This window comes from Bombina bombina, chromosome 6 (genome assembly GCF_027579735.1).
Source record: "Bombina bombina isolate aBomBom1 chromosome 6, aBomBom1.pri, whole genome shotgun sequence".
NCBI classification, from domain to species: Eukaryota; Metazoa; Chordata; class Amphibia; order Anura; family Bombinatoridae; genus Bombina; species Bombina bombina.
The window spans coordinates 610209387-610281475 of record NC_069504.1 but is presented as its reverse complement, the minus strand read 5'-3'; the positions used below and the strand labels follow the sequence as shown (position 1 = coordinate 610281475).

The 72089-nt window shown below is 38.7% G+C and overlaps 2 long non-coding RNA genes across 2 annotated transcripts; both read right to left on the bottom strand.

Moving 5' to 3' along the window:
- Positions 1–33021: 33021 nt before the first annotated feature.
- Positions 33022–67990, bottom strand: LOC128663336 (uncharacterized). The gene is made up of 2 exons (XR_008402844.1): positions 67843–67990; positions 33022–33371 (listed from the first exon to the last, which is right to left on the bottom strand). It is a non-coding gene; the product is annotated as an uncharacterized LOC128663336 (long non-coding RNA).
- On the bottom strand, positions 46354–49555 carry LOC128663337 (uncharacterized). Its single transcript, XR_008402845.1, has 3 exons — positions 49416–49555; positions 48926–49238; positions 46354–46519 (listed from the first exon to the last, which is right to left on the bottom strand). It is a non-coding gene; the product is annotated as an uncharacterized LOC128663337 (long non-coding RNA).
- Positions 67991–72089: the final 4099 nt, after the last annotated feature.

The following is a 72089-nucleotide window of genomic DNA, read 5'->3' as shown; positions in this document are numbered from 1 at the left end:
AGAGGGCGGTAAAAACCAGCGTTAGGAGCCTCTAACGCTGGTTTTGACGGCTACCGCCCAACTCTAAATCTAGCCGATAGGGACTAATACACCTAGCAACTAAGTCTAAAGTTAACCCTTAAGTTGCTGAGCGCTTAATCAGCTCTCCACTTTCCTTAACAGCTGTAAGGTATTCACAACTAAAAAACACTAATCACTTCCCTGGGGTTTCCTAGCAAAATGGTAAAGTGAAATGTATTAAACTTGGTGTAATATATACTCCCTCTATCACCAAACAAGACTTTCTGTCACAATATATATATATTTTATAAATATATATATAACACTCAGAGAAAGTGCAGCACTCACTAGCTAAGACTAAAAGCAAAATTGGAAGAGTTAGTTACTGCATCTGGCCAAATGAGGCAAGACCTTCTGTGAAAACCTGTACCTAACCTGCAGGACAGAGCTTGGAATATATTGCACTACTGACAATGTTTCCCAATTAAAATGCAGGTTACTTCAATGGAACGTCCAGCTAACTCACACCAAACGCCTACATCTATGTTATGTCAGCAATCTACCTTACTATTAAAGAAGAATAAAGGCAATGTTTCATTTATATGTATCCTATTGTACTTCATTTTAATTTAAGTATTGTATTAATTTTAAACAGCTTTTTTTATTTTTGCCTTTTTTTTTTTTTTAAATAAACCAATAATATTTTATATATATATATATATATATATATATATATATATATATATATATATATATATATATATATATATATATATATATATATATATATATATACACATTAAATTAAAATTGCATCACCTCTAAGGGGTAAATGCAGTATGCCAATAAGTATTGCAAAAACCCACTTACATATTCCTTGAAGTTTAACCAGTGCACAGAGATCTAAATAAATCAATGTACAAATGAAAGATATAAAAAGTAGATCTTATCCAGCACAAACTTATATTCGGCTGAAATCTATGTAAACTGGAATACAGTGAATAACGGGCATTACCAGGATTGTAAGCCAAACAAGGAAATATTTAATCCATTGAGAATATATGCAATCATCTGAGCAAACAATAGAGCATACCACTGAATCATACTATACAAAATATTATACTGGGTACCTCAAATACCACATACGTATCAACAATAAACAAAGTCTAGTAGAGCTCAACTGAAGTAATTCATGCAATCTGCTGTAGTGTAGCCTATTAAATGTTTGGTAAGTTTCAAATTTGATACATAATATATATTATTGACATCCAAATAGTATATCTAGTTACTTGTTCTTGTCGAAATTTTATGTATAAGGAAAAACTATAGGGAACTACATGAGCGTATCAATAAGCATCACAGAGACTTTGTTAATAGGAGAATTAAAAGTAGTAGTATAGCAAGACACTTTTTGGAACATCATAGTTGAAAAGATAATGATTTTTCGATGGATGGGACTTGACTTAATTGATTTTAAATCCAGAGGACAGTACAGCTAACTGTGAGTGCTGTTGAGTATTTGGGCTGTGTTGCAGGGTCATAGTATGTGTACCAGTCCAGTCTGAGAGTGCAGACACCTTCCGTGTTTTTTATATGTCTAGGGTGATTACATAAGTCTGTGAACCCTTGACTTGTTCCCAGTTTGTTTGATTGAGAGCTTGCATTGTATGGCTGTTTAGGGACCCAGGTTTTGGGAGAGACCTTGACGTGGTACCTGGGCTTGTCCCATTTGGCCAGATGCGGTAACTAGCTCTTCAAGTTTTGATTTCAATCTTAGCTGAGTGCTTGCAAGGGAGTTCTGGACTTTATATATTTATGTTATAAAAGACAGTAGCGGTGACTTTATAGTTTTACTGGCTACACTATTAACCCCTAATCTGACATATCCTCCATCGCAAAAAAAAACCGATTAGCTCACTTACCACTACAACCCTCCATCACAATTTACCCCTACACTACTTACAAAAAATAAAAAAACACTACCAATACAAAAAAATCCAAAAAAATAAAAAACACTACTAATAAAAGCCCTATCATAAAACTAATGTCCCCTCTAAAAAAAAAACTTATACTAAAACTTACTCTAAAAATTGCTCTGAAAAGGGCTTTTGTAGGGGAGGGAGTGCCCTACTTAATCACAGTAATCACAGCTCTTTTGCCTAAAAAAAAAATCAATCAGTAATGACGCAAAAATGTTATCTAAATGGCACACATGAACTGGCGCTGTCTAGCTGTAAAAAACTGTCAACATGTACTGAGAGAAGAGGAGGCATTGAAGGATTTAGAAATTAGCATATGTGCCTACCTAGGTTTAGCTTTCAACAAAGAATACCAAGAGAACAAAGCAAATTTGATGATAAAAGTAAATTGTTTAAAATTGCATGCCCTATCTCAATCATGAAAGTTTATTTTGACTAGACTGTCAATTTATAATTGTTTTCTTTGGGGCCTATCTATCAAGCTCCAAACGGAGCTTTATGGCCCGTGTTTCTGGCGAGTTTTCAGACTCGACAGAAACACAAGTTATGGAGCAGGGGTCTAAAGACTGCTGCCCCATAACCCTGTCTGCCGGTTTTGATGAGGCGGACAGGAATCGCTGAATACGAACGGGTTGATGGACACCTCCCTGCTGGCCGCGAGTCTGCAGGGGACGGCGTTGCACCAGCAGCTCTTGTGAGCTGCTGGTGCAATGCTGAATACGGAGAGCGTATTGCTCTCCGCATTCAGCGAGGTCTTGCGGACCTGACCTGCACTGTTGGATCAGGTCCGCAAGACCTTTCTTAAATAGACCTCTTTGCCTGAATCATGAAATAAACTTTAGGGGTTACATGTCTCTCAAAGTAACTTCATGATGAAATATTTCCCATTGGTGTACATCTTTAAACCATTTGTATGCTAGGTACACAGTACACATACACTTGGTATCAATACATATACGTTAACGTGTAGAGGAGTATGGCTAAACCCACTTAGATTGTTACTTTTCAGCTTATTTAAAGGGATAATGAATTTTTACCTTTATATACACACAGAGGTTGCAAAAGAATGCAAACATCTGTATAGGCTTATGAATGTTGAAAAAAAAATACTGTGTTTGTGAAAATAGTGTGCGTAATATCAGCAAGTCATAGGGCAGAAAGGCAAAAGGTGGAGGAGAGAAGGTTGTTGGAATTGTAGTGGGTGTTGAACAAATACTAAAGGGAAGATAAGGGAGTTTAAACAGAGGATAGATAGGAGATCATTGAAGCAAGTTCAAGAGTTAGATACATTGAGTACAAGAACATGAGAGGAGATGGGTTATAAAGCTTAGGGAATATCAGGATAGTCAATACTTTTGGGCATTATAAGCAATTAGAGGGGATCATATACTAAGCAACAAAAGCTGCTTTAACATCCTTCCTATTGAGAATGATGTTGTGTTCTTGTAAAGCAGCTCCAAATTTGGAGGGAATTTCTGAGCAAATCAAGTTTATTTTCAGAGATTATAAACCATTCATACAAACAAACACTCCTAATGATTTTGAATTGTAAATTATAAATTGACTGGAGGTTGATGATTGGTAGCCAGGGAAGAACAACTGGACAAATATAGAATAAAAAGCCTAAAGGGACAGTTTAAACCAGAATTGTTATTGTTTAAAAAGATAGATAATCCCTTTATTACCCATTCCCCAGTTTTGCATAATCAACACTGTTATATTAATAAACTTTTACCTCTGTGATCACCTTGTATCTAAGCCTCGGCAGACTGCCCTTATCTCAGTTCTTTTCACATATTTATGCATCATTCATAATTAATAAAGATTTTAACTATGTATTTACTGTAAATATTTCACATTTCAATGTTCTGCACATAGCAGAATATATTCTAAGTATTTATAAATAGATATTCCTATATATATATATATATATATATATATATATATATATATATATATATATATATATATATATATATATATATATGATTATATCTATACCTATAAATAATCATGTTTCTATAATAGGTATAGATATATATTGTACCAAAATACCATCATATATATGTAGAAATATGTATTTATGAATAAAAAGAACATATTCTGCTATGTGAATATCATTGGAATGCATAATCAACACTGTTATATTAATAAACTTTTACCTCTGTGATCACCTTGTATCTAAGCCTCGGCAGACTGCCCTTATCTCAGTTCTTTTCACATATTTATGCAACATTCATAATTAATAAAGATTTTAACTATGTATTTACTGTAAATATTTCACATTTCAATGTTCTGCACATAGCAGAATATATTCTAAGTATTTATAAATAGATATTCCTATATATATATATATATATATATATATATGATTATATCTATACCTATAAATAATCATGTTTCTATAATAGGTATAGATATATATTGTACCAAAATACCATCATATATATGTAGAAATATGTATTTATGAATAAAAAGAACATATTCTGCTATGTGAATATCATTGGAATGTGAAATATTAAAATTTTCATGTTGGGTTAGCACAAATGAGAATAATCAGTCCGGTTTGCGCAAGAGTGGTGTTTTTTTTCCACTTTTTTTTCTCCATTGACTTCTATGGTGGATTATGTGAACGTGCACGAGATATTCTAACTTCAGCTTTTTGTGCTTGTCGAGTTAGTGCTAAAGCAAAAAAAGTTTACTTTCAATTCATAATATGAGTGCAACCCAACAAGCGCAAAAAGCTTACTTCAACGCAATTAACGCTCAAGGTTTAATTTGCGCTCCACTCATAATCTGGCAATTTATTATTAAATTAGGACTTTCCTTTTTTTATCTGTTAATAAATATATTATTGTGGGTTCAGCCAAAATGTCCATTCTACATTTAAAATAAAACAGATTTTTAATATATTAAAAAATAACCAAAAATATTCACCTTATTTTAAATCCAATCCAAACAATTCTAATCCCAAAATGTACAATCCATCTGCAGAATATAAACATAAAACATACAAATAATATAGTCTGATCACTGGCAGCTTTTCCGGAAGTGAGGAGATATGTGGAAAATTAAATATAATTTGCTTGATAACAACAAAACTATAGTGAAATCATGTTGAGCCCAAAGAAGAAAAAAAAAGTAATGAAAGGTCAACATTTTCTAATTGAGAGGAAATTGGCTTTGCAAACAGAGGGCTGCATATTATAACTGTATTAATAAGTAGAAGCTTCCAGCTGTTCAGATTCTACCTTATTATGGTGATATAAGGGAAATGTTTTAACATCTAAGGATAAATGGTTCTCTTTAGTCATTGAAACAAAAAATGAATATTGAAAGATGAATCCTTAGTTCATTCTTTATTCAACAATGTAAAAAACTATATGTATACAGTTTAAAAAAATACAAAACATACATGTTTATATGTATTCTAGATATGTAGACATGAAACATAAGAACAAATTAAGATAAGTTACAAATGGAAACAAAAAGCATGCTAAAAAAATCTTTAAATGGAGCCAAAACAGAATATTTATTTCAGCTGGTGTTAAATATTTCCTACGTTTTTTTTGTTACAGTACAGGTTGACATATTTCTATTTTTATTTAATGATGTTCATCAACTTGGTAGTTTTTAGAAGAAAATTTGGTCTCATAGTAAGTGGTTTGCCAACTCTATCCCAATGGTATAAAAGCCTTGTTTTGGGCATGCAGTCTTCACCTGGGATTGACTCAGTTCCAAGACACCCAAATATATTTAAAAATATTTAATAAACTATTTAGTTTACATCTATGTCAGATTCCTATGTTTAGTTTATATTTTCTTCTTCATGTTTTTTTAAACTTGTATATGGATAGATAGATAGATAGATAGATAGATAGATAGATCAATAGATAAATTGATCGGTAGATAGATATATAGATAGATAGATGATAGATGATAGATAGTCAGAGGTTTGTCAGAGTTTATTCTTTGTTGGCTTCATAAGAATTAAGTTGATGAAAATATCAGAGGCACTAAAAATATAATGGCTAAGGAATTACATTAACAGCATTTCTAGTGGATAAGTTTATCTTCGGGCGATCATAAATACAATAAAGCCCGACAGAGATACTACTACTTGCTGATGAACAACTAAGAGAATCCATAGATTAGTTCTTATTCTTATACTGTTTTAATATGACAGTATAGTCATTTTCCTTTCTTGTATCTAAAAGAGAGTAATTTATGATGAATGATTTAAGGAGATATTGTTTTTATTTTTGTTGATTGCTTTCATCAGCATGAGCAATTGATCTTTCAGTATAAGTGCACAGGAAAAAGGCCCTGATGATGAGACTGATATGGCTGAAAAGGTGCATTTAACATAGAGGGCAGGGCTCTGAATATTAGAAATTCACAGCAATGCTTACCCATTACTCCCATGGAACGCCCATATATTTGTTATGCCTGCACTCTACCTTGCTAGCAAAGAACAAAACACATCTTCCTATTAAACCTATAGGAGCTGTGGGAATATAAGTAAATAAAATGATTTATTTATTTGTTTTTTATAGTATAATGCGATAATATGTATTTTAAGTATTGTCATGATTTGAAAAAAAAAATGATGTAGTTTGCATTTTTTAAATATTTTTTTTAGGAAGATTTATTTTTCGTGATATTAATATTTCATAGAAGACAGTAGCCATGACTTTATAGTTAATATGACTGCATTATTTCTAACATTGCAAAGAAATGAAGTTATATAAAATGATAAAGTTGTGGATACTTTCTTCTATGACCTATTAATATCATGAAAAATAAATCTTCCTAAAAAACATTCGCCTACATTTAGAGTTTGGCGTTAGCCGTCAAAACCAGCGTTAGGGGCTCCTAACGCTGGTTTTGGGCTACCGCTGGTATTTAGAGTCAGTCAGGAAAGGGTCTAACGCTTACTTTGCAGCCACGACTTTTCCATACCGCAGATCCCCCTACGCCATTTGCGTATCCTATCTTTTCAATGGGGTCTTTCTAACGCTGTTATTTAGAGTCTTGGCTAAAGTGAGCGTTAGAAATCTAACGACAATACTCCAGCTGCAGCAAAAAGCCAGGAGTTAAGATCTTTCTGGGCTAACGCCGGTTCATAAAGCTCTTAACTACTGTGCTCTAAAGTACACTAACACCCATAAACTACCTATGTACCCCTAAACCGAGGTCCCCCCACATCGCCGCCACTGTAATAAAATGTTTTAACCCCTAATCTGCCGACCGCACACCGCCGCCACCTACGTTATCCCTATGTCCCCCTAATCTGCTGCCCCTAACACCGCCGACCCCTATATTATATTTATTAACCCCTAATCTGCTGCCCCCAACGTCGCCGCCACCTACCTACACTTATTAACCCCTAATCTGCCGACTGGACCTCACCGCTACTATAATAAAGTTATTAACCCCTAATCCGCCTCACTCCCGCCTCAATAACCCTATAATAAATAGTATTAACCCCTAATCTGCCCTCCCTAACATCGCCGACACCTAACTTCAAGTATTAACCCCTAATCTGCCGACCGGACCTCATCGCTACTCTATTAAATTTATTAACCCCTAAAGCTAAGACTAACCCTAACACTAACACCCCCCTAAGTTAAATATAATTTTTATCTAACTAAATAAATTAACTCTTATTAAATAAATTATTCCTATTTAAAGCTAAATACTTACCTGCAAAATAAACCCTAATATAGCTAAAATATAAATTATAATTATATTGTAGCTATTTTAGGATTAATATTTATTTTACAGGCAACTTTGTATTTATTTTAACCAGGTACAATAGCTATTAAATAGTTAACAACTATTTAATAGCTACTTAGTTAAAATAATTACAAAATTACCTGTAAAATAAATCCTAACCTAAGTTACAATTAAACCTAACACTACACTATCATTAAATTAATTAAATAAATTACCTACAATTATCTACAATTAAACCTAACACTACACTATCAATAAATTAATTAAATAAAATACCTACAAATAAATACAATTAAATAAACTAACTAAAGTACAGAAAATAAAAAAAGAACTAAGTTACAAAAAATAAAAAAATAATTTACAAACATTATAAAAAGATTACAACAATTTTAAACTAATTACACCTACTCTAAGCCCCCTAATAAAATAACAAAGCCCCCCAAAATAAAAAAATGCCCTACCCTATTCTAAAATACAAATAGAAAAGCTCTTTTACCTTACCAGCCCTTAAAAGGGCCCTTTGCGGGGCATGCCCCAAAGAATTCAGCTCTTTTGCCTGTAAAAAAACACATGCAATACCCCCCCAACATTACAACCCACCACCCACATACCCCTAATCTAACCCAAACCCCCCTAAATAAACCTAACACTAAGCCCCTGAAGATCTCCCTACCTTATCTTCACCACGCCCGGTATCACCGATCCATCCAGAGGAGCCTCCGAAGTCTTCATCCAAGCCCAAGCGGGGGCTGAAGAAGTCCATCATTGGGCTGAAGAGGTCCATCATCGGGCTGAAGTCTTGATCCAAGCGGGCGCTGAAGAGGTCCATCATCGGGCTGAAGTCTTCTATCAAGCGGCATCTTCAATCTTCATCCATCCAGGGCGGAGCGGAGCCATCTTCTTCCAGCCGACGCGGATCCATCCTCTTCTACCGACGCCTACTCGCCGAATGACGGTTCCTTTAAATGACGTCATCCAAGATGGCGTCCCTCGAATTCCGATTGGCTGATAGGATTCTATCAGCCAATCGGAATTAAGGTAGGAAAATTCTGATTGGCTGATGGAATCAGCCAATCAGATTCAAGTTCAATCCGATTGGCTGATCCAATCAGCCAATCAGATTGAGCTCGCATTCTATTGGCTGATCGGAACAGCCAATAGAATGCAAGCTCAATCTGATTGGCTGATTTGATCAGCCAATCGGATTGAACTTGATTCTGATTGGCTGATTCCATCATCCAATCAGAATTTTCCTACCTTAATTCCGATTGGCTGATAGAATCCTATCAGCCAATCGGAATTCGAGGGACGCCATCTTGAATGACGTCATTTAAAGGAACCGTCATTCGGTGAGTAGGCATCGGTAGAAGAGGATGGATCTGCGTTGGCTGGAAGAAGATGGTTCCGCTCCACTCTGGATGGATGAAGATAGAAGATGCCCCTTGATAGAAGACTTCAGCCCGATGATGGACCTCTTCAGCGCCCGCTTGGATCAAGACTTCAGCCCGATGATGGACCTCTTCAGCTCGATGATGGACTTCTTCAGCGCCCGCTTGGATCAAGACTTCAGCCCGATGATGGACCTCTTCAGCCCAATGATGGACTTCTTCAGCCCCCGCTTGGGCTTGGATGAAGACTTCGGAGGCTCCTCTGGATGGATCGGTGATACCCGGCGTGGTGAAGATAAGGTAGGGAGATCTTCAGGGGCTTAGTGTTAGGTTTATTTAAGGGGGGTTTGGGTTAGATTAGGGGTATGTGGGTGGTGGGTTGTAATGTTGGGGGGGGTAAAAGGCAAAAGGCCCTTTTAAGGGCTGGTAAGGTAAAATAGCTTTTCTATTTGTATTTTACAATAGGGTAGGGCATTTTTTTATTTTGGGGGGCTTTGTTATTTTATTAGGGGGCTTAGAGTAGGTGTAATTAGCTTAAAATTGTTGTAATATTTTTATAATGTTTGTAAATTATTTTTTTATTTTTTGTAACTTAGTTCTTTTTTTATTTTCTGTACTTTAGTTAGTTTATTTAATTGTATTTATTTGTAGGTATTTTATGTAATTAATTTATTGATAGTGTAGTGTTAGGTTTAATTGTAGATAAATGTAGGTATTTTATTTAATTAATTTATTGATAGTGTAGTGTTAGGTTTAATTGTAACTAAGGTTAGGATTTATTTTACAGGTAATTTTGTATTTTTTTTTACTAGGTAGCTATTAAATAGTTCTTAACTATTTAATAGCTATTGTACCTGGTTAAAATAAATACAAAGTTGCCTGTAAAATAAATATTAATCCTAAAATAGCTGCAATATAATTATTATTTATATTGTAGCTATATTAGGGTTTATTTTACAGGTAAGTATTTAGCTTTAAATAGGAATAATTTATTTAATAAGAGTTAATTTTTTTCGTTAGATCAAAATTATATTTAACTTAGGGGGGTGTTAGTGTTAGGGTTAGACTTAGCTTTAGGGCTTAATAAATTTAATAGATTAGCGGTGAGGTCCGGTCGGCAGATTAGGGGTTAATACTTGAAGTTAAGTGTCGGTGATGTTAGGGAGGGCAGATTAGGGGTTAATACTATTTATTATAGGGTTAGTGAGGCGGATTAGGGGTTAATAACTTTATTATAGTAGCGGTGAGGTCAGGTCGGCAGATTAGGGGTTAATAAGTGTAGGTAGGTGGCGGCGAAGTTGGGGGCGGCAGATTAGTGGTTAATAAATATAATATAGGGGTCGGCGGTGTTAGGGGCAGCAGATTAGGGGGACATAGGGATAACGTAGGTGGCGGCGATGTACGGAGTGGCAGATTAGGGGTTATAAAACAATATGCAGGGGTCAGTGATAGCGGAGGCGGCAGATTAGGGGTTAATAAGTGTAAGGTTAGGGGTGTTTAGACTCGGGGTACATGTTAGGGTGTTAGGTGCAGACGTAGGAAGTGTTTCCCCATAGGAAACAATGGGGCTGCGTTAGGAGCTGAACGCTGCTTTTTTGCAGGTGTTAGGGGGTTTTTTTCAGCTCAAACGGCCCCATTGTTTCCTATGGGGGAATCGTGCACGAGCACGTTTTTGAAGCTGGCCGCGTCCGTAAGCACCGCTGGTATTGAGAGTTGCAGTCGCAGTAAATTATGCTCTACGCTCCCTTTTTGGAGCCTAACGCAGCCCTTCTGTGAACTCTAAATACCAGCGGTATTTAAAAGGTGCAGGAGAAAAAAAGCACGCGTAGCTAACGCACCCCTTTGACAGCAGAACTCTAAATCTAGCGGATTATAAATAAATAAAAACTTTTTAAAATTACAATGCTTAAAGTGAAAGTAAATCCTAGCATTTGTGAAACGCTAGAATTGACCATTGAAACAAATAAAGCATACTTTCATTCATGAAGTAATATAAGCAGCTCAGAACGGTGAACACTTTTTACAAATAAAGGAGCTTTCTGCATAAAGTATTTTATACTTCTTGAATGAAAGTCCCCTCTATTTTTTCAGTGGTCAATCCTAGCGTTTCACAAATGCTAGGATTGACTTTAACTTTAAAATACCTATTATCGCATTATACTTTAAAATACACATTCAGAAATCATTTTATATGCATATAAAGTGCCATTAGGTCCATCACAACCTAATCCCTAAAGCACCATAAAGCCCAACACAACCTTACCCCCGTACACTATTAACCTCCTTAACCCTAATGCAGCCTAACCCCAGTACACTATTAACCCCTTAAGAACCATAACCCCCAGCACAACCCAAACCCCACTGCCCTATTAACCCCTAAGTCACAATATTAAACAAACACCAGATATAAAAAAACACAACAGTAAACCTAAATAAAGTAAACAAACCATTAACCAAAAGTATACTACAATAAACTCCAAAAGGAAACAATTAGCAAACCACAAAGTAAACAAAACATTAACCAAAAATACACAACAATAAACAACAAATGGCAACAATTACAAACCAAAAAGTCAACAAATCGTTAACCAAAGTCTTCTGTTTTTTTCTTCATAAGATGTAATCCTCAAAGATAAAAAAATATGAAAAAACGCCAAAAAATCATATTAAGAAAATCCTCTTCTTTTTCTTCATTAGATGTAATTGGGGGGAATCCCCCCAAATAAAGCCACGAAGAAAAAAAAATCCAAAAGGTCCTGTTTTTTTCTCTATCAGATGTAATCCACATGGTGGTGGCTTGTGGTCCTCCTCAGCAGTGGCGGCTCCTCTGGTCAATGGTGGCTCCTGTGGTCCACCTTCACGGCAGCTCCTCTTGTTGTTAATTATTGGCTTTTGTTGTTTATTGTTGTGTACTTTTGTTTATTGGTTTGTTTAAATTGTGGTTGCTTATTGTTGTGAACTTTTGGTTAATGACTTGTGTTTTTTACTACATTTTGATGATTAGATAATGATATCCAGTTCTTTCTACAGCCCAAACCACTATAAAAATAATTTAAAAAAAAATCCAAAGTTCAGCACCTGGGAAAGATTCAAAGAGGTGTGCATGCTAAGGGGTTATACACCTTCACCTCAACTAATATCCAACAAAGCAAATAGCAGCACCACCAATTCCTTAAATGATCATTTATTCAGCCAGACTTCAAATAAACAACGTTTCAGACCCTTGTCCTTAATAATGTTTGATTATACTTACAATGATATCACATTTAAATAGCCATATAAGTACCACCCCAAAATACATATAAACATCTTACCATTACACATAGCGCCACCTAGGGGAAAAAAATTCATATAAACAAAATATTAAAGCACAAAAATTCAGTTCATAACTGCATAATATATGTATACTTTGTATACAATAAACAGTTCACCTATCAACCAGAACCAGTTAAAAGATCTACAGAAAAATTGACCTATCCAGATCTTTATTTATCCCCTCTGGCATTAATGTTCCTAGTTCATAAATCCAAAATGCCTTTCTTCTCATGAGAAGCTTTATATGGTCACCCCGACTCCTAGGGCATTTAGCCTGTTTCAAAACTTGAGATCTAAGTTGGCTCAAATTATACCCATCAGCCACAAAATTATGTGCTACTGGTGCATTTAACTTTTTTGTCCTAATATTACTTTTATGCTGATTGATCCACTCACGGACCATATGGGTGGTTTCGCCTATGTACCCCAACCCACAGTAACTTTTCATGAGATAAATTGCATAGTCAGTATTACAAGTATAATATCCCCAATCTCAAATGTTCTGCCTGTTCTTGGGTGGGTAAATACAGAACCCCTAATCAAACTATTACAGTTCAAGCAGTTAAGACAAGGGAAGCAACCTAAATTCTTCTTACCAATACAAATCTGTACTAGAGATTTAGATGGACCAATATCAGCCCCCCGTACCAAGTTATCCTTAAAGGGACATGAAACCCACATTTTTTCTTTCATGATTTAGAAAGAGAATGCAGTTTTAAACATCTTTCTAATTTACTTCTATTATCTAATTTGTTTTATTCTCTTGATATTCTTTGCTGAAAAGCATATCTAGATATGCTCAGTAGCTGCTGATTGGTTGCTGCATATAGAAGCCTTGTGTGATTGGCTCACCATGTGCATTGCTGTCTCTTCAACTAAGGATATCTAAAAAATGAAGCAAAATAAATAATAGAAGTAAATTGTAATGTTGTTCAAATTTGTATGTTCTATCTGAATCATGAAAGAAAGTTTTTGGGTTTAGTGGCCCTTTAAGGTTCATTTCCCTCTTAAAAGCAGGCATATGGTAATCTTTAAATTCTTGCACCTCAAGGTTGCGTAAAATGTGCCAATGGTGGTACAAAGTCTTTTGTACATATTTACTCCACTGGGAGTACTGAGTGACAAAAACTAACCTAGGTGATTTGCCTTTGTTACTATTTTAACAATGACTGTCTAGGGATCTTTAGGGTATTATCACCCATCTCCCATAGCCTCTGTTCTGCTCTAATTTTATCTGACACATTACGTCTAACCTGCAAAAATTGACACTTAGGTAAACATTTCACTAAGGCTCGAGGGTGACCACTAATAAAGTGTTGGAAACTATTGCAATCTGTCTCCTACTTATATAGATCAACAGACATCTTGCCATCACTTTTAGATACTTTAGATGTCTGTGTATATGTGTGTTTATATGTGTATATATGCATGTATACAGGGAGTGCAGAATTATTAGGCAAATGAGTATTTTGACCACATCATCCTCTTTATGCATGTTGTCTTACTCCAAGCTGTATAGGCTCGAAAGCCTACTACCAATTAAGCATATTAGGTGATGTGCATCTCTGTAATGAGAAGGGGTGTGGTCTAATGACATCAACACCCTATATCAGGTGTGCATAATTATTAGGCAACTTCCTTTCCTTTGGCAAAATGGGTCAAAAGAAGGACTTGACAGGCTCAGAAAAGTAAAAAATAGTGAGATATCTTGCAGAGGGATGCAGCACTCTTAAAATTGCAAAGCTTCTGAAGCGTGATCATCGAACAATCAAGCGTTTCATTCAAAATAGTCAACAGGGTCGCAAGAAGCGTGTGGAAAAACCAAGGCGCAAAATAACTGCCCATGAACTAAGAAAAGTCAAGTGTGCAGCTGCCAAGATGCCACTTGCCACCAGTTTGGCCATATTTCAGAGCTGCAACCTCACTGGAGTTCCCAAAAGCACAAGGTGTGCAATACTCAGAGACATGGCCAAGGTAAGAAAGGCTGAAAGAAGACCACCACTGAACAAGACACACAAGCTGAAACGTCAAGACTGGGCCAAGAAATATCTCAAGACTGATTTTTCTAAGGTTTTATGGACTGATGAAATGAGAGTGAGTCTTGATGGGCCAGATGGATGGGCCCGTGGCTGGATTGGTAAAGGGCAGAGAGCTCCAGTCCGACTCAGACGCCAGCAAGGTGGAGGTGGAGTACTGGTTTGGGCTGGTATCATCAAAGATGAGCTTGTGGGGCCTTTTCGGGTTGATGATGGAGTCAAGCTCAACTCCCAGTCCTACTGCCAGTTTCTGGAAGACACCTTCTTCAAGCAGTGGTACAGGAAGAAGTCTGCATCCTTCAAGAAAAACATGATTTTTATGCAGGACAATGCTCCATCACACGCGTCCAAGTACTCCACAGCGTGGCTGGCAAGAAAGGGTATAAAAGAAGAAAATCTAATGACATGGCCTCCTTGTTCACCTGATCTGAACCCCATTGAGAACCTGTGGTCCATCATCAAATGTGAGATTTACAAGGAGGGAAAACAGTACACCTCTCTGAACAGTGTCTGGGAGGCTGTGGTTGCTGCTGCACGCAATGTTGATGGTGAACAGATCAAAACACTGACAGAATCCATGGATGGCAGGCTTTTGAGTGTCCTTGCAAAGAAAGGTGGCTATATTGGTCACTGATTTGTTTTTGTTTTGTTTTTGAATGTCAGAAATGTATATTTGTGAATGTTGAGATGTTATATTGGTTTCACTGGTAAAAATAAATAATTGAAATGGGTATATATTTGTTTTTTGTTAAGTTGCCTAATAATTATGCACAGTAATAGTCACCTGCACACACAGATATCCCCCTAAAATAGCTATAACTAAAAACAAACTAAAAACTACTTCCAAAACTATTCAGCTTTGATATTAATGAGTTTTTTGGGTTCATTGAGAACATGGTTGTTGTTCAATAATAAAATTAATCCTCAAAAATACAACTTGCCTAATAATTCTGCACTCCCTGTACATATACCTGAATACACATATATATGTATGTATGTATATATATATATATATATATATATACACAGTATATATATATATATATATATATATATATATATATATATATATATATATATATATATATATATATATGTATATATATATATATATATATATATACACACAAATTTAGACATATACATTATATATCCATTATAGCCCTTTTCATTCAAATGCCTTGTCATGTTGTACAGTATATATGAGTGTAACACTTTATTTTAATGTATTATGTTGTGTTTGGTGCACATTTGTATTTTTAGCTCTTACTCTTTGCACTAGGACACCACTCCTGCAAACCCGATGACACAATAAATTTGTGCTTGTTTGAACATGTTTACTTTCAACTTGTAATATGCACTTATCGCAACTTGCACTAACAATAGGGAGCCACTTGTAATCTAGAACACAGTTTTTAATTTTGCTTTAATAAATTAAACAATAACACATCAGTGAATTCTATTTCCCATTTAAGGCACAGTGGGAGTAAAACTATTATTATTAACTAAATAACAGCTAGATTACAAGTTTGGCGTTATGATTGAAAAAGCAGCATTATGACCCATAACGCTGCTTTTTCCCTAACACTGCTATTACAAGTCTTGTAGGTATAGGTGTACCGCACACCTTTTATTCTGTCACGCAACATCAGTACCGCACTTTTAAAAAAGTTATTTTTCAATGGAACTCTCATAGCGCCGGTATTACGAGTTTGCCTGGTAGGCCAAAAAGTGAGCGATACACCCTATACTGACAAGATCTGTACCGCGATCTGAAAGTCAGTAGTTATGAGTTTTACATTACAAAGCTGTAACATAAAACTCATAACTAAAGTTTTAAAAAGTACACTAACACCCATAAACTACCTATTAACCCCTAAACCGAGGCCCTCCCACACCGCAAACACTATAATAAATTTATTAACCCCTAATCTGCCGCTCCGGACATTGCTGCCACTATTAAAATGTATTAACCCCTTTTCTGCCACTCCCCGACATCATCGCCACTTTAACAAAACTATTAACCCCTAAACCACCACTCTCCCGCATCACAAACACTATTTAAATATTATTAACCCCTAATCTGCTGTCCGCCCACACCGTCGCGATAATAAACCTATTAACCTCTAAACCTCAAGCCCCCCACTACTAAATATACTTAAATAAACTATTAACCCCTAAACCGCAAGCCCCCACAACTAAATATACTTAAATAAACTATTAACTCCTAAACCGAAAGACCCCCTAACTTTATATTAAAATTATAATTTCCCTATTTTAAATTAAATTAAAACTTACCTGTCAAATTAAATAAATTAATTTTAAACTGATAATTAAGCTAAGATAATTATTAAACTACAATTAAACTAGCTACCAATTAAATTAAAATAAACTACACATTAAAAAATTCCTAACACTACTCTAAAAATTACAAATAAGTATATAATTACAAAAAAATAACTACATTACAGAAACACTAAATTACGAAAAATAAGATACAAATTATCAAAAATAAAAAATAATTGCACCTAATCTAATAGCCCTATCAAAATGAAAAAGCCCCCCCAAAATAAAAAAAAACCTAGCCTACAATAAACTACCAATGGCCCTTAAAAAGGCCTTTTGTGGGACATTGCCCCAAAGAATTCAGCTCTTTTACCTGTAAACAAAATACAAACAACCCCCAGGACAGTAAAACCCACCACCCCCACAACCAAAACCCCAAATAAAATAACTAAAACAACCTAAGCTCACCATTGCCCTGAAAAGGCATTTGTATGGGCATTGCCCTTAAAAGGGTATTTAGCTCTTTTACATGCCCAGACCCTAATCTAAAACAAAAAAAACACCCAAAAAAACCTTAAATAACCCTAATGCTAACCCCCGACAATCCACTTACAGTTATTAAAGTCCCTCTTGAAGTATCCATCCAGCCAGCAAGAAGTCTTCATCCAGGCGGCCTCTTCGATCTTCATCCAGCCGGCATGGAGAGGGTCCATCCTGAAGACTTCCGGCCAGAGCATCCTCTTCATATGGTTGCTGCCGTAAACTGGAACTTCAATGCAAGTGACGTCATCCAAGATTGCATCCCTTGCATTCCTATTGCCTGAAAGATTTCAATCAGCCAATAGGATTAGAGCTGCTAAAATTCTATTGGCTGTTCCAATCAGCCAATAGGATTTGAGCAGCTCTAATTCTATTGGCTGTTCCAATCAGCCAATAGGATGATACCTCAATCCTATTGGCTGATTGGAAAAGCCAATAGGATGAGAGCTGTTCAAATCCTATTGGCTGATTGGAACAGCCAATAGGATTTTAGCAGCTCTAATCCTATTGGCTGATTGAAATCTTTCAGCCAATAGGAATTCAAGGGACGCCATCTTGGATGACTTCACTTGCATTTAAGTTCCATTTTACAGCGGTGACCGTATGACGAGGATGCTCCACGCCGGATGTCTTCAGGATGGACCCGCTCCATGCCGGATGGATGAAGATAGAAGAGGCTGTCTGGACGAAGACTTCTTGCCGCCTGGATGAGGACTTCGCTGGCTGGATGAAGATCGAAGAAGCCGCCTGGATGAAGACTTCTTGCCAGCTGGATGGATCCTTTAAGCGGGACTTCAATAACTGTAAGTGGATCATCAGGGGTTAGTGTTAGGTTTATTTAAGGGTTTTTTGGGTGGGTTTTATTTTTAGATTAAGGTCTGGGCATGTAAAAGAGCTAAAAACCCTTTTAAGGGTAATGCCCATACAATTTCAGGGCAATGGGGAGCTTAGGTATTTTTAGATAGTTATTTTATTTGGGGGGGTTGGTTGTGGGGGTGGTTGGTTTTACTGTTGTGGGGGAGTTTGTATTTTTTTTACAGGTAAAAGAGCTTAATTCTTTGGGACAATGCCCCTTTAAGGGCCCTTTTAAGGGTCATTGGTAGTTTATTGTAGGCTAGGGTTTTTTTTATTTTGGGGGGCTTTTTTATTTTGATAGGTCTATTAATATTTTTTATTTTTAAAATATTTTTAAAATAAATACAAACTTACCTGTGAAATAAAAATAAAACCTAAGCTAGCTACAATATAACTATTAGTTATATTGTAGCTAGCTTAGGTTTTATTTCACATTTAAGTATGTATTTAGTTTTAAATAGGTATTATTTAGTTAATAATTGTAACTTCAGTTTAGCTCTATTTTAATTATGTTAAAGTTAGGGGGGATTAGGGTTAGGTTTAGGGTTAGGTTTAGGGGTTAATATAGTTTAATTTAGCGTGTTGTGATGTGGGGGGGCTGGTGGTTTAGGGGTTAATAGGTTTATTTAGTTAATAATTGTAAATTTAATTTACCTATATTTTTATTACGTTAAAGTTAGTGGGTGTTAGGGTTAGGCTTAGGGTTACGTTAGGGTTAGGGGTTAATGGATTTATTTAGTGGTAGTGATGTGGGAGGTCAGATGTTTAGGGGTTAAAAACTTTAGTATAGTGGCGGCGACATCGGGAGCGGCAGATGAGGGGTTAATAGTTTTATGTAGGTGGCGGCTATGTTGGGGGCGGCAGATCAGGGGTTAATAACATTATGTAGGTGGCAGCGATGTTGGGGACGGCAAATTAGGGGTTAATAACTGTATGTAGGTGGTGGCAGATTAGGGGTTAATAACTGTATGTAGGTGGCGGCAATGTTGGGGGCAGCAGATTAGTGGTGTTTAGACTCGCGGTTTTTGTTAGGGTGTTAGGTTTAAACATTATTTTCTTTTTCCCCTTAGACATCAATGGGGCTGTGTTACAGAGCTTTTGTTTCCGCGATCACAGGTGTTAGGCTTTTTTTTTTGGCCAGCTCTCCCCATTGATGTCTATGGGGAAATCGTGTACGAGCAAGTCAAAGCAGCGCTTGTTTTCGGTGCGGTATGGAGCTCAACGCCACCATATCGCCCGCACAAGCCTGCTTTTTCAAAACCTGTAATACCAGCACTATAGGGAGGAGAAATAACGCCACTTTTGTGGCGGTCGTTAAAATCCCTATAGCGCTCAAAACTCGTAATTTAGTTGTAAGAGTACAAGAGAAGAATATAAAATGTTTGAAATAGAAATTTTACATGTAAAAAAAAAAACTAAGTGCAGACAAATAGAGGAGCAAAAACGTTTGGGCAAATAAGGGAGATGCCTGGAAATAAGTTAGGGTTGGCAACTATAGTGTGTTTTTGTGTAGTGTGCGTTATTATAAGGCTTCTATGCAGTTCTATCCTATTATATAATAAATACATTAGGTAGGTGGTTACTATTTTTATCTCAAACACCTACTAATCATAATTGCCTGAGATTTCTCATTATAAAAAGGAATTCTTTGAGTAGTACTGTATATTGCCCTTATTTTGTTTCCTCTTCTCGCTGCAAACACGTAGTAAACACTTAAGCTGTAAATAAACTAACACAGCTTGCAATAAAAAATGCTTCTTCTTATGGAATTTTACAGGCACTGCTGTGCATTGAAAACTAATTTCATATTTGTTTTAAAAAAATCAAATAAATGAACAAATAAAAAGATTTTAACTTTTTAGCGCTTATTTCTCATGTTTGTTTTGTTTTGTAATTTATGTCAAGTGATGTCAGACACAGCACTTTTCAGAGTAAAGCTAATTAAAAAAAATGAAAAAGAGGTTTGCAGAGCTAGATCTTAGCCTGCTATAATAATCTTCTTTATCATCAACTAAGGTATATTTCTCCTTTAAAAACAATATTGAAACAGGTTGACATCATATGCATACATTATAAATATATTAGCAACGGATAACATTTTATGGAGGTTACTTGAGACAGAGACGTTGTCAAAATTAATGATAATCAGAGGGGTCATAAGGAGGAATGTCATACATATTCATTTGGCGTTCTTGGAACTAGCTAGAGTGTCCTGGGAAAACACATTTGGATTTTATATCAAAATTAGAAACATTTAAAAATTGGGTTCACAGTACGTCGTTCCCAAATGAATAGCTCAGATGGGCAAAAATTTACTGAGTACTGAGGTGTGAGGATAAAGTCATCTTCAGAATAAAATATGGTATCTGTGTACATTTTAACCCATACAGTATATGTTGCAAATGACATATGAGAAGGGTAGGGTTAATGAAATGCTGCAAATTGTAATTAGATTTATATATTTTTTAATAAACTATATATTGTTATTTAGTGGTTATATTAACATGTTTTATACAATTTTAAAATATTCCACAGCACTTAATAATGGTACACCAGATAAATAATATAGGATAATACAGAAGAAAAGGGAGTATAGAGTCTAGCAGAGGACAACATGAACTGTCTAGTAAGGTACTTGTGAGGGTTGAATATTCTTTTTATTTAATGCTGATCATAGACCAGATTTTTATGAAAAATCCTAACCATCCCCCAGAACACCCAGGGTCATCCCCTCATTCGTGCCTGCAAACTCTCCAAGACACCTCTTGTTTTATGTAGTAACAAGTCTACTTTTCTATAATTAAACAGACGTGAATATTTTGCAATCATGTTTCTGCACTTGGTGGGGTGGTAATTGTTTTAATGCTCATTTCATGTGTTCAAGGTGGGAAAGTAGCAAATCTATAGAAATGATAGGTAAAGGAATGCTCAATGAATTTCAAAACACAATAAGGCCCCTTGGGACTTATATGAATCTAGTCCTAAAGTTTGCAATATGGATGATGCTTTAAAAAAAAAATCTCCATTTTTTTTCTCTGTAATTTCTCCTTCAACCAATAGCAGGTTACTTACATGTCCTATTTGTGATCATTAAAAGTTTTTTATATTGTAAATATTTCAATGTACCATAAAAGTATAAGCATATATGGCACACCTTGTCAAAACAGGATTATATATGTTATTGTACCAAATCAATATATTTGTTATATTTGTTGCAAGCTACTACAACAGTATCAACATACGTTTACAACTTTTGTGTTTATTAACCCGGATCTAAGGTTACAAATGTAATATTTAGACATATAACAACAGGGGATGTTTTCATGAACTATACCTTGCTCTCTGTTTATTTATTGATGGGTTTTTTTTAAAGTGGTTTTATTGAAGATGCGTCTCTTCATTTTAAGCACCCCTGTCTTCTTAATATACATTACCCAACGAAAACACAAGTCATAGGACAAATTTGATTTGAACATAAACCACATGTGACTAAAAACAAATCATTTACTTGCTCCCAAAAGATCAGTGAATGATTTGCTCTGACATCATTCAGTACCAGCCCCGTATTTCTGCTAAACCACAGCTGTCTGTTGATTACTTTAAAATCTATATATTTCACACGAGAGGCATATTTCGACTCTAAGAGTGATAGTTGAAGGTTTCTAGACAAAATATTGCAGCTATTGCAAGACACATAAGTCAAACAATAGGACATCAGATGCTATTTTGTTGTTTTTCTAAAATGCCAGTCTCATAAAAAAATGAGAACTTGTATTACTGACAAAGGACTAACTGTTATGCAAGTATATGATGGTACTGCACTGAAAAAATATAGCAACAATAAATTAATCAAATATCTATTTTAGCAACTTGATCCTACACAATTCTTTATTTGTGCAGTTCACTAAATAGCAGTTACTCAATATGATCAGACATAAGTGAGTTTTTCATCCCAACCTGTTGAGCGGCTCTTGTATGATGGTTGATCTGCTTCTGTTGATAGACATAAGGATGCTGCTACATTGAGGTTCTGGTGCTAGCAATAGTAACTTGCTTTAGGATCTAAAATGTGCTACTTTGGCATGTAGGGTATGTTAAGGTTAAAAAGTAAAATATACACTATGAAAACGTATATTCTTTTTATGTATTGCAACATTTGTACTACTACAATTATTAATTACATTGCTAATATATAATTACTATTAGGATACATCCAGTTTTAGAAGTTCAGACATAGAGAAAAATTCTCAGAGTACAATGATGCATTAGCAGGTTGTAAAAATAGTGGATTGCCTTTAAAAACAGAGATGATTGCTCACTCCCATTGTATACTTTTATGATCTCTCATCACTGACTGTCATATACATAATGAAGCTTTCACCTTGTACGTAAGTTTGTGTATTTTTTTACATAGTTATGAAGTGCATGCAGGCGGTATTTAATGCACTTCAGCGGAGGACTTCATATGAGGTAAATGAAGTTCTTGCTTGACCCTGCAATTAAATACTTGGATAATTTGCCTAAACATTGTGGTTGCAATATTGTCTAATGGCTTGACTCACTCATGCTGTCAATGACCACTATATTTTGGGTCCTTGTTGTGTCATTCAATATATTGTAAACAGTGATAGTGTAGGACAATAATATAGTAATTGCAGTTAGTGTTTAATGTAGGTTTAGGAATAGGGCTAAAGTTAGAGATACACTTAGTTTTTAATGCTAGGTCTAGGTTTAGGCATAGGGGCCAATTTAACAATGTGTGGACTGACATGATCTGCTGTAGCTTATCATTGCACAAGCAGTTCTAGTGAAATGCTTGTGCAATGCTGCCCCCTGCAGATTTGCGACCCCATTGTATCCGATCAGGTTGATTGCTGTCTGCAGCCTCAGAGGTGGCGGACGAGTTAAGGAGCAGTCGTCTTATGACCGCTGCTACTTAACTTTCGCTTCAGGCTGACCTGAAGCGGAGTGGGTCGGAAGCAGCATCCACTGCTTCATAAATCGACCCCATAGGGTTAAAGTTATTGCAAAGTTTTGGGTTAAGGTTATTTCAAGGGTTAGGATAACCATCAGTTCTAGAGTTAAGTTTATCACTTGAGTCTGGGATACAGACAGGTATCCTTTGTTGAAAAGCATACCTAGATAAGCTCAAGAGCTGGGAGATAGCTGCTGATTGGTGGCTGCACATATATGGCTCTTGTCATTGGTTTGTTGATGTGCTCAGTTAGTTCCCAGTAGTTCATTGCAAATCCTTCAAAAAAAGATTCCAAGAGAATGAAGCAAAATTGGTAATAGAAGTAAATTGGAAAGTTGCGTAAAAATGTATGCTCTAAATTGTAAAATACATTCTTCAGAGAATATCTCAAGCAGCTTTTCACATGAATTTTGCGCCTTTCTATTCCAAAAGTTTTGACCACTGGAACAATTTGTTGACCTCTTTTGAATGCCATATCTAGAATGCTTACATTTTTCTTTTTAATATAACAGTTCCTGGGCATGTTTAATTCACAGACTCATTTCCTGGTTTAAAAATATTTCAAATGTAGCTCAAATCAAACATTTAAACTATAGAAATTACACACAGTTAAATACATTTATCAGACGGTTTATTTAAGAGTGCTAAAAAGAATATAACATTTACAAAACTCTGGACATAAAACAGTGGTCTCAGAGGTCTCACTTGAGACTGGGCCCACACCTCTATAGGGGCTATCTGCATTGTATTATTTCCAAGATAACCATCAGCTTCTTTTTCTTGTATGTGTCTGCCAACTCAGCTGTACAAAAAAAATTATCATAATTAGACAAATCAAAATATTTTTTTATATTAATTTATATTGTGACAGAAAATGGTTCATCCCACTGTGCATCGCCAGTTTGTCACGGAAAGGGTTAACCGAACCTTTCCTCTTTTTACTACTTTGCAACAGTCTAGCCACTCCAGGCAAGCTTGTGACTTAGTTCAGTGGGTGCAAGGGTTAACAAATACTCTCTCGTCTGTGCTAGACCCAGAAAAATATCCAAACACCCTTGAATGCCACCCACACTATAGACTATCTATACTCCCACCACATTAAGATTATTATATGGTAAATCCTAAATATAAATCTAGACAAACAGACTAAAAATCCCAAAACACAATTTGGAAGAATCAATCTAAAAAAAAAAACCAATAATGTTCTCACTAGTTTCTTTGGTAACATGGTACAGTTATAAGGCAAAGGAAAAAAACTTAATATAGGAATATTTAATTATCAGCAAAAAGAGTAACAGTACATTAATATAAAAATGGAATTAACATACACAAATACACAATTTAACCATATTAAAATAAAGAGGAGAACATAAAACAGAACCTATAACTTTACCAGAATAGTCTCTGTCCCAGGGAAATGGCAGAAATGGGGTCAATCAATCTGCACTAGCTTCCCATGTGAAAGACAATATTATTCTGCTAAATTCACTATTAAATAATTTTTTTAGGTCATGTTTCTGACCAAGCCCCTTCCAAAGTGGGCAAAGAAAGAGCTACACATTTTTTTATGGCAGGCCGTAAAACCAAACTGCAAGTCCTGGCTGATATTATAGGATACCTTATAATTTTATTTATGTTTATACAATACACATACACTAAGAAGCAATCCCTTTGTGACATCATGAGGATTATTTTGATACCAAATATGACATGTTTGTCATATTTGGCCCTCCGGTAACATAAATGTAGTCAACAAATATCTTGAGAATCCTAGAGTTTCAACTCTAATTGAGCACAGGTCTCTGTCTTGATAGAGGGCACTGTCTTCTGTCTCTCTGTGCTGACAGTTTGACCCATAAAGATCACTCTCCTGAGAAGACAGAATTGCACCTTATCTCTGATTCATCAGATGTAGGTAATAAAAACCATTCTTCCCAAAAACCTTGCCTTTTTTCTGATAAGAAGTTGCAAATAGCATGGAAATATAGGGCACAGAAGAAAAAGAAAATAAATAAAAAAAAAACCCTGACATCCTCATGAGGTCTTCATAACATATATGATTTATATTAATTACACAAATCATTAAAGGGACAGTACACTGTAAAATTGTATTTCCATTAATGTATTTTAAATAACTTGTTATACCAACTGCAGAGTATAACATATTTAAGAAATTGCATTTTCATGCTTATATGTGTATATGAAGTAGCTGATTGTGTGCTTTGAAACCACAGCCTATTACAATGGGTTGAACTTAAAGGTGATATCAGATCTCATTATGTTATAACTTTCTGTACACAGACTTGCTTCCTTATCATATTTGTCTGGAACACCAAAGCTCAATACATAGAGAGAACAATGGACAATTATAATTTTATTGCTTAACTATCCTGCATCCCACTGAGAGTGTAGCTTCTTCTGCTGGCTGTGTTTACTTAGACTTGTCAATAGCATATACTCCAGTATCAAAACTTTCAGTATAGGTGGCTATACCACAGGCTAAATCAGCTATTTCAAATGCTGAAATAGTAGTAAAGGAGCTACTTGTAACCAATTGAATACACTCTAGCAGGTAAAAAGGATAATTGGGAATAATTTAAAGGGGAGAAATCTTTTGGGTGAACTGTCTCTTAAGTGATATTACCAGTTATGTGAAGAAACTTGTATGTATATACATTAGGCACCTCTTCAACATAGAATCAATTCAGTGCCATGTTTTATTCCTAACTGCATATATTTTGTTTTTGTGTAGGTATAAGAATGCATTAATCTACTGGCACTTTGACAACAACATTTATATATGAGGCCTTATTTGCTATACTTGCTAGTGCAGCATTTTAATCTAACTGTTTTGGGACATAAATATATACTGCATGCACTTTTCAGACATTTTTCTTTTCAGACATTGGTTCTTGGCTTTAATTTAAAAAAAATGCTCTATTGATATAGAGCAATTTATTTTTTAATTTGATGTCCCTTTAAACACATCCGTCTTGAAACAATATTGATTATTCTTACACCTAATTCAATGTTATATTTGTAAAAATGTTGTGAAAATGGTTGTTGTGGTTGTGAAATGGTTATTTACATACATTTTTATTAGGATTTATTAGCTTAAATTCGTAGATGCTCATAAGGTTGCTCAGAGATTAGTCTGTAGATGTGAGATTATGTTCATTGAGTATCTCTTCGCCAATATTTTCTACAGATTTGTTAGGAAGAGTTACATCCATTAACATCAATGTTTGCGTTGGCAATATTTTTCTATGAGCCATTAGTTTCATAAATGGGTTTTATTGAATAAAGGCAATTATCTTTTTTTATTTTATTATTTTTGAAATATTAAATTAAAGGGGCAGTCTACTTAAAATTGTTATTGTTTAAAAAGATAAATAAACATTTTATTACCAATTCTCTAGTTTTGCATAACCAACACTCTAAGCCCCTGCAGACTGCCCCTTATCTCAGTGCTTTTTACAATCTTTCATTTTAGCCAATCAGTTTTTGTTCTTATATAACCAATATCATTCTCCATGGGAGTAAGCACAAAGTTATCTATATGGCAAACATGAACTATCACTGTCTGACCGTTGTGCAAGATTTAAAAAGCCCTGACATAAGCGGGTACTGCAAAGGCTTAGAAACACGCAAACTAAAAGGTGATAAAGTATATTTATATTTAACAATGTTCGTTATGCAAATCTGGGAAATGAGTAGTAAATACGTTAACTATCTTTTTAAACAATAAAAAAAATCAAGTAGGACTTTAACTTGCAAAAAAATAACATCATGTTTTAGTAATAGATTTACAATAAGTTACTAGTTGATTGGAATATATTAATATAAACGTTTGCATATCCAAATGATACATGCATAGGCCTAGATTATACTGAAGTTTTAAACTTTACTTTCTAACAATGGCAACAGCGCAGCCCAAATTGTCATTAATCTTAATTCAATATAATAGAGATTTATATTGCTATCATTGGGTAGTAAATGTGAAAACTGCAATAAAATATATACGTGCTAAAAAAAAAAATTAAAGAGTGCCTAATTAAATTATGGTTTAAGAAATTGTGTGAATTTAAAAAAAAAGTATTTTTTATAAATTCATTATAGTTGTTTAACCCCTTAAGGACCACAGCACTTTTCCATTTTCTGTCCGTTTGGGACCAAGGCTATTTTTACATTTTTTGCGGTGTTTGGCTGTAATTTTCCTCTTACTCATTTACTGCACCAACACATATTATATACCGTTTTTCCCGCCATTAAATTAACTTTCTAAAGATAACATTATTTTCATCATAACTTATAGTTTACTATAAAAATTTTTATAAAATATGAGGAAAAAATGGAAAAAAACACACTTTTTCTAACATTGACCCCCAAAATCTGTTACACATCTACAAACACGAAAAAACACCCATGCTAAATAGTTTATAAATTTGGTCCTGAGTTTAGAAATACCAAATGTTTACATGTTCTTTGCTTTTTTTGCAAGTTATAGGGCAATAAATACAAGTAGCAATTTGCTATTTCCAAACCACTTTTTTTCAAAATTAGCGCTAGTTACATTGGAACACTGATATCTTTTAGGAATCCCTGAATATTCCTTGACATGTATATACTGTATATCTTTTTAGAAGACATCTCTTCGCCAAAATTAGCGCTAGTTACATTGGAACACTGATATCTTTTAGGAATCCCTGAAAATTCCTTGACATGTATATATATCTTTTTAGAAGTATCTCTTTGCCAATATTTTCTACAGATTTGTTAGGAAGAGTTACATCCATTAACATCAATGTTTGCGTTGGCAATATTTTTCTATGAGCCATTAGTTTCATAAATGGGTTTTATTGAATAAAGGCAATTATCTTTTTTTATTTTATTATTTTTGAAATATTAAATTAAAGGGGCAGTCTACTTAAAATTGTTATTGTTTAAAAAGATAAATAAACATTTTATTACCAATTCTCTAGTTTTGCATAACCAACACTCTAAGCCCCTGCAGACTGCCCCTTATCTCAGTGCTTTTTACAATCTTTCATTTTAGCCAATCAGTTTTTGTTCTTATATAACCAATATCATTCTCCATGGGAGTAAGCACAAAGTTATCTATATGGCAAACATGAACTATCACTGTCTGACCGTTGTGCAAGATTTAAAAAGCCCTGACATAAGCGGGTACTGCAAAGGCTTAGAAACACGCAAACTAAAAGGTGATAAAGTATATTTATATTTAACAATGTTCGTTATGCAAATCTGGGAAATGAGTAGTAAATACGTTAACTATCTTTTTAAACAATAAAAAAAATCAAGTAGGACTTTAACTTGCAAAAAAATAACATCATGTTTTAGTAATAGATTTACAATAAGTTACTAGTTGATTGGAATATATTAATATAAACGTTTGCATATCCAAATGATACATGCATAGGCCTAGATTATACTGAAGTTTTAAACTTTACTTTCTAACAATGGCAACAGCGCAGCCCAAATTGTCATTAATCTTAATTCAATATAATAGAGATTTATATTGCTCTCATTGGGTAGTAAATGTGAAAACTGCAATAAAATATATACGTGCTAAAAAAAAAATTAAAGAGTGCCTAATTAAATCATGGTTTAAGAAATTGTGTAAATTTAAAAAAAAAGTATTTTTTATAAATTCATTATAGTTGTTTAACCCCTTAAGGACCACAGCACTTTTCCATTTTCTGTCCGTTTGGGACCAAGGCTATTTTTACATTTTTTGCGGTGTTTGGCTGTTATTTTCCTCTTACTCATTTACTGCACCAACACATATTATATACCGTTTTTCCCGCCATTAAATTAACTTTCTAAAGATAACATTATTTTCATCATAACTTATAGTTTACTATAAAAATTTTTATAAAATATGAGGAAAAAATGGAAAAAAACACACTTTTTCTAACATTGACCCCCAAAATCTGTTACACATCTACAAACACGAAAAAACACCCATGCTAAATAGTTTATAAATTTGGTCCTGAGTTTAGAAATACCAAATGTTTACATGTTCTTTGCTTTTTTTGCAAGTTATAGGGCAATAAATACAAGTAGCAATTTGCTATTTCCAAACCACTTTTTTTCAAAATTAGCGCTAGTTACATTGGAACACTGATATCTTTTAGGAATCCCTGAATATTCCTTGACATGTATATATATCTTTTTAGAAGACAACCCAAAGTATTGATCTAGGTCCATTTTGGTATATTTTGTGCCACCATTTCACCGCAAAATGCGATCAAATAAAAATAATTGTTCACTTTTTCACAATTTTTTTCACAAACTTTAGGTTTCTCACTGAAATTATTTATAAACAACTTGTGCAATTATGGCATAAATGGTTGTAAATGCTTCTCTGGGATCCCCTTTGTTCAGAAATAGCAGCCATATATGTCTTTGGCATTACGTTTTGGTAATTAGAAGGCCGCTAAATGCAACTGCGCACCACACATGTATTATGCCCAGCAGTGAAGGGGTTAATTAGCGAGCATGTAGGGAGCTTCTAGGGTTAATTTTCTAGGGTTAATTTTAGCTTTAGTGTAGTGTAGTAGACAACCCCAAGTATTGATCTAGGCCCATCTTGGTATATTGCATGCCACCATTTCACCGCTAAATGCGATCAAATTAAAAAAAAATGTTACATTTTTCACAATTTTAGGTTTCTCACTGAAATTATTTACAAACAGCTTGTGCAATTATGGCACAAATGATTGTAAATGCTTCTCTGGGATCCCCTTTGTTCAGAAATAGCAGACATATATGGCTTTGGTAAAGCTTTTTGGTAATTTGAAGGCCACTAAATGCCGCTGCGCACCACACGTGTATTATGCCCAGCAGTGAAGGGGTTAATTAGGGAGCTTGTAAGTAGCTTGTAGGGTTAATTTTAGCTTTAGTGTAGTGTAGTTGACAACCCAAAGTATTGATCTAGGCCCATTTTGGTATATTTCATGCCACCATTTCACCGCAAAATGCGATCAAATAAAAAAAATTGTTCACTTTTTCACAAACTTTAGGTTTCTCACTGAAATCATTTACAAACAGCTTGTGCAATTATGGCACAAATAGTTGTAAATGCTTCTCTGGAATCCCCTTTGTTCAGAAACAGCAGACATATATGGCTTTGGCGTTGCTTTTTTGGTAATTAGAAGGCCGCTAAATGCCGCTGTGCATCACACGTGTATTATGGCTAGCAGTTAAGGGGTTAATTAGGTAGATTGTAGGGAGCTTGCAGGGTTAATTTTAGCTTTAGTGTAGAGATCAGCCTCCCACCTGACACATCACACCCCCTGATTCCTCCCAAACAGCTCTCTTCCCTCCCCCACCCCACAATTGTCCCCGCCATCTTAAGTACTGGCAGAAAGTCTGCCAGTACTAAATTAAAAGATATCTATTTTTTATTTTTATTTTTTAGCATATTTACATATGCTGCGGTGTAGGATCCCCCTTAGCCCCCAACCTCCCTGATCCCCCCCCCAAACAGCTCTCTAACCCTCCCCCTCTACCTGATTGGGAGCCATCTTGGGTACTGGAGGCTGTTTGCCAGTACCCAGTTTACAATAAAATAGATTTTTTTAAAACATTTTTTATGTAATGTAGCTTCTCCCCCCTCAAAGACCAACCCCCACACCCTCCCAGATCCCTTAGATCATTTTTATATGCCCCCTTTCTCCCACTTATTAATATATATTTTTTCTGTAGTGCAGCAATTCAAACCCACTCCCTTCCTGTGCACGCGCCCGCCCGCCGCACCCCGTGCACGCCCTTCCGTGCGTGGCCCCGGCTACCCTGCCCACTTCTTCAGCCAAGAAGCCATCGATGGCTGCCCACCCGCCTCCCACATCGGCTCCCACCCACAAACTATTGCGGCCATCAATGTCCGGTGCAGAGAGGGCCACAGATTGGCTCTCTCTGCATCGGAGGGGTAAGAGAGGTTATTGCAGGATGCCTCGATATCAAGGCATCACTGCAATAACCGGAAAGCAGCTAGAAGCGATCAGGATTGCTTCCACCGCTTTTCCAGACCGACAACGTAGACCGTACATCCTCGGTCGTTAACTGAATACTAAATGAGGATGTACGGTGTACGTGATCGGTCCTTAAGGGGTGAAAGGGATACTAAACCCAAATATTTGCTTTTATGACTAAGATAGAGCATGCAATTTTAAGCAACTTTCTAATTTACTCCTTTTATCAACTTTTCTTCGTTCTCTTGCTATCTTTACTTAAAAAGCAGAAGTATAAAGCTTAGGAGCCCTCCCATTTTAGGTTCAGCACCCTGGATAGTGCTTTCTTATTGGTAGCTACATTTAGCAAACCAATAAGCAAACATAACCCAGGTTCTTAACCCAAAATGGGCCTGCTGCTAAGCTATACATTTCTGATTTTTAAATAAAGATAGCAAGAGAACAAAAAAAATGATAATAGGAGTAAATTAGAAAGTTGCTTAAAAATGCATGCTGTATCTGAATTATTAAAGAAAGATTTGGGTTTAGTATCCCTTTAAGCTTTTTATTTATTGCAAAATAAAAATCTATTTTGATTTACAATCTGGACAAGATTACAAGTCGCGCCGTATGAGTTTTCCGCAAGCGATATGCTCTTTTTGCAATAAATTTTCATTGCTCAGATATTACAAGTCTTCAAAAATCATGATTGCACATGCGCAATCACCTTTTATGCAACAATCCTTTCCCACTCGAAGAGCTATAGATAACAGTTTTCAGCAACATAAAAGTTTCACAAAACACTTCAAAAATACTTTACAAAGTACAATTATTAACACTGTCTAATAAAAATGATTTTAAAAAAATATGCACACAAAAGTTGTAAGGGCTCAAAGATAGGAGATCTTGGGTGTTAGAACAAAAAAACAGACAAAGGAATTTTACATTGCCATACATACACATACATAGAGAAACAGGGATTTATATGTATATAGATTTGTTTAACTATGGAAATAATGAAACTATTTCACATTACAATCTTATGCACATTAAACAATATCTCATAGGGATTTTCAATGAGATATCTAGACATATACAGTATATACTCATATACATATCTCGCTATAAATAGATATATGAGTCCAAAAATCATCACATATGTAGAGAAATATTTATTTATAGATAAATAGAACATATTCTGTTAAGAAAACATTCTCGCAATCTGAAATATTCACATTTTCATGTACACTTTTCGAGGAGAATACGTCATGGGCTTTGCACAACAGATTAGGATTTTTTTTTTTTTTTTCTACTTGTCTTCTCCATTGACTTCTATAAGGGAATACGTGAACACGCACGCAATTTAACTTTTTGGATTACGCAGGTTAATGCACACGTAAAATAAGTTATTTTGCAACTTAAAATACCGGTGCAACCGCCAAATGTGGAAAAGCCATAATGCGCACAGTGTTTACGCAACTGCAAAAAACAAATTTGCTGCGCGACTTGTAATCTTGCCCAATCTGTGTGCTAAACACATCATAAAAATATATATAAATATACACAAATATATATGTATGTATTTAAAGATATATCTATAGATGTGTAATGAATGTATTATAGTATTGTTAAAACTGATGTACATTGCACTGTTACCTACTGTAAAAGTACAGACTGTATGTAAATAATGTGTGATTGCTGTTTTATAAAAAAAAAACACTTCAATTTATTCTTGAAATTCTAGCAGGACGTGGGTTAGGCTCTACAGTGAGTGAGGTTAAACTGATAGATGAGGAAAAAGAAACCCAGTAAAAATTGAAGGATATGAGAGAGAAAAATAACAGAGAAATGAGTCGAGGGAATAATAAAATAAGAGAGAGAAGTTAAACCAGTGACCCTTGTCAGCAGCGAAAAGAAGGAGATTAGAAAATGTTTCATGCTAATTTCCATGGAGATTTCTTTAATTTATCAAAAATTACTTTCTTCTACTTTGATTTGTGTGTCCGCCTGCCCCCTTGCTGCCTTCAGTGGGGTGGTCTTCCTCGTCACGCCATGCTGACTGTGGATCTCCTGTGCCCCACGCTGGGCTGAGGCGTCATGAGATTACTGAAGCAGGGCTGACATCTCTATCAGCTCTGCCACAAGACTGGCCTTTCCCTTCTGTTTTCTTTTTTCCTATTGCAGCAGGTTTGGGATTCTTGTCACATGATGGCTTCATTGGGGCCTTGCGCTGAAGCATTTCACCTCTCTCTTGATCCTTTCAGCTTGGTTCTTGCTGCTGCCTGGAATATCAAAGAAGATTTGAGGGTCACTGAACCATGGACAGGATGTATAAAGCCATCAGCTTGCCTGGCAGCATCAAAACAATCCTTAAAAACATACACTGTGGATGCTTTTTGTACTTATGCTACATATTAGAAAATAAAAATAGTCGCTGAAAGCAATGTTTGCAGCTATAAACTAGAGATGATACAATCCCGGCTGGATTTTAAAAATAAACACAATTGATGGGAATACGTATATTGGATTCGATTAAAAGTGGTGCGCTAAATACATTTTTCGCTTAAGTGCTCTACCTGTGCTCAAAGTAAAAATGTATTGCTGCCGGGTTAGCACGCATATTACGGATTAAAAGCATAAAGTTAGCGTGCAAGGGAAAATTCTATGCATGCTAACTTCAGGATTTTGGATACAACGAAGCACTGACTTCTCCCCATTGACTTCTATGGGGTACGCTCTTAAAAAAAACCCTCTATCCGATGTTAGACCAAATGTGCTAAACCCAAAGTGAGTTATGAATACTTTACATTCCAATGTTCTTCAGAGAGAAGAAAATTTTATTTTTATGTAAATAAATATATATACATATATATTTTAAATAAGAACTTTTTTATTCTATGTGAAGAATATTGGAATTTAAAATATTTCTATTCAAAAAACCTTTTAAACACATTTAAAAGGAATAAAAATTATATTGCATGTTTCGAGGTATTTGACTATACACATATATACACATATAGAATATAGCCCTTAATTTACAATGAGGTTAGGTTCCAGAAGAAATGGTTGTAAATAGAAACCAGTGTAAATTAAAACCCGGTTTATTATAATGTAAATCATAGGGAAGAGAGCGAGTTACATTCAAGGCCCCTCTCAAAATTGGCATAATACATTATATTTAATGAATGCTAAACAGCATTATAAACAGTATGAAATAATCACACAACAGGGTAGGGGGAGATTGCTGATGCTCATACAGGCAAGAGCAGAGACAAACACCCTGAGTTGGAAAACTGCCCACATATCTATGCAAAGTTCAGCACTCCCTGCCCCTGGAACTTTCACTCACTCACTCACTCACTCACATCGGACCCACCTTTCATACCACCACGCCTACTATCTTATGAGGATTTTAAATTTGCTTTGCTACTCAGCTTCATCACATGAGTTACGTGACTCTTACATTTCAATCATATGTATGTAGAAGCACAGTGCTGCTCAGCATCCCTGTGCCACTGGATATAAAAAGTGTACACACCCTTGTTAAAATGTCAGGTTTCTGTGATGTAAAAAAATGAGACAAAGATAAATCATTTCGGAACTTTTTCCACCTTTAATGTGACCTATAAACTGTACAACTCAATTTAAAAACAAACTGAAATCTTTTAGGTAAAGGGAAATAAAAATAAAAAACTAAAATAATATGGTTGCATAAGTGTGAACACCCTTTTATAACTGGGGATGTAGCTGTGTTCAGAATTAAGCAATCACATTCAAAATCATGTTAAATAGGAGTCAGTACACACCTGTCATCATTTAAAGTGTCTCTGATTAACCCAAATAAAGTTCAGCTGTTCTAGTAGGCCTTTCCTGACATTTTGTCAGTCGCATCTACAGCAAAAGCCATGGTCCGCAGAGAGCTTCTAAAGCATCAGAGGGATCTCATTGTTAAAAGGTATAAGTCAGGAGAATGGTACAAAAGAATTTCCAAGGCATTAAATATACCATGAAACACAGTGAAGACAGTCATCATCAAGTGAAGAAAATATGGTGCAACAGTGACATTACCAAGAACGGGATGTCCCTCCAAAATTGATGAAAAGACGAGAAGAAAACTGGTCTGGGAGGCTGCCAAGAGGCCTACAGCAACATTAAAGGAGCTGCAGGAATATCTGGCAAGTACTGGTTGTGTGGTACATGTGACAACAATCGCCCGTATTCTTCATGTATCTGGACTATGGGGTAGAGTGGCAAGACGGAAAACAAACATCCAAGCCTGGCTAAATTTTGCAAAAACACATCTGAAGTTTCCTAAAAGCATGTTGCAAAAGGTGTTCTGGTCTGATGAAACCAAAGTTGAACTTTTTGGCCATAATTCCAAAAGATATGTTTGGCGCAAAAACAACACTGCATATCAGCAAAAGAACACCATACCCACAGTGAAGCATGGTGGTGTCAGCATCATGCTTTGGGGCTGTTTTTCTTCAGCTGGAACTGGGGCCTTAGTCAAGGTAGAGGGAATTATGAACAGTTCCAAATGCCAGTCAATATTGGCACAAAACCTTCAGGCTTCTGCTAGAAAGCTGAACATGAAGAGGAACTTCATCTTTCAGCATGACAACGACCCAAAGCATACATCCAAATCAACAAAGGAATAGCTTCACCAGAAGAAGATTAATGTTTTGGGATGGCCCAGCCAGAGCCCAGACATCAATCCAATTCAAAATCTGTGGGGTGATCTGAAGAGGGCTGTGCACAGGAGATGCCCTCGCATTCTGACAGATTTAGAGTGTTTTTGCAAAGAAGAGTGGGCAAATCTTGCCAAGTTAAGATGTGCCATGCTGAAAAACTCCTACCCAAAAAGACTGAGTGCTGTAATAAAATCAAAAGGTGCTTCAATAAAGTATTAGTTTAAGGGTGTTCACACTTATGCAACCATATTATTTTAGTTTTTTTTTTTTATTTCCCTTTACCTAAAAGATTTCAGTTTGTCTTTCAATTGAGTTGTACAGTTTATAGGTAGGGATGGACGAATGTGTAAATTTTCGAATTCGAATGTTAGAACGAATGTTATTACCGAAATTCGAATTATAAATCCGAATGTTGATAAGAACGAATATTCTTAAAAATTCTGTAATCGAATGCTATTTACAGTTTTCGAATGTCACTTTCGAATTCGAATGTTTATAATTATATCGAATGTCCACATTTGAAATTTCGAATTTAACATTCTATTTAACAAATACTATTCAGAAGTTCAATAGTTCATGTGGTAGGGAGGGAATCTAGTAAATTGATACATAATAGATACAAATATATAATTTTGAATGTTTCTATATAGAATATTGCATAATTCGAATATTACATTTAAAGAAAGCATTAGAAATACTATTACAAATATAAATTAGAATTTTTCGAATGAATATTTTCAAATGTAAACGTAAAATTCAAAACCGAACATTTGAAAATCGAATGTTAGAATGTTATGTAAACATTCAAAATTTGATTCAAACGAACGAATGTGTTAAAATTCGTTTCATTTTTCGAATGTTGCAAAACATTCGCCCATCCCTATTTATAGGTCACATTAAATATGGAAAAAGTTCTGAAATTATTTATCTTTGTCTCATTTTTTTACATCACAGAAACCTGACATTTTAACAGGGGTGTGTAGACTTTTTATATCCACTGTACATTGGAGCCCTTCCCAGTCAAACATCTTGCCATATACCTTATCCCTTTAAGACATTTAATAATTATATTATATAATATTATATTTGTATTAAAAAGCGTATATATGTATGTAATGGAATATGTATGTAATATGTATGTATGGAATAGGGGTTAATAATTTTATTTAGGTTGCGGCAATGTCGGGGGCAGCAGATTAGGGGTGTTTAGACTCAGGGTTTATGTTAGGGTGTTAGGTGTAAACGTTAGTGGTTTTCTACTATATAAATCAATGGGATATCTGGCAGCATCGAACACAAGCTTTCGCTACTTTCAGACTCGCAGAGAATAGCCGCGAGTGTACCTGTTAACTATTTGATAACTTTGAAAAAATGTTAAATAGTGCCGAATGTGTATTTGGAACATGTGTAATGACGTAAGCAACGATCTGTGTCGGATTGAGACCGGCGGATAGTATGTTACGTCACAGATTTCAAATTTTGACGGTCTGTAGGCTTTGATAACTAGGTCAAATCAAGCTTGCCACAATTACGCTGCCGAATTCCAGCGTATTTGTGGTTGACAGCTTGATAAATATCCCCCTAAATCTGTATTTACTACATATGGTGTGATGAATGGTTTAAAAAGTCATACTACATACATTTTTTATATGAATTAATTTAGAAGTAATATATAAAGGCTGTGCATGACAGAAACAATGCTTCACAAACAGACCACTATACAGTTCACTACAAGTAACAACATTTGTATGGTGGTCTGCTATATTCATTAATGTATAGTTCAAGGGACGGATTTATCAAGGGCCAAATCGACCCTGATGCCCCTGTTTCCGCACGAGCCTTCAGGCTCGCCGGAAACAGCAGTTATGAAGCAGCAGTCTTAAGACCGCTGCTCCTTAACTGGTCCGCTGCCTCTGAGGCTGCAGTCTGCAATCAGCCCGATCCTATACGTTCGGGTTGATTGCCACCCCCTGCTAGCGGCCGATTGGTGGCGAATCTGACCTATGCTGTCGGCATTCAGTGATGTCTGGCAGTCATGATACGCTACATGATATTTATTGCATTCAAGCAAATACTTTTTAATTTAAGCTAAAACATGTTGGCATGCAGAAAACCTTAATTTACATACAGTTGCAAGAAAAAGTATGTGAACCCTTTGGAATGATATGGATTTCTGCACAAATTGGTCATAAAATGTGATCTGATCATCATCTAAGTCACAACAATAGACAATCACAGTCTGCTTAAACTAATAACACACAAAGAATGAAATGTTGCCATGTTTAAATTCAACACACCATGTAAACATTCAGAGTGCAGGTGGAAAAAGTATGTGAACCCTTGGATTTAATAACTGGTTGAACCTCCTTTGGCAGCAATAACTTCAACCAAACGTTTCCTGTAGTTGCAGATCAGACGTGCACAACGGTCAGGAGTAATTCTTGACCATTCCTCTTTACAGAACTGTTTCAGTTCAGCAATATTTTTGGGATGTCTGGTGTGAATCGCTTTCTTGAGGTCATGCCACAGCATCTCAATCGGGTTGAGGTCAGGACTCTGACTGGACCACTTCAGAAGGTGTATATTCTTCTGTTTAAGCCATTCTGTTGTTGATTTACTTCTATGCTTTGGGTCGTTGTCCTGTTGCAACACCCATCTTCTGTTGAGCTTTAGCTGGTAGACAGATGGCCTTAAGTTCTCCTGCAAAATGTCTTGATAAACTTGGGAATTAATTTTTCCTTCGATGATAGCAATCCATCCAGGCCCTGACGCAGCAAAGCAGCCCCAAACCATGATGCCCCCACCACCATACTTCACAGTTGGGATGAGGTTTTGATTTTGGTGTGCTGTGCCTCTTTTTCGCCACACTTAGGCCTAGATTTGGAGTTCGGCGGTAGGCTCCTAACGCTGGTTTCGGCCGCCCGCTGGTATTTGGAGTCAGTGATTAAAGGGTCTAACGCTCACTTTTCAGCCGCGACTTTTCCATACCGCAGATCCCCCTACGCCATTTGCGTATCCTATGTTTTCAATGGGATCTTTCTAACGCCGGTATTTAGAGTCGTTTCTGAAGTGAGCGTTAGAGCTCTAACGACAAAACTCCAGCCGCCTGAAAATAGCAGGAGTTAAGAGCTTTCTGGCTAACGCCGGTTCATAAAGCTCTTAACTACTGTACCCTAAAGTACACTAACACCCATAAACTACCTATGTACCCCTAAACCGAGCTCCCCCCACATCGCCGCCACTCGATTAAAATTTTTAACCCCTAATCTGCCGACCGCCACCTACGTTATACTTATGTACCCCTAATCTGCTGCCCCTAACCCCGCCGACCCCTGTATTACATTTATTAACCCCTAACCTGCCCCCCACAACGTCGCCGCCAGCTACTTAAAATAATTAACCCCTAATCTTCCGACCGCAAAGCGCCGCCACCTACGTTATCCCTATGTACCCCTAATCTGCTACCCCTAACACCGCCGACCCCTATATTATATTTATTAACCCCTAATCTGCCCCCCTCAACGTCGCCGACACCTGCCTACACTTATTAACCCCTAATCTGCCGACCGGACCTGAGCGCTACTATAATAAAGTTATTAACCCCTAACCCGCCTCACTAACCCTATCATAAATAGTATTAACCCCCTAATCTGCCCTCCCTAACATCGCCGACACCTACCTTCAATTATTAACCCCTAATCTGACGACCGGAGCTCACCGCTATTCTAATAAATGTATTAACCCCTAAAGCTAAGTCTAACCCTAACACTAACACCCCCCTAACTTAAATATAATTTACATCTAACGAAATAAATTAACTCTTATTAAATAAATGATTCCTATTTAAAGCTAAATACTTACCTGTAAAATAAATCCTAATATAGCTACAATATAAATTATAATTATATTATAGCTATTTTAGGATTAATATTTATTTTACAGGTAACTTTGTAATTATTTTAACCAGGTACAATAGCTATTAAATAGTTAAGAACTATTTAATAGTTACCTAGTTAAAATAATAACAAATTTACCTGTAAAATAAATCCTAACCTAAGATATAATTAAACCTAACACTACCCTATCAATAAAATAATTAAATAAACTACCTACAATTACCTACAATTAACCTAACACTACACTATCAATAAATTAATTAAACACAATTCCTACAAATAAATACAATTAAATAAACTAGCTAAAGTACAAAAAATAAAAAAGAACTAAGTTACAAAAAATAAAAAAATATTTACAAACATAAGAAAAATATTACAACAATTTTAAACTAATTACACCTACTCTAAGCCCCCTAATAAAATAACAAAGCCCCCCAAAATAAAAAAATTCCCTACCCTATTCTACATTAAAAAAGTTACAAGCTCTTTTACCTTACCAGCCCTGAACAGGGCCCTTTGCGGGGCATGCCCCAAGAATTTCAGCTCTTTTGCCTGTAAAAGAATAAATACAATACCCCCCCCCAACATTACAACCCACCACCCACATACCCCTAATCTAACCCAAACCCCCCTTAAATAAACCTAACACTAAGCCCCTGAAGATCTTCCTACCTTGTCTTCACCATCCAGGTATCACCGATCCGTCCTGGCTCCAACATCTTCATCCAACCCAAGCGGGGGTTGGCGATCCATCATCCGGTGCTGAAGAGGTCCAGAAGAGGCTCCAAAGTCTTCCTCCTATCCGGCAAGAAGAGGACATCCGGACCGGCAAACATCTTCTCCAAGCGGCATCTTCGATCTTCTTCCATCCGGTGCGGAGCGGGTCCATCTTGAAGCAGGCGACGCGGATCCATCCTCTTCTTCCGTTGTCTCCCGACTAATGACGGTTCCTTTAAGGGACGTCATCCAAGATGGCGTCCCTCGAATTCCGATTGGCTGATAGGATTCTATCAGCCAATCGGAATTAAGGTAGGAATTTTCTGATTGGCTGATGGAATCAGCCAATCAGAATCAAGTTCAATCCGATTGGCTGATCCAATCAGCCAATCAGATTGAGCTCGCATTCTATTGGCTGATCGGAACAGCCCTATGGGGCTGCGTTAGGAGCTGAACGCTGCTTTTTTGCAGGTGTTAGGTTTTTTTTCAGCTCAAACAGTCCCATTGTTTCCTATGGGAGAATCGTGCACAAGCACGTTTTTGAGGCTGGCCGCGTCCGTAAGCAACTCTGGTATCGAGAGTTGCATTTGCGGTAAAAATGCTCTACGCTCCTTTTTTGGAGCCTAACGCAGCATTTGTTTGAACTCTCGATACCAGAGTTAAATTTATGGTGCGGCCAGAAAAAAGCCCGCGGAGCGTTAACAGCCCTTTTACCGCCAAACTCCAAATCTAGGCCATAGTGTTGTGTGTTTCTTCCAAACAACTCAACTTTGGTTTCATCTGTCCACAGAATATTTTGCCAGTACTGCTGTGGAACATCCAGGTGCTCTTGTGCAAACTGTAAACATGCAGCAATGTTTTGTTTGGACAGCAGTGGCTTCCTCTGTGGTATCCTCCCATGAAATCCATTCTTGTTTAGTGTTTTACGTATTGTAGATTTGCTAACAGGGATGTTAGCATTTGCCAGTGACTTTTGTAAGTCTTTAGCTGACACTCTAGGATTCTTCTTCACCTCATTGAGCAGTCTGCGCTGTGCTCTTTCAGTCATCTTTACAGGACGGCCACTTCTAGAGAGAGTAGCAGCAGTGCTGAACTTTCTCCATTTATAGACAATTTGTCTTACCGTGGACTGATGAACAGCAAGGCTTTTGGAGATACTTTTATAACCCTTTCTAGCTTTATGCTAGTCAACAATTCTTAATTGTAGGTCTTCTGAGAGCTCTTTTGTGCGAGGTATCATTCACATCAGGCAATGCTTCTTGTGAAAAGCAAACCCAGAACTGGTGTGTGTTTTTTATAGGGCAGGGCAGCTGTAACCAACACCTCCAATCTCATCTCATTGATTGGACTCCAATTGGCTGACATCTAACTCCAATTAGCTCTTGGAGATGTCCTTAGTCTAGGGGTTCACATACTTTTTACACCTGCACTGTGAATATTTACATGGTGTGTTCAATAAAAACATGGCAACATTTCATTTTTTGTGTGTTATTAGTTTAAGCAGACTGTGATTGTCTATTGTTGTGACTATGATGATCAGATCACATTTTATGACCAATTTGTGCAGAAATCCATATCATTCCAAAGGGTTCACATACTTTTTCTTGCAACTGTATGGTTTACAACAAATATTTTGCTCATTTACATCTACACAATTCCAAAAAAAAAATATATAACCACCACTCTGACCCCTTGATATGCATAACAAAGCTGTACAACTAAGCTGTCCACATGACATGTGTAAGTTTTTTCAATCAGTCTTCAAAGATTAACTAGCATACATTAAAGGGACATTAAAGGGATAGTTTACTCAAAAATGTTCTCCCCTTTAATTTGTTTGCAATGATCCACTTTACCTGCTGGGGTGTATAAAATTGTTTACAAGTATTTCCTTTACCCTTATAATGGCATTTGAAATAGTTGATCTAGCCTGTGGTATCCCCACCTTTTCTGAAAGTTTTTGGCCTTAGGTCCAAGCTATAGATAAGCTGCATAAACACAACCAGCAGAATATATTAAACTCCTAGTGGGGTATAGAAGAGATAAGGTAATACAATGTTAATTTTCCATTGTTCTCTCCAAGTATTGGTGATTGGTTTATGGACAGATATAAGATAAAGAAGCATGTATATTTACACAATGTGATAAAGTAATGAGATCTTATTATACCTACATTTATTAGGTTGTGGCTTCAAAACACAAAACCAGCAAATTCATATACACAAATAAAGCATAAAAAGCAAATCTCATACATTTTATACTCCGCAGCTGGTAAAAAAAAGTAATTGAAAACACATTAAGGGAAAAATAATTTTATAGTATACTGTCCCTTTAAACACCTCTGGCATTTTTGTGAAAGTTGTGCTTTGTTCCACCATCTCTATAGAGACCAAAAAGCAAAATCTGCAACCTACGATCTCAAAAGGCTGCAAATTGCCAGCTACTTGATTTGCAGGGTTACAGAATTTGCTTTTGGCCTTCTAGGGAGCATAGCACAAGAAACATTTTTACAGAAAAGCAAGAGGTCCTTTTTAGCAAGATATTTTGCATGCTACTATATAACCTCTTTTTTTTTTTTCACACGTCAAGAGCTCCATGCAGAGTATATAGAGTTGTAATAAAGGAAGAAGGGGAATTAAAAAATAAAATAAAATAATAGAGGCTGATTCCCCAACCATTAACTCATGTATCAATATTTAGGGCCAGATTACAAGTAGAGCACTAAATATCGCTTTCTACAAAGCGATATTTGCGCTCCACTGTGTAATACCTGCGCACGCTAATGGGTGCTGGTATTCTAAGTTAACAGTAATGCGAATGCTGGAAAACATTGCTCTAACAATAGCGCGCTTCCATAGTCTCCCATGGGAGCCTCGATCTTATGCCGACAGAGACGGCATCAGAACCTAAGTGCAGCGAGGGGGATAAGTAGCATTTTTAAATATTTATGTATATGAATATATACATATATACTTATGTGTTAATATGTTAACACATAGATATATATGAATATAGTCATATACATATACTGTATATATATTTACTGGGAACACACGGTTCCCATATACCACAATGTAAAGGCACTTTTTCAGTACCGTTTTCTTTTCTAACACCCCACTCTCACCAACATTAGACCCCGAAATTAGTGCAGTTATTTTTAAAAAATGCTACTTTTTTAATAAAAAAACTATAATTCCCTCTATTTTGAGGGCATTTGGGGCACTTTTAGAAAATTAACCAAGGATCAGATCTCTGGTTAATTTTCTGAGTAGTAATTGCTACCCTGAGCTCATGGTAGCAATAACCAGCCACTTGGTTGGTAAATTATCACGCGCCCACAAACGAGAAAATTTGCCCGTTTTCTGGTGCACCATAATTTAGCGCTCCATTTCTAATCTAGCCCTAAATGTTGGAGTCATCTTTTTGCACCTCTAAATATTTTGGTCCAAAACAATACTAATACAGGTCTGTGGAGTAGACTGCAGAATTCCTAAACAAATTACATTTACATCTTTTTTAGTTCCCATAAGGAATATGAGTTTTATTAATTTCTAAAATTTTATTTTGCCCATAACTTTGCAAAGCTTTAAATCTATTATTTATAATAATTTGAAATATTATAATTTTAAAATACAAAAAAGTCTATATTGAATGCAAAATAAAGGTTTTAGGGCATTTTTGTTGAAAAATGTGAGCAGTTATCCTTCAGCTAATTTTTTTTTTACTGTTAACTAAACCAATCGGCATCATCAGTGCTGAGTTTACAGTTTGCTTTACTGTGATTTTTCTGTATTTAACCATAATTGCACAAGATTGTATACTAAGAAGCATAGGCATCACTACAGGGGGCAGGGGGGGGGCATTTCCCCCCATAAAAATTCCTTGCCCCTCCAAGTGCCCCCCCACTGAATTAAACACATTTGTGTGATAGATCCAAATTTAGAGGTCTCAGGTCTATCCTGTTGTCCCAGTGGCTAGTGAGACTGCCTGCTTCAGTCCTCCATTGCCGCACCTGTCACTAGCGCTTGGCACATTTAATTTTTTTTTTAGATTTCTTTCTGGGATCTAGCTGCTTCTACCATATTGCAAGATTAGCAGCTAGTTCCCACTCAGCTAAATAACCCTTGCTTCTTCCGTGATTACAAGCAGTGAACAAATTAAATATCACAGAGAGCAGAAGGCAGTTAGGCAGAGCTGATCATCAGAATGCAATTTTTTTCTTCCTAAAAATAATCTGCATAATTTGATCACAGCAGTCACTGCCTGCTGTTGTGACATCACAGGTTCTTTAACCGGATGGGAACTAGTGATTACCATCTCAGCTCTAATATGCCAGATTCTGCAAGGTATTTTTTAACTTTGATTTATTTTAATTATTTCTAATACTGTTCTTTGGTAACATATATGAGAGCACCAATACACATGTAGTATATATTAATACACACAATATTATCAAAGAGAGAAGGAAAAAAGTAAAGCTATTTACAAGGACTCTATGACCCCATACTATGCATACGTTCCGCTTAAATGATACAAAACACACAAGTGGGTGTAAAGGCCGTAGCCCGCATTTATTAAATCTTTTATAAAGATATAACTATATTAAACAAAATCCTTTTAACTCAATAACACAATAAACCCCATAACCTGGGTTGTTTGCCCACAGAGCTGTACCTTCCACTGGCATATCACCAGGTACATCTCCCCCAACTCTCTCCCGCCTCTTTAGGGAGGTACCCATTTACCTAACCTACTGAAAAGACAAGCACCCCGCCACAGCTCGTCAATGACGAGCCACCCCCACCCGGGCTAAGGCCTTTTGCACCCCTTCTTTGATGTTAAAATTAAAGAGGTGCAAGCCCACCTCATTGAGGTGTACCCCATCCTTCAAGAAAAAACAACGACCTGTCTCCCCCTCAAATTCTACATGGCAAATGCCAAACCCTCCAATTCTGCCCACAAAACTGGTGACCGTCCTGTTAATCTTCTTTCTAGAGGACTCTAACTTCCTGAAATCCCATGCCGCCCGCCACACCGATCGGGGTTCAATATCAGACCAAACAATTATTAGCCAAGGGAATAATTCCCTCAATCTCCCCAAATCCTTCCTGATCTTATCCACCAAGTCTTTTTGGGACAAAAAACCCAAATCATTGCCCCCAGCGTGGATGACCAAAATATCTGGGGGCTGGAACAACCTAGCATGGTCTACCAGTACCACCTTCCTAAGAACTTGGTCCCACCTTAGTCCTCTAACCCCTAGCCATCGCAACAACACTTCCTCCTCCTGAAACTTCAACTGAGCACCTTCATCCATCACCGCCGCTGCCTTCCGGGCCCAATATATATATAGGAATGGCCCACTATCCAATATTGTATAGGACCTATAAAAGAAAAACATACTAAGCCACCAGGTCTGGTCTAACATATAAACGGAAACATCCAGACTTCCAATCCTCTTTATCACGCTCTCCCCCAGCCCTAAACTAGCAGCTTCAGTGGCAGCCCCAATCCGGAACGAATGCGTCCCGAATTCCTCCGCCTTGAACCCCAAGCCCTTTAATGCCCTCCGAAGCACTGCTAAAAATTGAAAGCAAGATAAACTCGAGCCATCACTGTGAACAAACAACGGCAACTGAGCACCCGGCCGGATCTCCAAAAATGCCTTCATGTTGGCTACCGGGCACCCTGCCCCTTGTGCTTCCCCCAGTTTTATCAACCTACCACGCCCCTCTTGGTCCGTGTCCACTTTTTTCCTACAGATCCATTTCACCGCCAACTGGATAAAAAACAACTTCGTCAAGTCTTCCCACCCCAACAGTCTAAACAAAAACCTCAAAGCTGCCATATTCCTCCTCACCAACGCCCTAGAGAGCCTTCTCTCACCCCATTCCCCAATCCATGCCATTAAACCTTGAATCCATCCTTCCCTAGACACCACTATGCCCCTAGCTGTCAGAACCTTCAACCATTGCTTCCATGTTCTAACATAAGCACTCCACGTACCTGGAGCTAACGCTCCCCTTGCAACTCTGATTAGCTCCAAGCCTCCAGCTCCAGCAAGTCCGGCGGGCAACTGATTCCTTCCTTCTCCGCTTCTGGCACCACTTCCCGAAACCTCACCCACTGAAAGCGAGAAAGAGCATCAGCCACAGTATTCAGATAACTTGGAACATGCACAGCGTGAAACAGCACATTCATCCTCATGCAGTCCAGCACAAACAGCCTCAACAGGCGGACCACCGGCAGGGAGCAAGACGTCAGTTTATTAACCGCAAATACTACCCCCAGGTTGTCAGAATGGAATACCACCTTCCTATCCTGAAGTCTATCTCTCCATACCCTCACTGCCACCAGTAGGGGAAAAAGCTCCAAAGAGACCAGATTCTTCGTCAGACCTTTTGCAACCCAACTGGCTGGCCATTTTCCGGCCACCCAGCTCCCCTGGCAGTAAGCCCCAAAACCTAGGGACCCCACTGCATCCGTAAACAGGTGCAGCTCCTCGTTGGTTACCGCTTTACCTTGAACCAAAGCCCGCCAGTTAAATTCTGCCAAAAATAACAACCATATTCTCAGATCATCCTTCAGGTCTGCTCCCAAAACAATCCATGACTTAGGGCCCGTGACTCCCGCTGTGGCCATGGAGAGCCTCCTACAGAAAACCCTCCCCACTGGGATAATTCTACAAGCAAAATTTAGCTTGCCCACCAATGACTGGACCTCGCACAACCGAAGCCTTCGCTTCCCAATTGCCCCCGCTATGACCCCTTTTAGGTCAATTAGTTTGTCCATAGGCAGTCGGCATTCCATCCAAATGGAATCAATTTCAATCCCCAGGAAACTCAATGTGGTGGCCGGACCCTCAGTTTTGTCATGTGCCACCAGGATTCCAAATTCATCAGCCACCTTGAAGAATTGCCCCAGTAGCTGCCCACAATCTGATTTCCCGGCGGCCCCAACAAATAGGAAGTCGTCCAAATAATGGACGACCGATGACAACCCCGAACGCTGCCTTACCACCCACTTCACAAAGGTGCTGAACTTCTCAAAGTATGCACACGATATGGAGCACCCCATTGGGAGACAAAGATCCACATAAAAGGAACCCTGGAAAGAACAACCCAGCAAATGATGACACACCGGGTGCACTGGTAAAAGCCGAAAGGCAGCTTCCACGTCCACCTTCCCCATCAATGCGCCAACGCCAGCCTCCCTTACCAACCCTACCGCCTTATCAAATGACGCATACCTCACTGCCGCTATCACAGGGTCAATGCCGTCATTGACCGAGGGCCCCTTCGGATACGATAAATGGTGGATCATGTGTAATTGCCCTACCGCTTTTTTGAGCACGACCCCCAGCGGAGATACCCTCAAATTTCAGAAAAACGGGTGCGAAAAGGGGCCCGCCATTCTCCCCAACGCTACTTCTTTGTCAATTTTACCCTGAACCACCTCCGGCAAATCCTTTGCCGACTTCAGATTTCCTGAAATTTGAACCCCCTGCTTCTCCTCGAATGGAATCCAGAACCCTGAGCTAAAACCCGTAAGCAAGAGTTCCGCGTCCCCCGCCCTACCCTGTACTTTAGCGAACCGTTCTAACCAAGGTACCATCTTTCCTACCTTCACCGGAGTCCTGGCCCTTAGCAGCAACCTCGCCTGATTTTCTACCTCCCCCGTTTCTCTTGAAATGGGGAGGTAGTTTATACTGGAAGCAGAGTCCCTTCCTGATGGCCACTGCAGCTCCCCCCCCACTGTTACCAGATGCTGTACCGCTGCCCCCCGATCCTCCGATGCCATGAAAGGACCCCCGCAAAGGAGTCATTAACTCCAGCCATATCCCCATGTCCCTGTCGTCCCACCGCATCTCCGGTCGTACCGCCATACGCTGCTGAAACTGCTCATCGTACTGCCACCACGCTAAACCCCCATAAGTTCGATAAGCCCCCGAAATCTCGTCATGATAGCAGAACAATGCAGAGCATTGCTCTGGGAACTTCTTGCCCACCACCGCCGCCAAAATATAGAACGCCTTGGACCAATTGGATAGAGTTTTTGGCAATTTACGATATCTCTTCTTCCTTTCGTCCTCCTCCTTCTTCTCCTTGTCTCCTTTTGTATCTTCTTTTATCTCGAGCACCTGTTCCAATGGCAACAGAGAAAATATTTCCAAGAACTCTCTCTTCCATATATTCTCCTTAAGCTCCTGAGTGAGATGAATCCCCAACGGCCCAATCGAGCATAGACAGGGCCTCCTCAACGCGGTCTCTGGCACCTTCAACACTCCCCCATTACTAGTAGTCCCTCCTGACACCGGCGCAGTTCCCCCTTGACCTTGTCCCACAGTTCCCGATCCTTGACTCTTCCCCACTGGTGCCCCCCCCACACCCCAAGCTGCTGCAACGTTCCCCTGCTACCCCGCCAGCCGTCTCTCGAACTGCATAAGCAGATCCCTCATACCACTCATCACACTCTGCACACCTAATCCATGCTCTCCTCCAGCCACGCCTGTGTCAATGATAGCACCCTCACCTCTGTTTCTGGGTGCCATTGTAGCTCCTGCTACTCCCATTGCTTCTGCAGCTATCCTTGTCCCAGCCTCAGGCTGCGTTCTAGTCTCCTTTTCTCTGGGCATATGTGTTCGCCTCCTCTGGGATGGCGATCGAGATCTCCTCCTCCGACTGCTCCTCTCACGTGACCTATCGAGCCTCCCCCACGTGGGCGATTGCCTTTCCCTCTGCCGTTGCGTTCTCTCCCTGGGCGACCGGGATTTCTCCCTTCACCTTTCGGCTCCCGACCTTCTTGGGCTGCGGCGCACCAGGGAGTCCTCTCCCCGAGGCCGTGTCTGCAAAGAGGAGACAGTGAAATCCCTAACCTGCTCCCCACCCCCGCCACTCCTAATACTCCCTTCCCTAGACCCTACCCCTTTCCTACCTTCCACGCTCCTCCCTCTACCATCCCGCCCACTTCCCCCGGACCCCAAGGATCTAATCAGCTGCTCTAAGGCGGCCAGGTCCCCTACCTGCCATGTGCCCACCGGTCCATTTGAAGGTCCCTCTCCAGGATCATCCGATTCCAGATCACTGTAGGAATAGTCTATCCACAGTGCGTCTCCATCCAGGTCCTGTCTTGCCGCCTCAGCAGAGTCATCTGCCCCACCACCCCTCTCCCCCTCCAGCTCCTCCTCACCACCTGCAGGAAACAAATTTGACACATGATCACAGCCCTGACCAACCCTAATTTCACTCCCTCCTCTGCCCCCCTTCCCCTTTTTCCCTTCCCCTTATCTCTAGGAACCCTGCATAACCCTCGCCTCCTCCTCCCCCCAGGGACCCCTTGCACTGACGACCTGCAGCTCCCCCTTCCTAACACTCTGCACCTTCCCCTCATCGCCCCTACCCCTACCTTCTTATTATACCTGCTACAATCTCCCCCTCCCCACGGAAGGGGCCCTTGCACAGGGAATTCCCCGCTGACTCCTGCTACCCCAGGATCTGCTCCCCCTAATCTGACCACCGTCTGCCTTCCTATCCCCCTTTGAGCCTCCAATACTATACCTCCGGGTGCCCCAGATACAGGGCTCCCCCCTACCACCTCCTCACTATGGCCCCTTGCATTCACATTTGTTCCCCCCCAGGAGTCACATTCCCCGTACTCCTGGGTTCCCCTGCCCCCTTCCTAACACATTTCCCAGTCCCCTTTCGGCCTACCAGTGTCCTCCCTTTTTCCAGAGCCACCCCTTGCCGCTCATCTGTCTCCTCTCCCTGCTCCCTCATAGATGCAGCGGTCAGGGGAGCTCCCTCCCCCGCCGTGACACTGGTCGCCTGGGCTGTAGGCCTCCTCTCTGCGGCCGCCGGTACCCGCCCACTCCTTCCATGATCGAGGCCCAGCCCCTCACCCCGCCCGGCCTTATCTGCCGTACTGCTGCTCCCGACTGGCGCCTTCCTCGTGGCCTCCTCACCCGTCGCACGCGCTGCCTCCTGCGACCCGCCTCTTCCTCTCACCGACCGGCGCCTGGGCTCAGGATCCACACGCTCAGGCCCAGCGCCGCTTCTGCTCCTCCTGCTCCTGCCGTCGCCTGGGGACAGCCGCTCCGGAGGCCTCGACCGCCGTTGCGGCCTGCCGTGGATCGTCCCGCCTTCTGCCGCCGTGGATCCAGGTCCGGGAAGATGTGCCGCAGCCAGGTAAGATTTCAGCCAGGCCAGGCCTCTTGTCTCTGCTATCCGCTGCACTTCCTCTGCAACGTCGCTCATCCTCACAGCCTCTGCAACCGCAAGCCCAGGAACCAACTTCACCTTGTGGTTGCAGGGACTGAACAGAGGATGAGCCGCTTCCGTACGGCCCTTAAGAACCCCAGGACTGCTCCACTGCTACGATGGGGGGTCACTATCCCCTACGTCAATGCTCTCCTCCAGGGAGCTATTATGTGTCATTTCTGATTATCTACTCACATTGGTAATTAACAGGGAATTGTACAAATTAAACTTAACTTTTACTAAACATAAGTTAAAAGAGCTTGTAACTCACTTTTAGTAAAAATTATTATGTTTTATTTGTACAATTCCCTGTAATTACAAGTGTGTGAGTAGATTATTAAGAAATTACACATGATGACAGTCCTTTGAATATTTTACTTTTTTCCTTCTTTCTTTGAGGGAAATTGGTATATTAAAATATATATTAAAGATATAAGGTACTCCTCCACTACATATATGTATAAAAGTGTAGATACGTATAATTAATGCATGTGGATCTCTTGAAGGATATTGCAATTATTTTTTTCAATACATATAGTATATACCTATATATATATATATATATATATATATATATACTGTATATTATTATATATATATATATATATATATATATATATATATATATATAGAGAGAGAGAGAGAGAGAGAGAGAGAGAGAGAGAGATGCAAAAAAGAAGCACTCACTGAATTTTCTTCAAAAAGTGGCAAAAGGTTTTAATGCAGTTTGTGACGTTTCGGGACAGCAACAGTCCCTTCCTCTGACTATACACAGTATATATTATTTAAACTTCTTTACCAAAGCCAATATGTTGCTCCTCACATAAATGCAGTAAAGTATTTTCTGTGTGCTCTGGTAAACATACAAATGCAAAGTATTTCATTGCATAATGATAATTAAAAAAAGCCTTACTTATTATTTTTTAAATTACAATGAGGTATTACTTACAGGTACTATCAGCCTATATAGTCCTATTGTTGTTTTAGGTTTTGTATATACAAATCACAAAGCATTATCATTATATATACACACAATTTAATGACAAATAAAAATACCTTTCTACAGAATCAGAAATAATTTGCACAAATGTATGTATGTATGAATGTGTGTGCATAAATTTGTGTGTGTATAATAGTACCCGTGGGGAGGCAGAAATTACAAGCGCCTTGGTGCTGAACCCAGGCGTGCAGTGAGTTACTGGGAGGGCGTCAGGCCTAGCGCTGGCTATTACTCTTTAACTCCTCACTCTTAAAGCCCATGAGCAGTAAAGTGCATGCTACACTTTGATTTTTCCTTTCAGTAAAGTGCATGCTACAGATTGGGCTTTTTCAGAGCAGACAGGAAACGTGTGCCACTTGACGTTGCTCTTTTCTGCAGTAGACAGCGCTCTTTACACCATTGCAGTGCAGACCGAGCCCTGCAGTGCTATTACAGAGCCAGGTAACTGTCACTGGAGGAGTATAGCGCTAAGCGCGGGAAATGGCCTTCAAAAGTTGTTCACCCTATACTGCAGCACTATATTTGCAGCAGGAGGTAAGAATCTGGTTTTTTTTTATTCTCATAATCTGCTCAGTATTAAATCGGTGATGTACAAATATAGGGCAAGGGGGGGGGGGGCAAAGTGTTGCTTAACTTATTCTTTTGTTTCTGCAAATCTCCTGTTAATATCCTTTTTGCCTTGATTTTTTTTCTTTGCTCCTTAATTGTTTACTTTAGTTCTCAGAGACTGAAACATAAAACTGAGATGCAGAAGAGAAAGAAAAAACAAGGTTTAAAGGATATTAACCAAATATGTGCCTTTAAATCTAAATCTGCCAGACTCTTTAGCAGCCTGATGCACAGTGTTGCTTGCTAACTAATACGTTCTACTTTCTGCATGTATTTTGTTTTTGCTGCCCTTTTTTCCTTGTTTTTTTTCTCTGCCCCTCAATTGTTTGTTTAGGTGTCAGATTAAAACCTAAACGCACAACTGAGGTGCAGATAAAAATAACAAGGCAACAAGATATTAACAAGGATAATGGTAACATATTTACCAGACTCTGGGGGGTAGTTATCAAGCCGTCTACTTTTCTGGCTTCGCCGGCCCAATACGTCCGCCTAAGCTCGCCTACCTTCGCCGCCGCGGACCTTGAATACGTTCGCCTAAGTTATCAAATAAAGCTGTCAAAAAGCCGCGGGGCGATGAGCAGCGGACTGTGAGAGTTATCACTCATCCGATCTCGCTGCCCTTCGGCTTTTTCCCAGCTTTATTGCTAGCCTGTCACTAAGCACCCACACTAAACTGCACTGTTCTACCCCCTATACCGGCGCCCCCGGAGCCCCCCGCAACTAAAAAAAGTTACTAACCCCTAAACCGCCGCTCCTAGACCCTGCCGCAACTCTTATAAATGTATTAACCCCTAAACCGCCGCTCCCGGACACCGCTGCCACCTACATTATACCTAGTAACCCCTATCCTGCCCCCCCTATACCGTCGCCCTCTATTATAAAATTATTAACCCCTATCCTGCTGATCCCGCACCTCTCCGCAACTAAATAAATAGTTTAACCCCTAAACCGCCGCTCCATGAACCCGCCGCAACCTATATTAAACCTATTAACCCCTATCCTGCCCCCCCTACACCGTCGCCACCTATAATAAATTTATTAACCCCTAATCTGCCCCCCCTACACCGTCGCCACCTATAATAAATTTATTAACCCCTATCCTGCCCCCCACTACGCCGCCGCCACTGTAATAAAATGATTAACCCCTAAACCTAAGTCTAACCCTAACCCTAACGCCCCCCTAACTTAAATATTAATTAAATAAATCTAAATAAATTAACTCTTATTAACTAAATGAATCCTATTTAAAACTAAATACTTACCTTTAAAATAAACCCTAATATCGCTACAATATAAATAATAATTATATTCTAGCTATCTTAGGATTTATATTTATTTTACAGGTAACTTTGTATTTATTTTAGCTAGTTAGAATAGTTATTAAATAGTTATTAACTATTTAATAACTACCTAGCTAAAAGAAATACAAAATTACCTGTAAAATAAATCCTAACCTAAGTTACAATTAAACCTAATACTACACTATCATTAAATTAATTAAATAAACTACCTACAAATAACTACAATTAAATACAATTACATAAACTAACTAAAGTACAAAAAATAAAAAAAGCTAAGTTACAAAAAATAAAAAAGTTACAAACATGTTAAAAATATTACAACAATTTTAAGCTACTTACACCTAATCTAAGCCCCCTAATAAAATAACAAACCCCCCCAAAATAAAAAAAATCCCTACCCTATTCTAAATTAAATAAATTTCAAAGCTCTTTTACCTTACCAGCCCTTAAAAGGGCCATTTGTGGGGGCATGCCCCAAAAAGTTCAGCTCTTTTGCCTGTAAAAGAAAAATACAACCCCCCCCCAACATTAAAACCCACCACCCACATACCCCTAATCTAACCCAAACCCCCCTTACAAAAACCTAACACTAATCCCCTGAAGATCATCCTACCTTGAGTCGTCTTCACTCAGCCGAGCCACCGATGGAACTGAAGAGGACATCCGGAGCGGAAGAAGTTAATCCTCCAAGTGGCGCTGAAGAAATCTTCCATCCGATGAAGTCATCATCCAGGCGGCGCTGAAGAGGTCTTCTATCCGGGCGAAGTCATCTTCCAAGCCGGGTCTTGAATCTTCCTTCCGCCGACGCGGAACCACCTTCTTCACCGACGGACTACGACGAATGACGGCTCCTTTAAGGGACGTCATCCAAGATGGCGTCCCCTCAATTCCGATTGGCTGATAGGATTCTATCAGCCAATCGGAATTAAGGTTGGAAAAATCTGATTGGCTGATGTTCCGATCAGCCAATAGAATGCGAGCTCAATCTGATTGGCTGATTGGATCAGCCAATCGGATTGAACTTGAATCTGATTGGCTGATTCCATCAGCCAATCAGATTTTCCTACCTTAATTCCGATTGGCTGATAGAATCCTAATATTTTTAACATGTTTGTAACTTAATTTTTTATTTTTTGTAACTTAGCTTTTTTTATTTTTTGTACTTTAGTTAGTTTATGTAATTGTATTTAATTGTAGTTATTTGTAGGTAGTTTATTTAGTTAATTTAATGATAGTGTAGTATTAGGTTTAATTGTAACTTAGGTTAGGATTTATTTTACAGGTAATTTTGTATTTCTTTTAGCTAGGTAGTTATTAAATAGTTAATAACTATTTAATAACTATTCTAACTAGCTAAAATAAATACAAAGTTACCTGTAAAATAAATATAAATCCTAAGATAGCTATAATATAATTATTAATTACATTGTAGCTATCTTAGGGTTTATTTTACAGGTAAGTATTTATTTTTAAATAGGAATAATTTATTAAAGTATAGTGTAGTGTTAGGTGTAATTGTAACTTAGGTTAGGATTTATTTCACAGGTACATTTCTCTTTATTTTAGCTAGGTAAGCTATTAAATAGTTAATAACTATTTAATAGTTATTGTACATGGTTAAAATAAATTGAAAGTTACCTGTAAAATAAATATAAATCCTAAGATAGCTAGAATATAATTATTATTTATATTGTAGCTATATTAGGGTTTATTTTAAAGGTAAGTATTTAGTTTTAAATAGGATTCATTTAGTTAATAAGAGTTAATTTATTTAGATTTATTTAATTAATATTTAAGTTAGGGGGGCGTTAGGGTTAGGGTTAGACTTAGGTTTAGGGGTTAATCATTTTATTACAGTGGCGGCGGCGTAGTGGGGGGCAGGATAGGGGTTAATAAATTTATTATAGGTGGCGACGGTGTAGGGGGGGCAGATTAGGGGTTAATAGATTTATTATAGGTGGCGACGGTGTAGGGGGGGCAGATTAGGGGTTAATAAGTTTAATATAGGTGGTGACGGTGTAGGGGGGGCAGGATAGGGGTTAATAGGTTTATTATAGTTGCGGTGGGCTCCGGGAGCGGCGGTTTAGGGGTTAATATGTATAGAGTAGCTTGCGGTGGGCTCCGGGAGCGGCGGTTTAGGGGTTAATATGTATAGAGTAGCTTGCGGTGGGCTCCGGGAGCGGCGGTTTAGGGGGTAATAACTTTATTTAGTTGCGGCGGTGTAGGGGGGGTCAGGTTAGTGGTGTTTAGTCTCGGGGTACATGTTAGGGTGTTAGGTGCAGACAGCTCCCATAGAAATCAATGGGATGTCTGTCAGCAGCGAACTTGTACTTTCGCTATTGGCCAGACTCCCATTGATTCCTATGGGATCCGCCGCCTCCAGGGGTGGCGGATTGAAAACCAGGTACGCTGGGCCGTAAAAGTGCCGAGCGTACCTGCTAGTTTTATGATAGCTAGCAAAAGTAGTGAGAATGTGCCGCACTTGTGTGCGGAACATCTGGAGTGACGTAAGAATCGATCTGTGTCGGACTGAGTCCGGCGGATCGATGCTTACGTCACAAAATTCTACTTTTGCCGGTCTCGAGCCTTTGATAACTAAGGCGAATCAGCCTCGCCACAAATACGCTGCGGAATTCCAGCGTATTTGAGGTTGACGGCTTGATAACTACCCCCCTCTGTCTTTAGCATTACAATAGATGCTTCTGATTGAGTGTTTTGAGTATGACTTAATCTGTTTGTGCTGTGTGAGTGTGTGCCATGTGTGTATATGTGTATGCGTCTGTGTGGTGAAAATGATTAGTGCCCCCCCAGTTTTGACTGTGGTATCTTATGTGCCCCCCCCTATATATTGTTTCTAGAGTCGCCACTGCTAAGAAGGGAAATAAAGTGACTGTGCACATGCTAGATGATCACTCCAATGCAAATCCTGGGGCTAGCATCCTGATTAGTTACTTTCCAAGGGGTGTGACTGCTGAGGACATTTTGTGGTAAAATTTATATTTTTTATTTAGAAATTTCCATGTGATAATTTCTAGTTAGCTTTCTAGTTAGCTTTTTACAGATTTGCTGATTTAGCAATTTGGTAACATGTCCCTTTAAGTCACTTTAGCCTTCAGATTTCATATTCTGTTTTGTAATACTGTATGTAGAAAAACAAATTTAAGTAGCTAAATTAAATGCTGAATGTGTCTCACAGTGTAGATGATTAGGTAGAGCAGGTGTTTTAGTTGCTCCCTTTTGTAGCTGTTTACATACTCCACAGTTACCAATGAATATTTTTTGGATATTAAATTAAAGGGATACTAAACCAACATTTTTTCTTTCATGATTCAGATAGAGCATGCAATTTTAAGCAACGTTCTAATTTACTCCTATTATAAAAATGTTTTTGTTCTCTTGGTATCTTTATTTGAAAAGTCAGGAATGTAAGCTTAGGATCAGGCCCATTTTTAGTTCAGCACCCTGGGTAGTGCTTGCTGATTGGTCGCTACATTTATCCACCTTTAGTGACAAAACTTAAATTAAAAATGTAAAGCATTCTAAGAAGTTGAATGCTGATAGATTATGTTTCACACTTCATATACTAGAATGCTACATTAGGATCCCCATTTGAACCTAATACATTCATCTACTCTACTTTAGGTTTGCTCCCTGGAATAAACATTAGATGTCACACTTCTAAGTTCCACTACAGAATCTAAATACACCAAAATACCAACTTACTTTTTTTCATCCCCTAAAAATTTCTAAATCTCACTTGTCTACAACATAGATAAATTTGAAACAATTCAATTAGGTTAGTGGAGTACAATCGGCCATTGAATGATTAAATATGGTATCAAAGGGACATAAATTTCAAACTTTCATGAATGACAAAGATCATACAATTTGAAACCATTTTTGTTCTGAGTATTCAGGGAAATTTGTTTCCCCGTATATTTGGTGACTGCATTATTTGGTATTTGTTTAGTTCAAAATGAGACGATCACTGAATTTTCATTAATAATTTACATTCGTTATCGTAAAAAAAAATGTAAATGTTTCAAAGCTACAGCTAAAAAGTTCACCTGTAGCTACAATACTTACCTTAATGTGCTCTCCAGAGCATGGAGAGCGTGCTAAGGTAAATATTAAACCCTTTAAAAAAAAAGTAACATGAATGAAGGCTGATGCCCAGGCCTACTGAATCATGACAGAACAAAAAGTGTGTTTCATGTCAGACCGCGGCGAGAGGCTGCCTGTGGAGACGCGGCTGCCTCGCGCGAGCGGGATCCGTCCTGGGGCCCCCTCCCCCCTGGAGGGATGCCTCCCCCGCCTGGCCCCATAGCGCAACGGATTCTCCACTCTGACCTCAGAACTGACGAGGCGACCCGCCATATTTAAGCATATTACTAAGCGGAGGAAAAGAAACTAACCAGGATTCCCCCAGTAGCGGCGAGCGAAGAGGGAAGAGCCCAGCACCGAATCCCCGCTTACCCGGCGGGAGCGGGAAATGTGGCGTAAGGGAGGCCGGTCCGCCCCATCGCCGCATGGGGGCCTGAGTCCTTCTGATCGAGGCCCAGCCCGCACACAGTGTTAGGCCGGTAGCGGCCCCTGACGCAGCGGGACCCGGCCTCCCCGGAGTCAGGTTGTTTGGGAATGCAGCCCAATGTGAGTGGTAAACTCCATATAAGGCTAAATACTGGCGCAAGACCAATAGCAGACAAGTACCATAAGGGAAAGTTGAAAAGAACTTTGAAGAGAGAGTTCAAGAGGGCGTGAAAACATCAAGAGGTAAACAGGTGGGGTCTGCGCCGTCCGCCCGGAGGAATCAACCCGGTGGGAGCGCCAGGGCACCAGGGCAAGGGTCTGTCCGCCAGCTCTCCCGCAGGGCGCACATCCTCCACGGCGTTGCGCCGTGACCGGCCCCGGATCGGCTAGGAAGGCCCAGGGGGGGAAGGTGTCCAGGCCCGTCCTTCACCATCACCCAGGGCTGAGGAAGCAGACCGCTGCCGTGCCCTCCCCCTCCATCCCTGCTATCCCTGTCCCTCTCCTACCTTTGCCAGGGAGGGGGTGGGGGCGGGCCCGGGGATGGCGAAGGGGGGATGGGGCCCCCCGCTCCCGGCGTGGCTGTCAACCAGGGCAGACTGCCAAGACGGGAGGGCCCACAACCCGGAGCGGACGCCAGTGGCCCCACGGCGACACCGGTGACCCACCCGACTCGTCTTGAAACACGTACCAAGGAGTCTGACGTGCACGGGAGTCGGAGGGATGTCCAACAGACCCCGCAGTGCAAAGAAGGTGAAGGCCAGGGTGTCCCGGCCGAGGAGGGATCCTGCCACCGTGCGTGGTGGGCACACCGCCGGCACATCTCACCTGCCCCGCCGGGGAGGTGGTGAACTATGCCCGGGAAGGGCAAAGCCAGAGAAAACTATGGTAGAGGTCCGCAGCAGTCCAGACATGCAAATCAGTCATCCGACCTGGGTATAGGGGCGAAAGACTAATCGAACCGTTTAGCAGCTGGTTCCCTCCGAAGTTTCCCTCAGGATAGCTGGTGCTCACGCAGTTTTATCCGGGAAAGCGAATAATTAGAGGTCTTGGGGCCAAAACGATCTCAACCTATTTTAAATGGGTAAGAAGCCTGGCTTGCTGGCCTGGAGTCGGGTGTGGAATGCGAGCGCCCAGTGGGCTACTTTTGGTAAGCAGAACTGCGCTGCGGGATGAACCGAATGCCGGGTTAAGGCGCCCGATGCCGACGCTCATCAAACCCCAGAAAAGGTGTTGGTCGATACAGACAGCAGGACGGTGGCCATGGAAGTCAGAATCCGCTAAGGAGTGTGTAACAACTCACCTGCCGAATCAACTAGCCCTGAAAATAGATGGCGCTGGAGCGTCGGGCTCACACCCGGCTGTCACCGGGGACCGGAGCTGCGGGGCTTTGACTGCAACGAGTAGAAAGGCCACCACAGCGTGCACAGAAGCCCCTGGAAAGAGCCCGGGCAGAGCTGCCACAGGTGCAGATCTTGGTGGTAGTAGCAAATATTCAAATGAGAATTTTGAAGGTCGAAGTGGAGAAGGGTTCCATGTGAACAGCAGTTTAACATGGATCAGTCGGTCCTAAGAGATAGGCAAGCACTGTTTGGAAGGGACGGGCGATGGCCTCCTTCTCCCTCGGCCAATCAAAAGGGAGTTGTGTTCAGATCCCCGAACCCTCTGCGACAGAGACGGGCGCCTCCGGGGCGCCTAGTGCGGTGACGCGACCGATCCTGGAGAAGATATGGGGAGCCCCCAGGAGAGTTCTCTTTTCTTCATGAAGGGCAGGTCGCCCTAGTGGAACAGGTTCGCCCCGAGAGAGGGGCCCGCGCCTTGGAAAGTGTTGCGTGTCCGGGGGCGTCTGGCAAGCTCTCTGCAGCCCTTGAAAATCCGGGGGAGAGGGTGTAAATCTTGTGCTGGGTCGTACCCATTTCCGCAGCAGGTCTCCAAGGTGAACAGCCTCTGGCATGTTAGAGCAACGTAGGTAAGGGAAGTCGGCAAGTCGGATCCATAACTACGGGATAAGGATTGGCTCTAAGGGGGTTGGTCGGGCTGCCACGCTCTCTCCCTACTCCCCCTCCCCGGGGGAGAGGTGACGCAAGGAGGAGGGGGACCCGGGGCAGCGCGGCGGGGCCGGGGGGGCGGCGCACGGCCTTGGCCGGCGCCTAGCAGATGGCTTAGAACTGGCACGGACCAGGGAATCCGACTGTTTAATTAAAACAAAGCATCGTGAAGGCCCGAGGCGGGTGTTGACGCAAAGTAATTTCTGCCCAGTGGGGAGTATGGTTGCAAAGCTGAAACTTAAAGGAATTGATGGAAGGGCACAACCAGGAGTGGAGCCTGTGGCTTAATTTGACTCAACATGGGAAACCTCACCCAGCCCGGACACGGAAAGGATTGACAGATCGATAGTGCTTTCTCGATTCTGTGGGTGGTGGTGCATGGCCGTTCTTAGTTGGTGGAGCGATTTGTCTGGTTAATTCCGATAACGGACGAGACTTCTCCATGCTAACGGTTGGCGTCCAACTTCTTAGAGGGACAAGAGGCATTCAGCCATGTGAGATCGAGCAATAACAGGTCGCATGCGTGCTGCACTGAACAAATCAGCGAGTTCCTACCTTTTGCCGGCAGGCGCGGGTAACCCGCTGAACCCTGTTCATGATAGGGATCGGGGATTGCAATTGTTTCCCACCAACGGGCAATTCCCAGTAAGCACGGGTCATAAGCTTGCGTTGATTAAGTCCCTGCCCTTTGTACACACCGCCCATCGCTGCTACCGATTGGATGGTTTAGTGAGGTTCTCGGATCGGCCCTGCCGGGGTCGGCGATAGCCCTGGTGGAACACCGAGAAGATGATCAAATTTTACTATCTAGAGGAAGTAAAAGTCGTAACAAGATTTCCGTAGGTGAACCTGCAGAAGGATAATTAACGGGACAGGGAGGACCCGGCGGCGGGTGACCCCCCCCGAACCGAAAATGAGCCGCGGGAGACCAGAGTCTGGAGGTGGCAGGCGGGCGGGCAGGGAGACCTCCCGTCCCCCCCACGCTGGATCCCGTCACTGAAGTGGGAGTGGCGGAACCGGGGCGGGACACCGAACGAGGGGAGTGCAGATGGGATGTGGGACAGAGAGGGGGCGGCTGCAGGAGGGGGCGAGACAGGTCAGAGACGGGGGCCCTGGGAGGAGAGAACTCCACACCAGCCAGGATCCCCCCCAGTGCTCGGCCCGAAGTGCCCGCCCCAGGAGAAGCGCTCACCCTCGGCTGACATGGCCCGCCCGACCATCCTCCCCTTGGAGGAAACCTTCCCCTCCCCGGCCGTCCCGAGTACCTGGCGCATCCCCGCCTCGCCCGCGAGGGCCGGGCAGGCGCGGAGGTCTCTCGAGGACCCGAGCCCCTCTCCCCTCCCGGGCCAGGCCCCATCAAAAAGCGGCAAGCGAGCTCCGAACCCTCAGCCGGTACGGTCCCCCTCCCAGGGGCGGGGGCCCATGCCCGCCCCAGCCAACCCTTTCGAGAGATACACAGAGAGCGAGCAATAAACTTAAAGGGACAGTTTATACCAGAATTGTTATTGTTTTAAAACAGATAACGTCTTTACTACCCATTCCCCAGCTTTGCACAACCAATATTGTTATATTAAAGGGACACTGTACTCAAAAAAATTATTTTGTGATTCAGATTGAGCATGAAATTTTAAGCAAATTTCAAATTTACTCCTATTATCAAATTTTCTTCATTCTCTTGGTATCTTTATTTGAAATGCAAGAATGTAAGTTTAGATGCCGGCCCATTTTTGGTGAACAACCTGGGTTGTCCTTGCTGATTGGTGGATAAATTCATCCACCAATAAAAAAGTGCTGTCCACGGTACTGAAACAAAAAAAAAGCTTAGATGCCTTCTTTTTCAAATAATGATAGCAAGAGAATGAAGAAAAATTGATAATAGGAGTAAATTAGAAAGTTGCTTAAAATTGCATGTTCTTTCTGAATTACAAAATAAAAAATTTGGGTTCAGTGTCCCTTTAATATACTTTATAACATTTAAACCTCTAAATTTCTGCCTGTTTCTAAGCCACTACAGACAACCTCTTATCACATGCTTTTTTATTAGTTTTTTTATTAGCTTTTCACAACAGGTGACTGCTAGTTCATGTGGGTCATATAGATAATATTGTGCTCATGCCCATGGAGTTGTGGCTGACACTGCAATATTGGCTAAAATTCAAGTCAATAGATAATAAATTAATAATTAGCTATGTGATCAGGGGCTGTCAAAAGAGGTTTAGATACAAGGTTATCACAGAGGTTAAAAGTATATTAATATAACCATGTTGGCTGTGCAAAACTGGGGAATGGGCAATAAAGGGATTATCTATCTTTTTAAACAATAACAAATTTGGAGTAGACTGTTCCTTAAGGAATCCTTAACCCACACTTTTTTTTTTTATCTATGTCACTGTGCTTTTCAAGGGTTAATGAGAACAATAAAGATTTTCTTCACTACTGTTTTATCAATAATGATTACCCAATTCATAAGTTTATAAACAGGCAGAGGATGGATAGGACATTTTCTAACTACTTCAACAATGGACTTATCTTCAAAGTTATGGCTCACCCAACCAATCTATTAAAATGCTCTTACTACTCATGCCATTATGCCGATAGCCCCCAAAATAGATTATCCTTTTATACATCTTCAAAAATATTTCAGTGGTTACCCAGCCTAAAATCATGTCACTTTCCTAAATATGCACTCAAGCTCTGAAGCCACCTAAAACTACCAATACTACCCACATAAATTGAAATGACTCTGTTCATTCATTTATTAAAGCACACTTATTTTTAGTTATTTTTTTAAAAGGCCTAAACTTTTAAAGTTCAGGTGACCTTTATTCTTACTGAATTATGTTACATATTTTTAGTCTTTTTTCTGTATGTTATTATAACCCTCTTTCTGTGTGATTCTTCTGGGAAAATGTCAAAAAGACGATAAACAAGAAAAATGCCTAATGGGAGTATTATTATATTTTGATAGGCATAAAATATTTTTTATAATTTATTTTAGTACATTGTTTATTCTAACATTTTAGTGTCTTAGATAATAGTGCACATAGAAAGTGCTTCTCCAAAAATGACTCCCATGGTGGTCTACAAGTTCATTAGAAGCAATTTTCTTCAAATATGTAAGTAAAACATACCATCAATAACGATTTAAAAATTAAAATGACTTCTCAATAAATATATTTTAATGGATCAGATTCTTAAAATGTTACCAGCACAGTATGAGATATGAATTGTCTCATTCCATAGTAAAAGGCAATTATGTTGATGTGTTCTAATTAAAAGAAAACAATCCCTGCTGTGTGTTATGTATTGTTCTAAAAAGTTCATGAGATGAAGATCACAGCATATATTATAAATACTATGATTCCTCTGCAAGATAGGCATAAATATCTGAATCAGAGATTTTCAAATCCACTTATGTAGGGCAGCTAATAGGATAGGTCTGGCACTAAAAATCAAAGTGACTAATGTAAAATCATGCACCCTTGCCCAAACAGAGATTTGCTAAAGTTCTACCTGTGAAGACACTAAGCACTGGATTGATCTCAAAAAATGAAGTTTAGTTTGAAACTAAAGTATTAGGGCTTTATTTTCCCCTTAAACCAGGTGGAATGCTGATCCTTGAAATTATTTCCTTTGGGTAAGGATCTTATCTCGGATCATTTGCAGGTAGTAAACCAGAAGAGATGTTGAGAAGTTGCTTGATGGTGGAGGTAGATGCAGAAGGTATGGACATGGCCCTCATCTTTCATATGTATTTTGAGCATGTTGGATACATTTGCTCATCTGTAGTGGGGGGGGTCAGTATACAATGTGACCTGTCTTTTCTCCTGTATGGCTGGGATTTTTCCTCAAATCATTTGGCACCTGTGAATAAGAACCTGTATGCCAAAAAGGGGATTTTTTTAACTTAAGCCGTCCTCTGTATGCTGTAGAAGGAAATTGTAGGTAAATGCTTTAATATATGGTCCCATAATGTGTACAAAGAACACAATTGTCCAAGTGAACATATTGTGAAATACCTACAAAATGCAGACACAAATAATTGAAGAAAATAGGCGTCATATAAAAAACATTATTGCTGTATTCCTGTGATCTTTTGCTGGACAGCTCTGTACAAAAATTATATTTATTGATAGGTAATTATCTAATTTTAATCATTTTGGTTAACAACCTGCATACATCAATATTTGTTTAAACAAATGTTTGATTTGTGCCAAGTAAATATTGAACATTTCATCCCAAACATATTTAACCATATTCCAGTATTCTTTTTAAATATTAAATTTGAAGTAACATAACTTATACCCAAATGCTACTTAGAAAATGCAAACTGTTTAGTGAAAATATAAAAAACAAATACATTTTAGAAATTTTATCTGCCAAGCTTATTCTGCCTATTTTTTCTATCTGTATTGTATCTGTTTGTGTCTCTGTTGGGCCTTTACCTGATTATACCATCATAATGTATCTCATTTGCCTATACCAGTATATTATATCCTGCTAACCATTATTTAAATATTGCATCACTCTTGCCTGGTCAGGCCTGGGCATGAACTACCTAAAGAACCAACCCCTGGAGATTCTAAGAGGGTCTTTTAGGATTTCATGCAACCCCTTTCAAGAATGAACTAGTCCCAAACCTCACAGTTTTCAGATATTGTGTATTTATAGGGTAGTACCTTCTTCTAATACAGTATGTCCAGACCAGTATTGTATGCAGAGCAAGAAAGGATAAGATCATTGAAAAAAATCAGGTACTCTTGCACTTGATAAGCTTTTTAGGGTCAACTTATTTAACCCTAGATTTTATGGTCTAGAAACAGCCCTTGTACCATCTTGACCACTCTCTGCAAATTATATCTGCCTATATATTTTTTAACAGTTTCTGATTGCAATGTTTATTGCCTATAGTTCGTATCTACATACTAGTTACCTAACTTGTATTCTGTCAGACTTTAACCTCATTCACTTCTTGTCACTATCTCAGCTCTGACCCTGAACTGTTCTCTCTCCTCTGAATTTGTCTTTACATTGTTATCTTTATTAATCATGATGTGTCTGTACTTTATGGGGGCGATTTAACAAGGGCCAAATGGCCCTGAATGTAACTGTTTCTGCTTGAGCCTTAAGACCGCTGCTCCTTAACTTGTATGCCTCCTCTAAGGTGGTGGACATAAATCCGCCTGATCGCATACGATCGGGTTGATTGACACCCCCTGCTAGCGGCCGATTGGCGGCTAATCTGCATGGGGCGGCATTGCATTGCACTGCTTGTGGCTCTGGTGAACTGCTTGGGCAATGATAAATGCTGACAGCGTATGCTGTTGGCATTTATCGATGTGTGGCGGACATGATCCTCTACAGCGGATCATGCCCACTCCTGTTTTGTTAAATCGGCCCCTATATATCGATTTACATCAATAAAGCATTTAAAGTTATTTCTGTCCGGCCAGCTCCTTCCTTAGCTTATAGTCAATCACATTCAGTACCTCACACACAACAAAATGTAGATTAAAAATATGGAAACTATTTTACATAAATACAGGGAGTGCAGAATTATTAGGCAAATGAGTATTTTGACCACATCATCCTCTTTATGCATGTTGTCTTACTCCAAGCTGTATAGGCTCGAAAGCCTACTACCAATTAAGCATATTAGGTGATGTGCATCTCTGTAATGAGAAGGGGTGTGGTCTAATGACATCAACACCCTATATCAGGTGTGCATAATTATTAGGCAACTTCTTTCCTTTGGCAAAATGGGTCAAAAGAAGGACTTGACAGGCTCAGAAAAGTCAAAAATAGTGAGATATCTTGCAGAGGGATGCAGCACTCTTAAAATTGCAAAGCTTCTGAAGCGTGATCATCGAACAATCAAGCGTTTCATTCAAAATAGTCAACAGGGTCGCAAGAAGCGTGTGGAAAAACCAAGGCGCAAAATAACTGCCCGTGAACTGAGAAAAGTCAAGCGTGCAGCTGCCAAGATGCCACGTGCCACCAGTTTGGCCATATTTCAGAGCTGCAACATCACTGGAGTGCCCAAAAGCACAAGGTGTGCAATACTCAGAGACATGGCCAAGGTAAGAAAGGCTGAAAGACGACCACCACTGAACAAGACACACAAGCTGAAACGTCAAGACTGGGCCAAGAAATATCTCAAGACTGATTTTTCTAAGGTTTTATGGACTGATGAAATGAGAGTGAGTCTTGATGGGCCAGATGGATGGGCCCCTTGGCTGGATTGGTAAAGGGCAGAGAGCTCCAATCCGACTCAGACGCCAGCAAGGTGGAGGTGGAGTACTTGTTTGGGCTGGTATCATCAAAGATGAGCTTGTGGGGCCTTTTCGGGTTGAGGATGGAGTCAAGCTCAACTCCCAGTCCTACTGCCAGTTACTGGAAGACACCTTCTTCAAGCAGTGGTACAGGAAGAAGTCTGCATCCTTCAAGAAAAACATGATTTTCATGCAGGACAATCCTCCATCACATGCGTCCAAGTACTCCACAGCATGGCTGGCAAGAAAGGGTATAAAAGAAGAAAATCTAATGACATGGCCTCCTTGTTCACCTGATCTGAACCCCATTGAGAACCTGTGGTCCATCATCAAATATGAGATTTACAAGGAGGGAAAACAGTACACCTCTCTGAACAGTGTCTGGGAGGCTGTGGTTGCTGCTGCACGCAATGTTGATGGTGAACAGATCAAAACACTGACAGAATCCATGGATGGCAGGCTTTTGAGTGTCCTTGCAAAGAAAGGTGGCTATATTGGTCACTGATTTGTTTTTGTTTTGTTTTTGAATGTCAGAAATGTATATTTGTGAATGTTGAGATGTTATATTGGTTTCACTGGTAAAAATAAATAATTGAAATGGGTATATATTTGTTTTTTGTTAAGTTGCCTAATAATTATGCACAGTAATAGTCACCTGCACACACAGATATCCCCCTAAAATAGCTATAACTAAAAACAAACTAAAAACTACTTCCAAAACTATTCAGCTTTGATATTAATGAGTTTTTTGGGTTCATTGAGAACATGGTTGTTGTTCAATAATAAAATTAATCCTCAAAAATACAACTTGCCTAATAATTCTGCACTCCCTGTATCTGATAATACAAGAAGTTGTATATAAAAAAATTGCTACAAAAGCAATACAATCAAGAGCTGTGTAACATAAAATATTGATCAGTGTATTATGACACATTGTCATATTATTTCTTTGCATCAAGTATTACAATGGGCTGTTGCGCTTTTAATTGCAGCCCTCTGCAGCAAAGGCTAAGGGATATTTTCTTAAGGTGTTTGAAAGACTAAAATTAACTGTGAATAAACTACATGAAAAGTAAAAAAAAAAGTGTCTATGCTCCTTTAACAAATGCTGTGCAATCTTTTTACAAATGTTGTCACCTTTGTTAGTTAAACACTGTGAAGCAGATCTCTGTATTTGTACTCATCTTTCTGGCATGGAAAGAGTCCAGCAAATATAACAAAGTAGTTTTTTTTTTTTTTTTTACTCAAAATGAAATCTGTTTCCTTGGCTTCCAGAGGAAACAGTGGTGACAAAGTCATTAAATGATTTACTTTGAAAGGAAATTAAATATGCTCCCCTAGGAACCACCGGCATGTAGATAGAAGGAAGTAAAAGTTTACGGCAGGGTTCTCTATTACTAAATATATGGCCCTTTCTGGACCAAGTAAATACTTACCATGCTTGTTTTATATTCCTATCACCTTTTTGATTGTTGCTTTTAAGGATGAGGAAGTTATTCTGGGTTTCAGACTACTGTAGCATTTATTTTGTTTGAGTCTACATAGAAAATGAGAAAAGAGTGAGACAGGCCCCTTATATAATATCAGTAACGCTCTTTCTATTGTTTTGTTTTATAACATATTTTTTTCTTCATACAACATGGTTCATTTTAATCATGTTGTATCCCAGCAATGCCCCAATGGAACTGTTAAATTGCCTGTTCCCCCTAACTATTTCTCAGGTGCCTTACCTCCCTCACCATCTACACATTATGGCCTAAAGGGTACTTATTAGCGAGCAAAGCACAAACTCATTTGCAAGTTTCTGATATTTTTACTGCTCTAACCTATATTAGTCAAAAGTGAAAACAACTATTGCAAGGTTGCAGAAAACTAACACTCTGTATGCTTTTCAAAACGAGTTGAAATTTAAACTCTCGCTTGCTTTACAAATCTATGTTTAACCCTTGTACTCAAGTGATAATCACATTAACAACGGGAAATAATAATCAAAATTAAAAGCTCTGGTAAAGTCATTGTGACTGCTCATGCAGGACTTCAGAAACCAGAAAACTTACCTCTTAGGTTTTATTTTCAAACTATTCCACATTTTTTAGCAAAGAACACTGATTTTGTGTGAAGAGGAAACACAATATTGTCATTTTAGTGTACAATTAGTTTCCCCATATGTTTACAATGACTTATACCAGATTCAGAGTTTAAAATATATGGAAAATTGCTATTTTACGTATATTTTTTTATATGAAATAACATTAGCTATCTCTACTAATTGAAACGACAACCCAATAACTAAATTGGGCTGATCTTGCAGGAAGAGCAGATCTTGTCTGTTCTGTATAAACAGTGAGATCAGCACTTTGAGAGAACAATTGAAAAATGAACATTTTGTTATCTCCATGTTTAGCTAAAAATAGAATAAAACTAATTTAGATTAATTCATTTCAAAACATAGTTAAATAAATAGTAGTTTCTGACACCCATATCCTTTAATGTTCACAAAATCAGTAAATGAGCTCAGCACCCTGTGGTATTATCTCTCTCCTCTTTCACTAGTGGTGCACATGGTTAGGAGTTACTGTTACCCCCAAAACAGTAAAGTATCCAAAAAGTATATGCATGATTAAGGCCATAGAAGCCGAAACGTCACATTTGTCATTTGATATGAAAATAAAGGTATAATTTTCTGAAGATTATCTTTGATGCTGTGGACTTTTTGGATAATATCATTTAATGAGGAACACTAGCCGTGAATGCTAAGATGAATAGTGTAATAAAATAAACCACATATTTAACTTTATGTTTAATATTAGCCCTCAGCTGTTTCATTTAACATTCATGAGTTACTGTTATATATTTTCTTTTAGTCACTTTATATTACATTTCATTAAAGCAGAATAACACACTAAAGTTTACACTTACTTTAATGTATAATATTTATATTATTTATTATATATGAGCTGGGCACAAACACATATTTAAGTAACTAAAAACAAACAAATGTGTTTATCATCTTAGTCATTCTATACAAATACAAAATAGTGTATAATTGCTGTCACGATACCAACAGCATAGCCTACAGATTTTGTTTGTTTTTTGGTGGTAAGTCAACTTAAGTTTTGCCTTTGATTAATTCTTGATCCATATAAATTCACTTTTATCACAAGAAAACTGCATACATGTCAAAAAAAAAATTAGCAAACATATTTTATTTAAAAGAGTTCAAGCTGTATTGCATACAGTTAGCTGCTGTAACACTTTGCCACTGTATCAATCCACTCTTAAGAGATTGCCAAGGACATATTTCTAAGTCTAGTTCATATATATATTGGACCTGAAGTGTTAATGCTGTGGGTTTATTTAAAACTCTCTATCAAGTATGCTCAGGAAACCACTCATATTGCCCGGAGCAAATAAGAAAGTTGGATATCATAATTTAGCTGACAGCTTCTGGTTTGTGAAAGACCTGTGACAAGTGTTAATCACAGCATTACCTTTTTCCCATGTTTGGGTGTAAGTCATCTTAAGTTGAATTTCAAGTGGTTTAATGTCCTTCAACAACATCTCATGAAAGATGTTGTTGAAGGATGCAGTGAGATTTATTTCTATGATTTACACATATCAAAGAATTAGAATTATGCAGACATTCAACGTCTTGCAACAATGCATCTTGCTTGTACACTAAATGAGTTCACAATATTTTGCTGCTAAAACCTGACCTTGAGAAAAATTTCTTTGAAAAAAGAAGAACCTGTTTTATACTCTATACTCTTTATGAGGAAAAGAAAGGGATCATGGAGTTTAAATACCATATTTTGTATTTGCTTAAATTCACATAAAACAACTGGAAAAATAAGGCAAATAATATATTTGCCACCTTTAGGTGATGTGGTCATCTTACATATAATTTGATCTATGTGACTATGGTTACTTTAGAGACACATAAAAAATATGCATTATTTTGAATTAGGTGAGCTGATGTGATATTAAAGGGACAGTCTACACCAGAATTTTTAATTGTTTTAAAAGATAGATAATCCCTTTATTACCCATTCCCCAGTTTTGCATAACTAACACATTTATAATAATATACTTTTAACCTATGTGATTATCTTGTATCTAAGCCTCTGCAAACTGCCCCTTTATTTCAGTTCTTTTGACAGTCTTGCAGTCTAGCCAATCAGTGCCTGCTCCCAGATAACTTCACGTGCACGAGCACAGTGTTATCTATATGAAATACGTGAACTAACACCATATAGTGGTGAAAAACTGTTAAAATGCATTCTGAAAAGAGGTGGCCTTCAAGGTCTAAGAAATTAGCATATGAACCTCCTAGGTTAAGCTTTCAACTAAGAATACCAAGAGAACAAAGCAAAATTGGTGATAAAAGTAAATTGAAAAATTGTTTAAAATTACATGCTCTATGTGAATCATGAACGTTTATTTTGGCCTAGACTGTCCCTTTAAAGACATATAGCTAAAGGGAAATAAATAAAACAATACCTCATATTAAGATGGAATTTGCTCTCCAATGTATTTGTCTATACTCAGGCAATTATGTGATTTTGCCATTATGCGCATAATTAGTACATTTAAAAAAATTTTAGAACAAAATATTTTGATGTTTTTTTAGGAATTATAAGATACCCTTAATTATTATTTTTATTGCGGAGCCCACGCTATATTAGAAATCTTAATTACGATCCTATAGCTGCATCTAATTTTTCTCTTGGATGCTTCTTGCTATATTTTTGTTTCCCTCTACTTGTGGCTCTTTCTCTTTAACTCCACTGTAGAGTAAAAAGACGTAGCTGCATCAGGAAAATTCTTGCAATTTTGCAATATTTTATTCAATGACTATTTACAAACAACAAAGTTTCAACAAGATTAAGGGATAACCCCCGAAACGTTGTTGTTATGCATAGACATTGAATAAAATATTGCAAGAATTTTCCTGCTGCGGCTACGTCTTTTTCCTCTAAAGTGGACTTTATTGGTGTTGGCTGACACCGGTGGCTAGGACAGGGTGGCTAGAACAGGGAGTGTGCTGAATAGCATGGTATATTATGATGACCTTTTTTCCCTTGAGTTTTAGATTCCTTTTCCATATCTTCTAAATGTTGCTTTATTATTGTAATGAGATTTATAGTTAAAAAAAATGTTAATTATAAAATTATTTAGAATTATATGCAAATTATTTATTGCACACATAATAAAATTATAGTATTGGTTTAGTAAGAAAAACATAATTTATGCTTACCTGATAAATTCCTTTCTTCTGTTGTGTGATCAGTCCACGGGTCATCATTACTTCTGGGATATAACTCCTCCCCAACAGGAAATGCAAGAGGATTCACCCAGCAGAGCTGATATAGCTCCTCCCCTCTACGTCAGTCCCAGTCATTCGACCAAGAATCAACGAGAAAGGAGTAACCAAGGGTGAAGTGGTGACTGGAGTATAATTTAAAAGATATTTACCTGCCTTAAAAACAGGGCGGGCCGTGGACTGATCACACAACAGAAGAAAGGAATTTATCAGGTAAGCATAAATTATGTTTTCTTCTGTTATGTGTGATCAGTCCACGGGTCATCATTACTTCTGGGATACCAATACCAAAGCAAAAGTACACGGATGACGGGAGGGATAGGCAGGCTCATTATACAGAAGGAACCACTGCCTGAAGAA